Source organism: Calliphora vicina, chromosome 5 (assembly GCF_958450345.1).
Source record: "Calliphora vicina chromosome 5, idCalVici1.1, whole genome shotgun sequence".
NCBI classification, from domain to species: domain Eukaryota; kingdom Metazoa; phylum Arthropoda; class Insecta; order Diptera; family Calliphoridae; genus Calliphora; species Calliphora vicina.
Window position 1 is genome coordinate 8947048 of NC_088784.1, and position 72089 is coordinate 9019136.

The 72089-nt window shown below is 30.0% G+C and overlaps 5 protein-coding genes across 5 annotated transcripts; all 5 read right to left on the reverse strand.

Moving 5' to 3' along the window:
* Window positions 1-6546: 6546 nt before the first annotated feature.
* Window positions 6547-7171, reverse strand: LOC135960981 (general odorant-binding protein 56a-like). Its single transcript, XM_065512412.1, has 2 exons — window positions 7040-7171; window positions 6547-6979 (listed from the first exon to the last, which is right to left on the reverse strand). The coding sequence occupies exons 1-2, from the start codon at window positions 7091-7093 to the stop codon at window positions 6626-6628; spliced, it is 408 nt and encodes a 135-aa protein (XP_065368484.1). The 5' UTR covers window positions 7094-7171; the 3' UTR covers window positions 6547-6625.
* A 4663-nt stretch (window positions 7172-11834) lies between these two features.
* LOC135961602 (general odorant-binding protein 56d-like) lies at window positions 11835-12462 on the reverse strand. The gene is made up of 2 exons (XM_065513128.1): window positions 12362-12462; window positions 11835-12283 (listed from the first exon to the last, which is right to left on the reverse strand). Exons 1-2 carry the CDS (start codon window positions 12413-12415, stop codon window positions 11930-11932), a joined length of 408 nt encoding a protein of 135 aa, XP_065369200.1. The 5' UTR covers window positions 12416-12462; the 3' UTR covers window positions 11835-11929.
* A 5175-nt stretch (window positions 12463-17637) lies between these two features.
* Window positions 17638-18248, reverse strand: LOC135960664 (general odorant-binding protein 56d-like). Its single transcript, XM_065512005.1, has 2 exons — window positions 18133-18248; window positions 17638-18049 (listed from the first exon to the last, which is right to left on the reverse strand). The coding sequence occupies exons 1-2, from the start codon at window positions 18184-18186 to the stop codon at window positions 17696-17698; spliced, it is 408 nt and encodes a 135-aa protein (XP_065368077.1). The 5' UTR covers window positions 18187-18248; the 3' UTR covers window positions 17638-17695.
* Window positions 18249-20809: 2561 nt separating this feature from the next.
* On the reverse strand, window positions 20810-21353 carry LOC135960663 (general odorant-binding protein 56a-like). The gene has a single exon (XM_065512004.1). It carries the CDS (start codon window positions 21318-21320, stop codon window positions 20904-20906), a length of 417 nt encoding a protein of 138 aa, XP_065368076.1. The 5' UTR covers window positions 21321-21353; the 3' UTR covers window positions 20810-20903.
* A 6528-nt stretch (window positions 21354-27881) lies between these two features.
* Window positions 27882-28522, reverse strand: LOC135960108 (general odorant-binding protein 56d-like). The gene is made up of 2 exons (XM_065511320.1): window positions 28382-28522; window positions 27882-28316 (listed from the first exon to the last, which is right to left on the reverse strand). The coding sequence occupies exons 1-2, from the start codon at window positions 28433-28435 to the stop codon at window positions 27963-27965; spliced, it is 408 nt and encodes a 135-aa protein (XP_065367392.1). The 5' UTR covers window positions 28436-28522; the 3' UTR covers window positions 27882-27962.
* Between the last annotated feature and the right edge of the window lie 43567 nt (window positions 28523-72089).

The following is a 72089-nucleotide window of genomic DNA, read 5'->3' on the forward strand; positions in this document are numbered from 1 at the left end:
CATTTTTGTATTTAAAATTCAACCAATAACGAAAACTGTATATTCAATTGTCAAAATAATCAAATTCAAAACTCAAAATTCAATAGAAAATATCAAGAAATTTTGTTTTTGAGCAAATGAATACTTGATTTATTTATGAAATAATTGAATCCAGTTCAATATGGGATAAATGTTTGAATTGAAATATAATTTCTTCTGTGTACTTTACCCTACAAGCTTTCAAATTATGCTTGAGCCCAAAAAAAAAATTTTTAGTGTACAATTTTCTATTGTGCAGCCGTACTGAAGAATGGGCAAATCATTGTCAGTATGATCCGGGCCCATCACGTTACCCAATTCTGATCAAAAAAAGTTAAAATTTTTGAAAGGGGGAAAAGTTTGTTGAGCTTCTGAAGAGTAAATATAAGCTTCTTATATAAGTTTTTGGTATTGGTTAAAACCTTATGGCTTGAAGATTAATATTTTAGTAAATTTCGAATATTAAGTTCTATATATATACAACATACAATACATCAAATGAAATGCATTTCAAAGGCTTTTCCAGCGACTTATATCGAAAATATCCTTTTTAATCTGCATATTTGAACTAAATATAATATTTATATTGTATAGCCAAAATATTATGGTTCAATTTAAGCGAATGTTAAGCGAATCTTAACACTTTGACTTTATTAAATAGAAACAGATTTTATTTAATGACCAATTTTAATTAATTGATATAATTTACATAATCAGTTTGATAAGATTTTATTTGAAATAATAATGAATCATTGTTCATTAAGATTGCTGACTTAAATCTGTTTCACAGCACATTTAAAATTTAGATTAATCTGTAGTAAGAAAATCTGGATTGTCTATGTACAATTGATTTTTTTGTAAGTCTGGCTGATGACGAATTTAATTGTATGACAAAGCAAATTTGAATTGTTATAAATGTTAAGTTGTGTAGAAAATAATGTAAACATGACCCCAAGCGGTAATTACTTTCACCCGAATTATGGCAGTTCACAGCCAGTGTTGTATTGTTGTGTTATCTCAGAGATTATAAGAGAAAATAAGAGACAAATTATAATAATGGACAGAATTGGCCACTAAGGACCAATTAAGTTGGGGGACTCAATTGTAAACTTGTTCCGACTATCGGTAAAACATATTTAGTTAGTTCGTTTCTAGTTTACAACGCCAAAAATATGAACTTGAATAAACCAATTGTGTTTTTAGATAGGTAGTTTAAACTACATAAGTACTGTATAGCTCCAAACAAAATAGCAAAAACATTTTGAACAAGCAAAACCAATTTTCTCAATCTCTGGTTATCGTATCGATATACTTATATTTTAGCTTCAATCGTAGGTCTGTATATAGTCATATTTTAGCTTCAATCGTATTTCTGTATACAGTCATACTTCAGCTTCAATAGCAGCCCTGTATATAGTCATATTTCAGCTTCAATTGTTGGTCTGTATATAGTCATATTTTAGCTTCAATCGTAATTCTGTATATAGTTAAAGTTTATCTTCAATCATAAGTATCTATATAGTCATATTTTAGCTTCAATCGTATGTCTCTATGTAGTAATATATTAGCTTCAATCATAGGTCTATATATAGCCATATTTTAGCTTCAATCGTAGGTCGGTATATAGTCATATTTTAGCTCCAATCGTAGGTCTCAATATAGTAATATTTTAGCTTGAATCGTAGGTCTGTATATAGTCATATTTTAGCTTCAATTGTAGGTCGGTATATAGTCATATTTTAGCTCCTATCGTAGGTCTCAATATAGTAATATTTTAGCTTGAATCGTAGGTCTGTATATAGTCATATTTTAGCTTCAATCGTAAGTCTGTATATAGTCATTTATCAATCGTAGGTGTCTATATAGTCATAGTTTATCTTCAATAGTGGGTCTGTATATAGTCATATTTTAGCTTCAATCGTAGGTCTGTATATAGTCATATTTTAGCTTCAATAATAAGTCTGCATATAGTCATATTTTAGCTTCAATAATAGGTCTGTATATAGTCATATTTTAGCTTCAATCGTAGGTCTGTATATAGCCATATTTTAGCTTCAATTGTAAGTCTGTCACCTTCTCATCCAGCTCCTTTCGTTTAGGCCCTATCGTGTTTTCAACAGACAGACAGACGAACGGACGCAGCTAGATCACTTTAGACCCGAATATGTAGATACAGTTTTTTGTTCTACGACCAATATTTCGATATGTTATAAACGAAATGACAAAATCTTTTTTGATGGTGGGTATAAAAATATCAATGAATTTTTGAAGGTTGTCTTACATTTTGGTTCATAACTCTTATTGTACTGGACCGTTTTTGCTGATTTTCAATAACGAACAACTTAGGAAAATGATAAAAATTTGTGTGTAAATCTTCTTAATTCAGGTTGTATATTTTGGACATGAACGTGTTTTACACTAACAGCAAGATATGGTCTATATACTTTGTTGGGTTTTGAGATAAATATTTTTCATAGTTACATAACTTGGATAATGTTTTTGATCCAATATTGTGGTTTCTGGAAAAGTAATTTACATTGCTCTTATGATGCACAATATTTGGAAGAGAGTGGTCCGTTTGGAAGGGAGTGGTTCCGTTTTTAGTAATAGAGAATTCTCTAAGTGCTTATGATAAAATAGTCTGTATATCTAAGTATTTTTAGGGGCATAAAATTAATGACATCGAAGTAATAAATCATTAAGTCTCTGATTGTAAGCGTTTAGAGAAAGTACAAAATCAAGATCATGTGTAACCATAAGAATTGGTCTGCGCCCTGTTGTTGACAGTATTGACCCACTTGTACAGCTTCTATATAACAAATCAATTTAGTAATTTATAGTCAACAGTCAAAGACCTCTTTAGCTCAACACAGTGTCTAATTGAATATGTATAATAAATAATTTTATGATGCTGTTTAGAAGAAAAACAATAGGCAAACTTTAAAATTATGTACATACTTATATCTGTAAAATAGAAAATCACAATTAAGTATTTACATACATTTGTATATTTACTAATATATTTTTTTATTATTTGTTTATTTTAGTGTTTATTTTATTGTTATAACCCGTGTGAAATTTTTGTCAAGATTTATTATTAATTTCGTTTTTGTTTTTTTTATATTAGCATTACAAATTGTCTAATTTTTAATTTTTTTGTTTATAAAAAAACAAACATTATAGTTTATTTTGTATTCAATTTTTGACTTCATTTCGCTGTTTTTATTTATTCTCTGTTTTCTAAATTGATTAATTGTTAGATGATTTTTGTTGTTGTTTAATTTTATTTGTTTATTTAGTTTGTTATGGTCTTTGCGGTGATTTAGCATTAATTTTGTTGATTTATTTTGTTGTTTGAGTGCACTGTGAGGAAAGCTGTGTAGTTAGTTAATTAAAATTCAGTTCAGGTAAATTGTATTAAAACTAAATAGCATTAAGTAGGTAGATTGTATATTTTCAAATTATTTGTCATGTGTTCTGTTATAATATATAGAGTTGTTAAGGTGATGAATTTAAAATAGAGTCATATAAGAATTATTAGATAATAGAGAACAGGTGATGGTAAATTAATGGTCAAATTAGATAATACTGAAGGGGTTACATATAAATAAGAGCTATTTTGAGAATTATGTTAAATATTTTATATTGAAAGCTTTTAAATTTTCATATACAAATGTTTGAAAATATTTCTGCAGATAAGCGATTAAGATACCAAATTATATTTTAAAATAAAAATTTTAAATATTTTTAGATTTAAATTTCTTTTTTTCAATATTGTTAAATAAATTTAAAATTATTAAAAAAAATTTTCAAATTGTTTTTTTTATTTTTTTTAAAGTTATTAGTTAAAAAAAATTACGACAAAACATTTTTTTTGGGTAAAAAAAAAATTCTGGGTAAAAAATATTTTTCTCGATTTTGACTTGTTGTAGGTCCAACTTGACCTTTTGTAGGTCCAACTTAGGCCAAAAATCGAGGTTGTCCCGGTTTTTAGCAACAAATGAAAATAAATCGAAGTAGAACTTTTTCATATTGAATAAAAATTTACCGGTTTTTTGAAGACAAAAACCGAATCCGGTTATCCGGTTTTTTAAAACACAAAAATCAAAACCGTTTTTTTCAAAAACACACTTTTCCGTTAAACCGGAAACCTGTTTTTTGGACACTCTAATCTCAGCCATTTGTGAGCAACCGAGCCTGGAGAATTCCCGACATATATATATATGAATCAATCATGTTTGTAAGTTATTTGGGGGCTACGGAAAGTTGATTTCAATATACAGACTGACAGATGGATAGACGGAGAGAGGGACATAATTGTATCGAATTCGCTGTCTATAACGATTCATAATATGTATATATACTTTATGGAGAAATGTTCCTCAAAAAATTAATAATAAACTGTTTCAGCAACAAAGCTCTTAGTACTGAAAGGTTTTTAACGATAAAACCTTTTTTTTAAGTAAAACAATCAAAAATTTATCACATTTTGTGATTTCAGAAGCTTGTCATTTCTTATTTTGATATGAAAACTTATAAAAATGTATACCAATGTATAAGACAATTTAGTTTATAACAAAACATGGATTTAATTTTTCAAATCGGATGAAAATTGTAAAAGTTATTAAACATTTCACCAATTAGGTCGCTTTTCTGATAAAAAGTGTTTTTTTTTGCAGCAGTGCACATAGGGGCAGCTATATGGTGACTTGTGGCGATAAATGAAAAATGCGTTTTACAAAACAAATGATATGTCATTGAATAGAGGACACTTTTCTACATATAGTTTGTTCAGAACATTTTTTTAAAAAGCTTTGGTTTAAGAGTAGCAGCAGGCCAAACATAATAAAAAATGCTACATTTAATATCTATTAAAAATGGAATATTAAGGTGTATATTTCATTATTAAAATATCTTATCTTATATATTGAATAAAATAGTTTTTTTGCATTAATAATATTGATATATGTAGTTGGGAACTGATTTGTGATCTTTTTTTTAAAGAAATTATGAATGCACGTACTTAAATTTTGGTAAATTCCGAACAAACTATTATTATAATTTTTTTTACATGAAAAAGTTCTTTGGAAGTTAAAAAGTAGCATAAATGCGCAAAAATGTCCATCGGAATTTTTCGTGCCAACCTGCGATACATCAGTTTCAGATGAGAGCGTTATAGACGATAGTGATGAAAATGATGCTTTTATATTAGATTAATTGTAGTATTTTATGTATGTATTTTTAATTTTTTATATTACTTTTTATTCTTAAAATCACATATAATTATATTGTAAAGTTGTGTATACTTTATTAGACATTTTATGGTTTTTTCGAAGTCGGTTAACCGAAAAACCGGGTTTGTAAAAAAGGACAATTTTCGGTTAACCGATAAACCGGATTTTTAAAAAGTCGTTTTTTTATAAACACTACATATAATGTAATTTAATGTATTTTAAATGACTGATAAAATAATTAGAAAAATTAAAAAAAACAAGTAAGAGTGCTATATTCGGCTGTGCCGAATCTTATATACCCTTCACCAAATTATACTTCACAATTTTAAATATTTTTAGGTAAACAAAATTTAATTTTTTTTCCAGTTGTTTTTTGAATTTTTTGGAAAAAAAAATTTTTCGATTGTTATTTTAATTTTTTTTTTTTAAATTTTAAAATTTTTTTTTTTTTAAATTTTAAAATTTTTTTTTTTTAAATTTTAAAAATTTTTTTTTAAATTTTAAAAATTTTTTTTTTAAATTTAAAAATTTTTTTTTTGTTTTTTCAATTTTTTTTTTTTTTTAAAAAAAATTCGGGTTCAAAATTTTTTTCCCGATTTTGACCCATTGTAGGTCCAACTTACTATGGTCTTATATACGTCGTTGCAAATGTCTTTGAAATATCTATCATTAGATATCCATATTGTCTATATTAATGTCTTAGTAATCCAGATATAGGTAAAAAATAGGTCAAAAATCGAGGTTGTCTTGGTTTTTTCCTCATATCTCAGCCATTTGTGGACCGATTTTGCTGATTTTAAATAGCAAAATTCTCGAAAGCATGTCTGACAGAATTATTGAAGATTTGGATCCCGAAGATATCTGGGGTCTTCAGAAAACTGATTTCAACAGACAGACAGACAGACAGACAGACGGACAGACAGACAGACAGACAGACGGACATGGCTTAATCGACTCCGCTATCTATAAGGATCCAGAATATATATACTTTATAGGGTCGGAAATGAAAAATGTAGAAATTACAAACGGAATGACAAACTTATATATACCCTTCTCACGAAGGTGAAGGGTATAAAAATCCATTGGTTTTATTTTATTATTTCAGTATTTTTCACTTTATTTTGTTCGATGGGTTATAATATTTTTCCATATTTGAAATTTAGAGAAAATTACATTTTCAATAATACCAATAACTTACATCAAAACCCAGTGGTTGATTTATCGCCCCTTTTAATATATCTTTGCCCCTATGTGCAGTGTGTTGTACATTATACAAAATACAAAAAGATTTTTTCACCACAATAAAAACATTTTTATTTCAATAAACTTTATTTACAAATATCTTCTTCATTTAGCAATTTTTTTCACAACATTTAATGATCCCATTCAGCTGTGGCTTTTTCGGCACATTCATAGATTTTGAAACCTGTATCACAACGATCGGCACCCTTTTCGTTCTTGCATTTCTCCAAAACTTTCTTGACATTTTCCTCACCATAGTAAGGTGCATATTTTTTCAAAACCACATCTTCTTGTACAACGCTGTCCTTCAAAATCCCGACCTTTTCAAAGAAGCAAGCTCCGAAACATTTCATGCCGGGTGTGGCATTAGACAAATCCTTTTTCTGCAATTTAGTGACATCTTCTTCGGAGACGTTTTCCTGTTTAACACATTCCTGGAATTGAACCAACATCTTGGCTTTCTCCTCCTCAGGCAATTTGTCGTGCTGTAAGGAAATAATAAATAATTTGTGTTATTATGAAGGATTTAGGGATTTAATACTTACTGCAACAGCACTGGCAATTAAGCAAACAACAGCTAATGTAATATAGAGCTTCATATTGTTTCTTTAGCTTTTTGTTTGTTCCGATAAGTGTCCGTTTAATGACTGTGCTGTTCTTTATCCAGTCTGTGGTTTTTATAACATTTTAAAATCTTAATGTTAATTTTTTTAATCAATAACTTTTCTAGGCAATAATTTAATTTGTGATTCAACCATATACAATTGCAATTACCCTAAATTTTCCATAAATTAAAAAAAAATAACCTGACAAGATCAGCAGGTGTTATCTATAGGGCACATATTAGTTGTGTTCGCGTACTTGATAGTTTGTAATAATTTGCACAAATTATCACTGGATTCTGTTCTTTTCTTTTTTTTATATATGGGGCATTTCATGTCAAGTGAACCAACTTTTGAAATCGATGTCTTCCGATCGGGATGAAATTTGCACCAAGGTTAGCTCTATTGGATAGTAACTCAGACACAATTTTTCAACAACATTGGTCGAGAACTCTCTGAGTTATAGGGGGTAAAATTTTGACAATTTGGTCAAACAGGGGTTTTTTCTTATCCATGTAACTTATTACCTATTGTTCTTAGCAAAATGTGTCCCAAATAGTATAGATAGCTATTTCTTCGATCTTTCGAAAAAAAATATTTAAAAAAAAAAATAAAAAATTTTTAATATTTTTTTTCCGAAATCAAAAACTTTTTTGACTTTTTTTTTAAAATGGGTCCTTTTTTTTTTTTTTTTTTTTTTTTTTCTTAAAATAAAGTTTAGATATTTTCCTTGAACACCTACTTGGTCGCTTAGTGGGATGCGAGTGGGATATCTATCAAAATAAATATTTTGTAACTCAAAACATAAAATTTTTGACTTTTTTTGCAAAATCAAAAACTTTGTTGACTTTTTTTTTCAAAATGGACCCTTTTTTAATTTTTTTTTAGGTCAAACAAAAGCTTAGATATTATCCTTGAAGACCCTTTTGGTCGCTTAGTGGGATGCGAGTGGGATATCTATCAAAATCAATATTTTTTAACTCAAGACTTACAATTTTTGACTTTTTTTTTTGCAAATACGATTTTTTTTCCAAATGGGCCCTTTTTTTAAAATTTTTTTTGTAGTCAAAAGAAAGCTTAGGTCCATTCCTTTAAGATATTTTTAGTCCGTTAGTGGGATGCGAGTGGGATATCTATCAAAATAAATATTTTGTAACGCAAGACATACAATTTTTTAATTTTTTTTTGCAAAATCAAAATTTTTTTCCAATATGGGCCCTTTTTTAATTTTTTTTTTTGCTCAAAAGAAAGCCTAGGTCCATTCCTTTAAGATATTTTTAGTCCCTTAGTGGGATGCGAGTGGGATATCTATCAAAATAAATATTTTGTAACAATTTTTTAATTTTTTTTTGCAAAATCGAAATTTTTTTCCAATATGGGACTTTTTTTTAAAAATTTTTTTTTGCTCAAAAGAAAGCTTAGGTCTTTTCCTTTAAGACCTATTTTATCACTTAGGAAGATGTGAGTAGGATATCTATTAAAATAAAAATGTTGTAACTCAAGACATTCAATTATTGACTTTTTTTTTGCAAATTCGAATTTTTTTTCAAAATGGGCCCTTTTTTAAAAATTTTTTTTTAGTCAAAAGAAAGCTTAGGTCCATTCCTTTAAGATATTTTAGGTCCCTTAGTGGGATACGAATGGGATATCTATCAAAATAAATATTTTGTAACTCAAGATATACAATTTTTGATTTTTTGGCAAAATCAAAAACTTTTTTGACTTTTTTTTAAAATGGGCCCTTTTTGTAATTTTTTTTTTGCTATAAAGAAAGCTTAGGCCTATTCCTTTAAGATGGTTTTGATCGCTTAGTGGGATGCGAGTGGGATATATATCAAAATAAATGTTTTGTAACTCAAGACATACAATTTTTGTGTTAAAACATTTATTTTGATAGATATCCCACTCGCATCCCACTAAGGGACTAAAAATATCTTAAAGGAATGGACCTAGGCTTTCTTTTGAGCAAAAAAAAAAAATTAAAAAAGGGCCCATATTGGAAAAAAATTTTGATTTTGCAAAAAAAAATTAAAAAATTGTATGTCTTGCGTTACAAAATATTTATTTTGATAGATATCCCACTCGCAACCCACTAACGGACTAAAAATATCTTAAAGGAATAGACCTAAGCTTTCTTTTGACTACAAAAAAAATTTTAAAAAAAGGGCCCATTTGGAAAAAAATCGTATTTGCAAAAAAAAAGTCAAAAATTGTAAGTCTTGAGTTAAAAAATATTTATTTTGATAGATATCCCACTCGCATCCCACTAAGCGACCAAAAGGGTCTTCAAGGATAATATCTAAGCTTTAGTTTGACCTAAAAAAAAAGATTAAAAAAGGGTCCATTTTGAAAAAAAAAAGTCAACAAAGTTTTTGATTTTGCAAAAAAAGTCAAAAATTTTATGTTTTGAGTTACAAAATATTTATTTTGATAGATATCCCACTCGCATCCCACTAAGCGACCAAGTAGGTGTTCAAGGAAAATATCTAAACTTTATTTTAAGAAAAAAAAAAAAATAAAAAAAAATAGCGTATTTTAAAAAAAAGTCAAAAAAGTTTTTGATTTCGGAAAAAAAATATTAAAAAATTTTTATTTTTTTTTTTAAATATTTTTTTTCGAAAGATCGAAGAAATAGCTATCTATACTATTTGGGACACATTTTGCTAAGAATAATAGGTAATAAGTTACATGGATAAGAAAAAACCCCTGTTTGACCAAATTGTCAAAATTTTACCCCCTATAACTCAGAGAGTTCTCGACCGATGTTGTTGAAAAATTGTGTCTGAGTTACTATCCAATAGAGCTAACCTTGGTGCAAATTTCATCCCGATCGGAAGACATCGATTTCAAAAGTTGGTTCACTTGACATGAAATGCCCCATATATGAAAGTTATTTATGTTGAATTTTGTGTATATACAACATTTTTAAGCGATTTATGTACGCTAAAGTGATTTTCGGAAGCGGGTCTATATGGGAGCTATGACTAATTATGGACCGATCGTAACAAAATTTGGGAGCATGAGCGGAAAAAGTAATATGTACCAATTTTGATCGAAATATATTTAAAATTACGACCTGTACTCTGCCCACAAAATTTACATGGACAGCCAGCCAGCCAACCAGACGGACGGACGGACATCGTTTAGTCGACTCAGAAAGTGATTCTAAGTCGATCGGTATACTTTAAGGTGGGTGTTAGACTAAAATTTTTGGGCGTTACAAACATCTGCACAAACGCATTATACCCTCCCCACTATGGTGGTGTAGGGTATAATGAAATGGTCCATATATGTAATGGCATCACGTTAGAACGGTTGTAGTGATTTGGCTGATTTTTTTTTATTCGAAATTTTCAGGAGAATGGAAAATTCCGGGTAAAAACCGGATTTTTTTTTGAGTCCAGTCAACTGTAATAAAAAAGCTCCCTAAAGTATGCAGTACAAATTTAGATATTTTATTTGCAAATAAATAAGAATAAGCAGGTGTATGTGGGATGGTGAAACTTGAAGAACTAACATTAAATGCTACCGGACGAAGCTGGGGCGGGGCGGTCAACTAGTCTATAATAAAATAAACTTATTTTTTGTTGTTCGCATTTTGTTTTTGTTATTTTTAATCTCTAACCTAAAGTTACTGGTTATTTTTTACTGAAAAGTACGCGAACACACCTATTCTCTTGAATAATTGAGAAATATCCAACTAGTTTTAGAAGCCTAGTTTTTAATAACTAGCAGAAATATATTCAATATTTATGCATTGTATAAAAAAAACTATAATTTTACATCTTTAATTGTTTTGCTTTTAATATATTCACTTTAGAAAACAAGTACTAAGCATCTAGAATATAATTCATATTTATAACTTTTAATTGCTTAATATCAAATCAGCTGTCAGTTTCCCAAACAAGTTTGTATTGCATATCTTTTTGTTATAATAATATTTAAATTGATTTACAGTGTATTGTAGGGAAAATAACAATTAAACAGACAAAACAAATATCGCTCAACAAAATTAAGTTAAAGTAATTGTTTAATAAGTAAAATTATTAAACAATTACTTTAACTAAATATTTAATTGTAAACCAGAAATGACATCAAAAATACGAGTAGAACAGTAAAGATGACATTAAGATTAAAAAATCAAAACAATTCACAGATAAAAGTGATTTACCATTTAACAGCAAACAAAAAACTTCAGAAACTATTTTCTGGTTATCAACAATTTTATCTTAATCCTCCAACCCGCAAGAGTGCCACAAGACATGCATTACAAATCACCAATTATCTCAAAAAGTAATTATGATTTCTTATTTAATTTAACTGTGACTCTAGTTACAGATTTGCTAAAATTTCCCTCGAAGTTCGAAATGCATTCTCACTTTTAGTTTTTGTTCTACCAGCTATTTTGTGAGTGATATGCAATTTTTTTTTAAAACAAAGTTTAATTATAAGCCCGGTCTACTCGAAATATTTTTAGTTAGTTCTTTTTCATTGGTTTTTCAATAAAATCGTATCATAATTATTGTTTTTGTACACCTAAACCGGCAACAGTGCCCTGAGGCACACTTCCCCTTTTTTGCACCTGGTTCCTAAACTTAATTTGCAAATTAATTTCTGATTGCCGTTCTGAGTTTATTGGTTCATAATTACCCTAAAAACAATTATTCCACAACTTTTTTTAGCTTTTTCAAGTTTGCGCCTTAGAGGGTTAAAGATTTATGACTTTCGACAAAAAACATTTTCATTTTAATAGACTTTGTTTAAAATTTTTCTTTATTTGAAAATAGTATCTGCTTCATCTAATATTGTTTTCCTCAACTTCCAAGTCCAAATTTAATGACCCCATTCAGCTCTTTCATTTTCGATGCATTCATAGACTTTGAAACCGGTTTCGCAACGATCTGCACCCTTTTTGTTCTCGCACTTTTCCAAAGCTTTCGTCACATTTTCATTGCCGTAGTGAGGTACCAATAACTCCAAAACCACATCTTTTTGTACAACGCTGTCCTTCAAAATTCCCACCTTCTCAAAGAAGCAAGCTCCGAAACATTTCATGGCGGGTGTAGCATTAGCGAATTCCTTGTTGCGTACTTTGGTGGCTTCTTGTTCGGAGACGTTTTCCTGTTTAGCACATTCCTGATATTGACCCTCGATTTCGGCTTTGTCCTCCTCAGTCAATTCGTGGAACTGAAAGTATAAGTAATTTGTGTAAATATTAAGACATACGTTTCCTTCGCTTAATGGATTTAGGGATTTAATACTTACAGCAATAGCACTGGCAATTAAGCAAACAACAGCTAAAGTAATGTAGACCTTCATATTGTTTCTTTAGATTTTTGATTGTTCAGATAAGTGTCCGTTTAACGACTGTGCTATTCTTTATTCAGATGGCGGTTTTTATAACAATTCAAAATGTTAATTTTGTTGATCAATAACTTTTCTAGGCAATAACTAATTTCATGATCCGCCCATATACAATACAACCAGTTTCCCTAAATTTCCCAGAAATAAAAAAAATTTCGCTGACATGATCGATAGTGCACATATTGTCTTGAATAATTCAGAAATCCCCAACAAGTTTTAGTACCTTAGTTTTAGATAAATAGCTGAAATATATTCAATATTTATGCATTGTATAAAAAAAAAACTACAATTTTACATTTTCAATTATTTTGTTTTAATATATTCACTCTAAACAAGTAAGAAAGCTATATTCGGTTGTGCCGAATCTTATATACCCTTCACCAAATTAAACTTAAAAATATTTTTTTTTTAAATTTTTTTAAGCAAGATTACAATTTTTTTAATTGTTTTTAAATTTTTTTTTTTTAAAAAAGTTTTTCGATTTTTTTTGCTCTAATTTTTATATAGATAAAAAGATAAGATATAGATAAAAAATAGGGAAAAAATGGAGGTTGTCCCGATTTTTCCTATATCTCAGCCATTTGTGGGCCGATTTTGTCGATGTGGGCCTATTTTGTCGAGCAACCGAGCCGGAAGAATTCCCGATATATTGATGTATGAATCATGTATGTAAATTATTTGGGGGCTTCGGAAAGTTGATTTCGTTTGGGCATATCGAATTCGTTATCTATAACGATCCAGAATATATATACTTTGTGGGAATGACAAACTTCGCTACTTATGGCGAAGGGTATAAAAATAAGTAAGAGTTCATTATTTATATTTTTTAATTGCTTAACATCGACACAGCCAAGTACAAATCTACTGTGAATCTCCCAAACAACTACTTATTACATAATTTTGTTTGTTTTAATAAAATTCAAATTGATTTACAGTGTATTCCATGAAATTAACAATTAAACACACAAAACACATATCGATAGTTAAATTAAGTAAAATTATTAAACAATTATTTGATCAACATGTTTAATCGTAAACCAGAAATGACATCACAAATACGAGTAGAACATTAAAGATGACATTAAGATTAAAAAAGCAAAACAATGCACAGATGAGGAGACTTAGAACAAAATGGTACTTTTTTGAAAATTTAAACATTTATTTTTTCTAAAAGATTTCAACTCGAATATTATAAAAATACCAAAAAATCGATTTTTAAAAAAATTCGAAAAAGTACCTTTTATTCTGCGGCTCCTCAGATAAAAGTTTTTTTTTTACAATTTAACACCAAACAAAAAACTTCAGCAACTATTTGCTGTTTATTAACTATTTTATCGGTGTACAAGTATCTTAAAGATTTATGACTTTCGACGGTATTGTTTTTGTGTGTTAGTTTTAAACACAATAACAAACTGTAGAGAGAACGAAATTTTGCCGGTAACCGGTTTTCAAACAGTTTATTTAAACCTCACTCAGACAACGCGTGTGTGTCTGGTCAGACCAAATACATTTTAATACTGCTGCCGTTTGGCAGATCAAAGTTCAGTAGGAATTGTTTCAAAGAAACGTATGCACACAATTTGGTTACAAAATGATCTGATTATTCATTTACAGACATAAAATCAAAAATAGATCAAAGTTCATTTACTAATTTAATATTTGATTCAAATATTTACTTTAACTAAATTTTAATTATAGTTTTGTGATAGATATTATTATATTCTGTGTTTGATATTTAAATATGAACAACTTTTTTATTTATTTTTTGGCTTAATATAAAATTTTGTAGTTGATAAACTAAATGGAGCTTCCTTTTGTAGATTCTATTTACTTTTAGCTATTTTAGAGTAGGGCAGAATTAAAATTTTTGGAAATAAATCTGTCATTTCTAAACGGCTGATCCGATCAGAATAGAATTTGATGTGGGCATAGCCAAGGCATACTCGAGTTTAAGTTATTGAAATGCTCCAGGAGCGGCGCTATTTTTAAGCACCTGCCATTTTTTTGTTTGCCATTGCACTATGGGTTAAATGACTACTTTTTCTGTGCTAAATTATTAACGACTACAAAATCATGGTATTCAAACCAAAACCTTAAAGAATTTCGAAAATAAGAGTAATTCTATTAAAAAAATGGAATTTAACCCACTAGCGACCAAAAATTAACCCATTTACAATCATTAATGCAAACTTAATACATTCATTTATTTAAATTATATTAAAACTTTTAGTAATTGCTTAAATCTAATTCATTTTGTAAATTTAAATCAATAAGGTCCTCTTCGCTTTCATTAATTACATTGTCTTGGTGACTAAAGTAAAATTCTTCCATGGGTTCACTGTAACATAACAGTTGAATTACTTCTGGCAGAAGTGTGGAACGTTTCCGGTTTTGTAAGCGCCTATCTAAAAATGATGTGTAAATTAATGGATCTGAGGTACAGCTTAATATTAATATTAATTCGGAGCTTAAAAAATATGTCTTCTCCGCTTCCATTACAGAGTCTTTTTGAATCTCAAAAATGTTTCAGCAATATGAAGTAAAATAGATTGCAAAGAAACTTTGGTAAGAGTCTCATTTGCTTTTAAAATTTCAATAATTTATATTCGTGAGTGATTTTCGGAAGTGGGTTATATGGGAGCTATGACCAATTATGGACCGATCGTCATGAAATTAGGTCGTGTGATTATTTTCTTTATGAGGGTTGAATTTTCTGTTGAATTTTATGTGTATACCAAAATTTTTAAGAGATTTGTGCACGTTAAAGTTATTTTCGGAAGCGGGTATTATATGGGAGCTATGACTGATTAAGGACCTATCATCATAAAATTAGCTGACATGAATTCCGTATATATAAAATTTATTTGGAGCAAAATTTGTGTCGATAAAGTCCAATTACGGGAGGAAATTTGTATGGGGGCTAGGTGGTATAATGGACCGATTTCACCCAATTTAAATAGGCTTCGTTCTTTGGCCGAAAAATTTATATGTACCATATTAAGGTGGGTGTTAGACTAATATTCTTGGACATTACAAACATCTGCACAAACGCATTATACCCTCCCCACTATGGTGGTGTAGGGTTTAACAAATTTATTGTTTTCGTTATATGCTTCTCCACTTCATCTGAAAATATGTTTACTTCAATTTTGTCCACTACATGTTTGAAAACGGCATCAAATTTTTCTTTTTTTGAATTTTCGTTAAGCCAAATTTCAAACAATAACCTAAAAAAGATAGTATTATTCGAAAACGGCTAAAAATGGCTGTTATAAGTAAATGAAAATTGGTTTATAACATTTCAATATATTCATTTCTGATTTCATTTAATCTGTAGAACTTTGCCGAAATTTTAACAGCTTCCACGAAGTTACATTTTGAAAACAATCGGCGCACTTTCTTGTTTATAACACGCGAAATTATTTAAACATGAAATTGAAAATTTGGAAGCAATACAGGCTTTTCAACAAAATTTATTAAGTAATTACGATGCAATGTTTTTGACTGTGTGTTGTCAAATGGAATTTAATACTTACCAAAAACAAAAAGCTGACATAGTTAATTTGGAGTATTGGTTACAAAATGGCATTAAAAAAAGTGCAATATTTGCATTTGAAAAATTGGACTTTAGCACAGTTTTTGTAGCCGTTTAACCTATAGTGCACTGAAACGATTTTTATATTTTTGGAAAACAATCGGCTAGGTCTTGGAAAAACATTCTTGCGTGTGCGTTTGTAAATTTAAATTTTAAAATTTTGCCATACCTTGGTCCGCTTTTTTTAAAATATAGGGCGTACTACTGGTCCGAATGTACAGGATTAGTTAGTTATACAACTAAATTACCTCTAATATACAGGAGATTTCAGAGCAATATCAACTATGGATCCAAAAATAAACGATTTTTAATTTAAAAATTCAAAAAGTAGTAGATTTTTGCTGTTTTTTGGGCAAAAAGGTGACTTAAGTAAACGGAGAACATTTCTCTATAAAAAAACATGTCCTATTTTTCGACCATGTCGCTCATACGCCCTTCGAAATTTGACTTATTTTTTTATCAAAATTTCAACTTTGGGCCACATGTTCTAAAATCCCAAAACAGGGACCTGAAAACGGAAGGCAGCTTTTGAAACATTGATGTCTTTCCTATTTACCACCAAACGAATATTTCCCAGCCCCAAAGGAAATGTGGACCCTGTGAGCAAAATCGAAAAATACCATTTTTGGGATTTTCGCTCCAATTTTTAGGAATTGTTGACAAGTTTTTTTTATACAATGTTATTTAGAATGAAAAATTTAAAAAAAAAACGTTGAAAATTTCATTGAGTTTTGTTAATAAATAAAGATTTAATTACATATTACATATTTATTGAGTTTCTAAAACTAAAATTTGTATCAAAATATGAATAGGATTGCAAATAGTAGAACAATTTATTTCACATTTATTCCGAGCTATTTTTTTAGTATAGATAACTAAATTCTTGGTCTTACAAAAAAATTTCAAGTCAATATCTCAATTAGATTAAAAAATATGCCACTTTTAAACTCCGTTCCTCAAAAATATTGCACTTATATGTTATTTTGAAGGATACATATCTCTCATTTATTATCACTTATTTGTTGAACATAATATCGTAAAAAACAAAGTATTTTAAAAAATTTTCGAGCAGCAGAATTCATCAAAAAACGGGAAAATTGGTTACCATAAGAATTGAAGCCGAGAGATCTTGAACGATGACTTTGCATGTCCGAAATGATGCTTGAACAATAGATCCTATTGTGAACCAGCCGAATCGACACCATAGCCAAACATGCATAAGGTAATTCTCTATATTTGATGGGAGCACAAGGGTGCTATCTATTATAAGCAGCTGAAATCTGACCAGACCATCACAGGTAACCTGTACCGAACGCAACTGATTCATTTGAAGCTAGCATTGGCCATAAAACACCCAAAATATAAGGCCACACATGAAACCGTAATACTCCATCATAACAAAGCTCGGTCACATGTTAAACATTTTTTAGAATAAAGAAGTTGGGAAGTTTTGCCTCACCCGCTATATAGTCCAGACCTTGCCCCGTACGAATACTATTGCTTTCGATCGATGCAGAACGTTTTTTTATACGAAATAAAAACATTTTAATTTTAATAAACATTGTTTAAAATTTTTCTTTATTTTCAGATATATATCTTCTTCATTTAATACTGTTTTCCTTCAAGTTCTTAGTCCATATTTAATGACCCCATTCAGCTCTGGCATTTTCGATGCATTCATAGACTTTGAAACCGGTATCACAACGATCTGCACCCTTTTTATTCCCGCATTTTTCCAAAGCCTTCGTGACATTTTCCTTGCCGTAGTGAGGTACCAATAAGTCCAAAACCACATCTTCTTGTACAATGCTGTCCTTCAAAATGCCCACCTTTTCAAAGAAGCAAGCCCCGTAACATTTCATGCCGGGTGTGGCATTAGCGAATTCCTTGTTGCGCAATTTGGTGGCATCTTCTTGGGAGACCTTTTCCTGTTTAGCACATTCCTGGTATTGACCCTCGATCTCGGCTTTCTCTTCCTCAGTCAATTCGTGGTGCTGTAAGGAAAGGATAAGTAATTTGTATAAATATTAAAACATACATTTCCTTCGCTTAAGAGATTTAGGGATTTAATACTTACTGCAACAGCACTGGCAATTAAGCAAGCAACAGCTAAAGTAATGTAGAACTTCATATTGTTTTTTTAGAGTTTTGTTTGTTCAGATAATTGTCTGTTTAATGACTGTGATGTTCTTTATTCAGATGGGGGTTTTTATAACAATTTTATTTTCCGTCAATAATATATGTAAATGTATTTATTTGATTTATTTTCTTTACATATACCCTTCACCATGAGTGGCAAGTGGCAAGCTTATCATTCCGTTTGTAATTTTAACATTTTTCAATTGCGACCCCTGGATCGTTATAGATAGCCAAGTCAGTTTGTACTTATGTTGAAACTAACTTTCCATAGCCCCCAAATAACTTACATATATTGCTAATTAAATTGCTAATTAAAGTCGTGAAAATCGGCCCACAAATGGTTGAGATATAAGGAAAAAATCGGGACAACCTCCATTTTTTACCTATTTTTGGACTACAAATATCTGGATTACTAAGTCATTAATACAGACAATATGAATATATGTATAATGATAGATATTTGAAAGACCTTTGAACTACAATGGGTCAAAATCGTGAAAAATATTTTTTAAACCGAATTTTTTTTAACAAAAATTTTTTTTTTCATTAAAAAATTTAAAAAAGAAAATTTGAAAAAAAAAATTTTTTGAATTTTGTTTAAAAAAACAATTAAAAAATTAATTTTGAAAACAATTGTTTTTGCCTACAAATATTTTTTCTATTTTAATGTATAATTTTGTGAAGGGTATATAAGATTCGTCACAGCCCAATATAGCTCTCTGACTTGTTTTTTAATTTATGGTTAAAATATATTTTTATAGGTAATAAGTACTTAGCTTCGTGGAATTATGGAAAACCTCAATAATACCTGATTGTACCCCAAGTCTCAAATTGTTTTATAATATTTCTCAGAATGTTTTCACAAAAAAAAGACGAGTAGAAGTGCTATCCCACATCTTTATTTTACTAAAAAATAAAAGCTTTAAGTTTTTTTTATCAGAAAATAATTTTGCTCATCACCAAAAATTGTTTATACAACAAATTTGTTAACCCAGTAAAACAAAGTATTACAAATGTTAATATTCATTTTGTTAATCAAAAACTTATTGAATTAGTAATCTGCCAATTTCTCTAAATTTCCCATAAATAAGAATTAATAAAAATAATAAATAATTCAGAAATCTTCAACAAGTTTTACTACCCTAGCTTTATATAAATAGCTAAAATATATTCAATATGTTTTGAATTGTACAGAAAAACTGCAATTTTACATATTTAATTGTATTGTTTTTAATATATTCACTTTAAAAAATGGCTCTAGAATAGAATAATTGCTTAACATCAAACCTGTCACGTACAAATCAGCTGTGAGTCCCCCAAACAACTGCTTATTACAAAATTTTGTTTTAATAAAATCTAAAGTGATTTACAGTGTATTCCAGAAAATTAACAATTAAACAGACAAAACACATATCGATCAACAAATTAAGTAAAATTATTAAACAATTATTTGATCAACATGTTTAATCGTAAACCAGAAATGACATCACAACTACGAGTAGAACATTAAAGATGACATTAAGATTAAATAAAAAAGCAAAATAATGCCTTAGAACAAAATGTACTTTTTTGAAAATTTAAAAATTTTGAAAAATTTATTTTTTCTAAAAGATTTTAATCCAAATATTATAAAAATACCAAAAAATCAATTTGTAAAAAAATTCGAAAAAGTACCTTTTATTCTGCGCCTCCTCAGATAAAAGTTTTTTTTTACAATTTAACAGCAAACAAAAAACTTCAGCAACTATTTTCTGTTTATTAACTATTTTATCGGTGTACGAGTATCTTAAAGATTTATTACTTTCAACGTTATTGTTTTTGTGTGTTATTTTTAAACACAACAACAAACTGTAGACACCACGAAATTTTGCCGGTAACCGGTTTTCAAACAGTTTATTATAACCCGTGTGTCTAGCCAGACCAGATACATTTTAATACTGCAATTCAGTAGGAATTGTTTCAAAAAAGCATCTGCACACAATTTGGTATTAAAATGATCTGTGATTATTCATTTAATGTAATAAAGTCAAAAATAGATCAAAGTTCATTTACTAGTTTAACATTTGATTAAATTATTTACATTAATTACATTTTAATTATGAGCTACTGAAATCTGACCAGAACATCACAGTTAATCTGTACTGAAACCAACTGATGCGTTTGAAAAACATCCAGAATAAGCCGCCGGATATAAAACCGTAATATTCCATCATGACAAAGCTCGGCCACATGTTGCAATACATGCTAAAAATTATTTAGAATGAAGTGGCTGGGAAGTTTTGCCTCACCCGCTTCATAGTCCAGACCTTGCCGCTTCCGAATACTATTACTGTTTATACCAAAATAAAAACATTTTCATTTTAATAATATTTGTTTAAAATTTATCTTTATTTACAGAAATATATCTTCTTCATTTAGTACTTTTTTCCATCAACTTCTTATGATGTTTTCTTTTCTGACACAAAATGTTGCCATTTATTAAAGGTTAGCCATACCCTCATAATGTGTTACGTTTTTAGCGATCAGAATATTTATAACAAAAACCATTACATATTATTTATGCAGCTTCTAAATATTCTAAAACTATAGTTTTTGCTTCAATTTTAACACTTTTAATCAAAAAAATACAAAAACTGTTCCATTTTTCAGAAAAGAACACAAAGAAGGGTAAAAGAAAAGGGCCAGAAAAGAAAACACCATAAGTTAAAATTAATGACCCCATTCAGCTCTGGCATATTCGGCACATTCATAGATTTTGAAACCGGTTTCACAGCGATCGACGCCCTTTTCATTCTTGCATTTTTCCAAAGCATTCTTGACATTTTCCTCGCCGTATTGAGGTACCAATTTAGCCAAAACCACATCGTCTTGTACAATGCTGTCCTTCAAAATGCCCACCTTCTCAAAGAAGCAAGTACCGAGACATTTCATGCCGGGTGTGGCATTAGCGAAATCCTTGTTGCGCAATTTGGTAGCATCTTCTTCGGAGACGTTTTCCTGTTTAGCACATTCCTGGTATTGAGCCTCGATTTCGGTTTTCTCCCTTAAGGAATTTAATGATTCAATACTCAGTGCAGCAGCACTGGCAATTAAGCAAATAGCAGCTAAAGTAATGTAAATCTTCATGTTGTTTCTTTAGAGTTTTGTTTGTTCAGATAAGTGTCGGTTTAATGACTGTGATGTTCTTTATTCAGATGGAGGTTTTTATAACAATTTTATTTGCCGTCGATAATATATATAACAATTATTTTACTTATTATACCCTTCAACATGAGTGGCAGGCAAGCTTTTCCTTCCTTTTGTAGTTTCAACGTTTTTCATTTGCGACCCCATAAAGTTTCGTTCTGGATCGCTATAGATAGCGGAGCTGATATGGCCATGTCCGTTTGTATGTTAAAATCAAATTTCCGTAGCCCCCAAATAACGTCCATTTATGATTAATACGTCAAAATATCTGCTATAGACCTGGTTCGATTTGCTATTTAAAATCGAGAAAACCGGGCAAGAAATGGTTGAGATATAAGGAAAAACCGGGACTACATCGATTTTTTTCCTATTTTTGATCTATATCTGGATTATTAAGTCATTAATGATAGATATTTTAAAGACCTTTGACCAAAATCTTGAGAAATGTTTTTTACCCCGAATTTTTTTTCTCAGCAAACAAATTTTTTTTGACTAATAAATTTAAGAAAAAAATTCGAAAAGAAAAAAATAAAAAAACTTTAAAAATTTAAAAAAATAAATTTTTGAGTTTTGTTTACCTAGGAATAAAATTTTTAAAAAAAACTTTTAAAAAAATAATTTCGAAAAAATTTAAAGTTCGAAAACTATTTTTATAAAATTTTGTTTACATAAAAATATATAATTTTTTTGTTTTAAAGTATAATTTTGTGAAGGGTATATAAGATTCGTCACAGCGCAATATATCTCTCTTACTTGTTTTTTAATTTAGGGTTATTATATTTTTTTATAGCTAATAAGTAATTAGCTTCATGAAATTATGGAAAACCTTAATAATACCTAATTATATCCCAAGTCTCAAATTAATTATAGTATTTGTCAGAATGTTTTCACAAAAAAAGACGAGTAGGAGTGCTATCCCAAATCTTTTATTTTACTAATAAATAAAAACTTTAAATAACTTTTTTTATTAGAAAAACTCAGTAAAACATTATATCAAAAATGTTCATTTTGTTAATCAAAAACTTTGCTAGTCAATAATTTAATTAATAATCTGCCAATTTCCTTAATTTCCCATAAATAACAAATAATAAAAATGATAAATAATTCAGAAATCTCCAACAAGTTTTACTACCCTAGTTTTATATAAATAGCTAAAATATATTCAATAGGGCGGGTCGATTTTTTTTCACGAAAATCGTATAGCAGAATCGTATTTTACGGGAAATTCTAGGAAATTTTCCCCAAAAAAACCATAGGTCTAAAGTCAAATCCTATCTTGCGCATTTCGTCTTTTGTCCAATGATATTTCAATACATATTTTTTTAATAGTTTTTTTTTATTGGATAAAAGACGAAATTCGCAAGATATGATTTGGTTTCTTGAGGAAACTTTCTTAGAATTTTCCGTATATCTGCTATACGATTTGATCGTCCATACAAATCGACCCAACCTAATATTCAATATTTATGCATTCTTCAGAAAAACTTACATATTTAATTGTATTGTTTTTAATATATTCACTTTAAACAAGTAAGAAAGTATGGTCGGTCAAACCCGACCATATAATACCCTACACTAAGCAAAAGAGCAAAAAAAATGTTTCTTTTAAAATTTCAATAATTTATATTTTTGAGTGATATTCGGAAGTGGGGTTATATTGGGGCTATGACCAATTATGGACCGATCACCATGAAATTAGGTCGTGTGATTTATTAAAGTTAACTATGTTGAATTTTGTGTGTTTACCAACATTTTTAAGCGATTTATGCACAACAAAGTGATTTTCGGAAGCGGGTCTATATGGGAGCTATGACTAATTATGGACCGATCATAACAAAATTTGGTGACAAGAATTTTGAGATTATAAAACTTATTTGCTTAGCGGAATTTGTGGAGATACATATATAAATTAAACATTTATGACCGATAAAGTCCAATTTCGGAAGGACATTTGTATGGGGGCTAGGTGAAAAAGTGGACCGATTTCAGCCAGTTTTAATAGGCTTGGTCCTTGAGCCCAAAAAATAATATGTACCAAATTTGATCGAAATATCTTCAAAATTGCGACCTGTACTCAGCGCACAAGGTTTACATGGACAGCCAGCCAGCCAGCCGACCAGACGGACGGACATCGCTCAGAAAGTGATTCTAAGTCGATCGGTATACTTTAAGGTGGGTGTTAGACTAATATTTTTGGGCGTTACAAACATCTGCACAAACGCATAATACCCTCCCCACTATGGTGGTGTAGGGTATAAAAACAAGTAGTCGTTCATATAAAATGACTCTAGAATAGAATAATTGCTTAACATCAAACCAGTCACGTATAAATCAGCTGTGAGTCCCCCAAACAACTTCTTATTACAAAATTTTGTTTGTTTTAATAAAATCTAAAGTGATTTACAGTGTATTCCAGAAAATTAACAATTAAACAGACAAAGCACATATCGATCAACAAATTAAGTAAAATTATTAAACAATTATTTTATCAACATAGTTAATCGTAAACCAGAAATGACATCACAACATTAGAGATGTCATTAAGATTAAAAAAGCAAAACAATGCATTGAGAAAAGTGTCTTAAAATTTAACAACAAACTAAAAACTTCATAAACAATTTTCTGGTTATTAACTATTCTATCGGTGTACAAGTATCTTAAAGATTTATGACTTTCGACGGTATTGTTTTTGTGTGTTAGTTTTAAACACAATAACAAACTATAGAAACCACAAAATTTTACCGGTAACCGGTTTTTAAACCTCAATCAGACAACCCGTGTGTGTCTGGCCAGACCAGATACACTTTAATACTGCTGCCGTTTGGCAGATCAAAGTTCAGTAGGAATTGTTTCAAAGAAACGTATGCACACAATTTGGTTATAAAATGATCTGTGATTATTCATTTAAAGACATTAAATCAAAAATATATCAAAGTTCATTTACTAATTTAAAATTTGATTATATTATTTACTTTAATTAAGTTTTAATTATAGTTTTGTGATAGAAATTGTTATATTTTGTGTCTGATATTCAAATATGGACAACTTTTTTATTTGTTTTTTGGTTTGATAAACTAAATATAATTTCTTTTTGCAGATTCTATTTATTTTTAGCTTTTTTTTAATCATTTTTTGTTATAAGCGACATCATTTCATCATCAACATATTTGACAGCAGTTTTTCTTGGTTTTTCTTTTGTTATTTGGATATTTTATATATAAGAAGTCATACTAAAGTTAACACTTTTCACTAGACGTAGAAAAACGTTTGCGTGAAAAAATATATGATATTGTGTTTTTAAGTTTTTGTTAAGAATAAGTACCCTACTTTGGTTAGTTATATAGAAAATGTTGATAGTTTTCTATACAAAACTTTAGAAAACAAGTAAGAGAGCTTTATTTGGCTGTGCTGAATCTTATATACCCTTCACCATATTACACTTTAAAATACAAATTTTAAATTAATTTAAATTTTGAAAAAAAAATCTTTTTTTGTTGCAATTGTTTTTTTTAATTTTTTTAAAAATTTTTTGTTTTTTCTTTACTCACTACAGTTTGTGTCGGCAAGAAACCTACCAATTGTAGTAAGGAAATGTAAGAAAAGATAAATCACGGTTTATTGTTGGTGTTTTGTTTAAGTTTTGATATTTTTACAAATAAAGCTTGAGTTTTTCTAAAGCCATTTGGGAAAAGGTTTCCTGATGATCTGCCCTAAGCAACCAGTGAAATGCGCATAGGAACTAGCTTATCCCCCAACAATAAATTTCAGTGAATTTATCAAACTAAAAATTGGCAATTTAGCATAAAAACAATTTTACTAAAATACTAATTTTGTATTCCCGAATAACCTTTTAACTAAAAATATTTTTGTTTTTTAAATTTTTTAGTGAAAATAAAAATTACGACAAAAATTTTTTTTTGGTAAAAAAAATAGGAATAAAAAAATTATTTTCCCGTTTTTGCTCTATTGTAGGTCCAATTTACTAAAGCCTTTATACATCGTTGCAATGATATCCATATTGTCTATATTAATCACATATTAATTCAGATATACATAAAAATAGGCAAACAATCGTAGTTGCCCCGGTTGTCCTTCTATCTCAGCCATTTGTGGGCCGATTTTAAATATCAACCGAACCGGGAGAATTCCCGATATATTGATGATTCAATCATGTTTGCAAGTTTTTTAGGGGCTACGGAAAGTTGATTTCAACATATAGACGGACAGAAAATTTGAAGAACAAAGAACAGAAAAATTGTGAAGAACAATTTTTCTATATAGAAAAGTTGTAAAGAACAATTTTTCTATATAGAAAAGTTGTAAAGAACAATTTTTCTATATAGAAAAGTTGTAAAGAACAATTTTTCTATATAGAAAAGTTGTAAAGAACAATTTTTCTATATAGAAAAGTTGTAAAGAACAATTTTTCTATATAGAAAAGTTGTAAAGAACAATTTTTCTATATAGAAAAGTTGTAAAGAACAATTTTTCTATATAGAAAAGTTGTAAAGAACAATTTTTCTATATAGAAAAGTTGTAAAGAACAATTTTTCTATATAGAAAAGTTGTAAAGAACAATTTTTCTATATAGAAAAGTTGTAAAGAACAATTTTTCTATATAGAAAAGTTGTAAAGAACAATTTTTCTATATAGAAAAGTTGTAAAGAACAATTTTTCTATATAGAAAAGTTGTAAAGAACAATTTTTCTATATAGAAAAGTTGTAAAGAACAATTTTTCTATATAGAAAAGTTGTAAAGAACAATTTTTCTATATAGAAAAGTTGTAAAGAACAATTTTTCTATATAGAAAAGTTGTAAAGAACAATTTTTCTATATAGAAAAGTTGTAAAGAACAATTTTTCTATATAGAAAAGTTGTAAAGAACAATTTTTCTATATAGAAAAGTTGTAAAGAACAATTTTTCTATATAGAAAAGTTGTAAAGAACAATTTTTCTATATAGAAAAGTTGTAAAGAACAATTTTTCTATATAGAAAAGTTGTAAAGAACAATTTTTCTATATAGAAAAGTTGTGAGGAACAATTTTTCTATATAGAATAGTTGTGAAGAAAGCAGCTGATTTACAATTCGTTGTAACCTATTTATTACAAAACCAAATAAACTCCTACTACTTTAACTTTGTTGAAAACCAAGATGAAAAAAAAATCATCATCATTTTCGTTAAGTTTATATAGAAATTGTTAAGTTAAAAGAAAATAATAATGGTATAAAAATAACAGCTGAAAAGCTACAAATGTTGCTGCAAAAACAGCAACTGAAAAAATAAATAAAAAAAACAAAAACTTTACGAATCCTATTATTTCTACATAGTTGTAATCTTATTATCCACGAGTTGACAGCAAAATGACATTTAGAAAAATGCACACCCAAATGTTAAACGAAACGAGATATAAAAGCCAACTTTCGAACCAAGACAAAACGAAATGAAATGAAAACAACATTAAAAACAAATAATAAAAAATGGAAAAAAAAAATATATGGTTAAGGCATGGCAAGGATCAAGAAAAGACAAGGGTGTTGGAATGTGAAGGGGAGCAATGGTTGTGTTGCTTATACGATTTTGATGAAGTTTATTAAAAAATCAACAACTGTAGATAGAAGAATTGTAAAGTGAAAATGAAAGGAATTAATATCTATCAAATGTTAAACCATGAAAAACATAAGAAATAATTAAAAAGTTTGATTTTAATTCCTTTTTTTGGGGGGTTTTGTGGATTAGGAATAACAAAAATAGCAAAACAGATTTAAAATAACATGACATTTGTGGGGGCTGAAAAGAAATAAAACACTTATGTTAGTTAAAAATAACTTATGTGTAAAAATAATTTATGTTTCTTGTTATACCGATAAGATGTTTTTAAAAAATATGAACTAAATTTTCTTTGTTACTCATGTTTTTTAAATGCATATTCTTTACAGTACTCATATAAATAGCATATTTTATTTTGCCCTGGCTGCCAATCACTGCTTTGAAATTAGTTTATTGTAGCTCAGGAGTTTGCAGGTATAAATATTACAGTTTTATTTCAAGCATTGAAATAAGAAAAAGGGGGAGGTTCAAAATGAAACTCTTTCTATTGCTTTGGTAAAGAATAGCTATTGATTGAGTTGCTGTTCGTCTTGCTATATTAGTTTCAATGATCGAAACAAAGAGAGCATGCCACATTTGTGATTCGTAAAACTCTTATATTGCAAGAAGATACAATTAACAATTCCTTGTGTTCCTATTTATACTGAGAGTACGAATTTTTCAAATTCATGCGACCTAAACCAGAATGGTTGAAATCTAAGAAGCTTCAAATTTAAGTATTTGCTTCGCCTATTCTCAGTTTAATAAGCTTCATGCTTTCCGAATGTCAAAAATCTATAGTATTCGGTCTCTGAGGGCTATGAAAGCCGACCACTTTTGTAGATATAAACATCCCAGTTTAGATATCCAGAGTTTGTTTAAACATATTAATGAAACATAACAGCTTTAAATTAACTTTGTTTAATTTTTTTCTTTATTTACAAATATCTTCTTCATTTAATACTTTTCTCCTCAAAGTCTTCAGTCAAAATTTAATGACCCAATTCAGCCTTGGCTTTTTCGACGCATTCGTAGATTTTGAAACCGGTTTCACAACGATCGGCACCCTTTTCGTTCTTGCATTTCTCCAAAACTTTCTTCACATTTTCCTCGCCATAGTGGGGCACCAATTTGGCCAAAACCACATCTTCTTGTACAACGCTATCCTTCAAAATGCCCACCTTTTCAAAGAAGCAAGCACCGAAACATTTCATGCCGGGTGTGGCATTAGCGAAATCCTTGTTGCGCAATTTGGTGGCATCTTCTTCAGAGACATTTTCCTGTTTAACACATTCCTGGAAGTGAACCTTGATCTTAGCTTTCTCCTCCTCAGTCAATTCGTGGTGCTAGAAGGAAAGAATACAAATTTTGTAAAAAATTTCGCTCAGAAATTTAAAGATTTAATACTTACTGCAACAGCACTGGCAATTAAGCAAACAACAGCTAAAGTAATGTAGACCTTCATATTGTTTCTTTAGATTTTTGTTTTTTCAGATTAGTGGCCGTTTAATGACTGTGCTGTTGTTTATTCAGTCTTGAGTTTTTATAACAATTTTGTTTGCCGTTGATATTCGAAATCTTGTTTTGTTTTCTATTTATAAATGTATTTATTTTTTTTGATTTATTTTACTTATTTTTTTATTTAATTGTTTTTAATTTGTTTTGTTTTTTATTATGGTTATTATGTTTTTTTTTGTATAGGTAATAGTTTCGTGAAATTATAGAAAACCTCAATAAGACCTGACTTGTACCCCCAGTCTTAAAATTATAATGATAAGAAAATGTTTTATAGTATTTTTGTGTGTTTTTTTTTAATATTCTAACAAACAAGTAGACAATATTTATATTTATATTTTTAGTGATTTTAATAATAAAAAAGCTGCTGATAAAAAAATATATTTAATAATAATAATTTTAGTTGTTTTTTTGCTTTTAATTCAAACTGCTAGTGTATGAATATTAATTATTTAAATGTTTGGCCTGCATTTGTGAGACAACTAAAAACTAATTTTTATACCCTACACCACCATAGTGGGGAGGTTATTATGCGTTTGTGCAGATGTGTCTAACGCCCAAAAATATTAGTCTAACACCCACCTAAAAGTATACCGACCGACTTAGAATCACTTTCTGAGTCGATTAAACGATTTCCGTCTGTCCGTCTGGCTGGCTGTCTGTCCATGTAAACTTTGTGCGCAGAGTACAGGTCGCAATTTTGAAGATATTTCTATAAAATTTGGTACATACAACTTTTGCTGCCCAAGGACGAAGCCTATTGAAACTGGCTGAAATCGGTTCATTATTTCACCTAGCGCCCATACAAAAGTCCTCCCGAAATTGGACTTTATCAGTCATAAATGTTTAATTTATACATGTATCTAAACAAAATTCGCTCCAAATAAGTTTTATATATACAGAATTCATGTGACCAAATTTTGTTACGATCGGTCCATAATTTGTCATAGCTCCCATATAGACCCGCTTCCGAAAATCACTTTAACGTGTATAAATCGCTTAAAAATGTTGGTATACTCACAAAATTCAACATAGTAAACTATCATATAGACACAAATCACACGACCTAATTTCATGGTGATCGGTCCATAATTGGTCATAGCCCCCATATAAGGCCCACTTCCGAAAATCACTCAAAAATATATATTATTGAAATTTTAAAAGAAAAATGTTTTTGCTCTTTTACTTAGTGTAGGGTTTTATATGGTCGGGCTTGACCGACCATACATTCCTACTGGTTTATGTTTAAAAATACCCAGTAGTTAAGCAAGAAGTCAAGGTATCCCTTCCCTATCTGATCACTTGTCGGATTCCAATTTATATCATTTGACACTTACGTGCTCTTTGTAGTGCAGAGAGAAGTCAATTGGTTACTTTATACATCCCAGGTAACCTATCATGGAGTCAATTATGACTTTAGTGTCTTTAAGTAACCTGGGCTGTAGTCACTTTAAACGTTTATTTTGTACTCACTTATCTGTTAGTAATTTGTACTAATTGGTTTTATACAAATTTTGTTGATATAATTCTCATACATTTTATTTTTGCTTAAGTATACTGACATCACACATGTATGTGTTCTTTCTGGTGAACAGAGGAGTCAATTGGTTACTTTATACATCCCAGGTAACCTATCGTGAAGTCAATTGTCACTTTAGTGTTTCTAAGTAACCTGGAGTTTAGTTACTTTAAACTTTTATTATGTACTGAACATTAGAAAATAGTTATTTTACCCACCAGAAGTAATCCATTGGAGAGTTTTCGGAGGAATGTTTATTTACAAGGAATCGTTTATCGTGACTATTAGACATCAATTAGTATCCAAACATGTTAACTATTTACAAACTTATAGCTACTTTTATGTTTTTCTTAATTTACATATAAAAGAAATCGATTTTCGATTGAAAATATAAGTGATCACAGATGATCGTCCTTTTTCCATTTTGGCCACTATTTACTGACTTATAGAAAATTTTAAGTTTTTCTTAATTTTCATATAAAAAATCGATTTTGGTTGAAAATATAAGTGACACTATTTACTGACTATAGCCAATTTTATGTTTTTCTTAGTTTTCGTATAAAAAATCGATTTTGGTTGAAAGTGATAAGTGATCACAGATATTCGTCCTTTTTCCATTTGGGCCACTATTTACTGACTTATAGCCACTTTTATGTTTTACTAAATTTTTATATAAAAAATTGATTTTGGGTGAAAATATAAGTGATCACAGATGATCGTCCTTTTTCCATTTGGGCCACTATTTACTGACTTGTAGCCAATTTTATGTTATAAAAATCGATTTTGGTTGAAAATATAAGTTAGGTAGCTATTAAAGTAACTGACTCTATGTAACCGGTATATGAATCCAATGCATTCTCTAATTGGGATCTACACAGAGAAAACAGATTCATGATAGCAACCGAATTTGTTGCTAATCGAATGATTCTAGCTTAGTGACCGAATTTCACAGTTGTGGCTATAATATTTTGGAATGGGTAACCAAAGTTTGGTAGCCTCAACTGAAATTCTTCTTTATCAACTGACTTTCTGTTGTTATAACTGAAAAATTCTATGTGTACAACCGAATCATTCGATTGGCAACAAATTCGGTTGCTATCACGAATCTGTTTTCTCTGTGTACTATCAGACAGTCTAATTATAATTCGAAAGAGTCAGTTAAGCCCCTGTTAAAATAACTAAACACGATATGTCACCTAGATCTGCTGGGTATTTATTCATACATATACAAGTGTGTCAATCTGCATGATCTTTAAATTTTGCGATGATATTCTTGTTATAATTGCAAGCAGGAAATTAAACAGATACTTTTTATTATTAACGTCATTTATATTTTGTATTTTTGTACATACTTGTCTGAAACTATAGGTAGATGTGCCAGGTGAATAATTGGTATTGTATTGTATTGGTATTGTAATTGATTAAGTTAAGTTTTATAATTTATTTTTATATATTTGCATTTCAGTTAAAAAATAAAATTAGAAACTGGTTTTAATCTATAGACATTTATCAATGGGTTGTTAAAGCTTTACCAATATCTTTATTTAAATACCGAAATTACTTAAAATATTTTCCAAAAATTTTATATTTTTCAGAAAAGATGTTATTTTGCCGTTTTTTTACCTTATGCTATATTACTAGCTATTAATGTATTTGAATAACATATTTAGCCATCCAAAAATAATATATATTTAATATTTTTGAAATTTTTAGAAAAAAAATCTGAAAATGTGTCGATACCAATCCAAATGAGATCCAAGAACTTGCAATGCATCCAGAAAAATTCAGTGTTTGGTGTGGATATTGGGATGTCATCATCATCGGTTCACATTTCTTTGAGCGAAAATCAAAAATTCATGTGCCCCTAAAAAAATTGAATAAACCTAGTTTATAGAAAATTGTCCAAGGATTTAAAATATGCTACTGCTATTACATTCAGATTTTTGGTTCAGAAGATATAGCCCTTCAAATTTGACTGATTTTCAGTGTACAAAACAACAGACCATTTTTAGGTAATTTGGTCCGCTTTCAGATACAATATGTCGAAAATTATGTAGCGAATCATCATTATTTTTGATTCCATTGATAGATATATTTATTTATTAAAAATAAACAAACATTGTAATGTTTGCTTTGTATTTGTCCAGGTAAATCAATATTTACCAACTATACATTTTTTTCAATATTTCTCAAATTTTATGGAAAATAAAAAAAACTATCAATTTCTATATTTGCCATATTTTTTTGATTATTCCTTTACCTAAGCAAAAAATTCCAGCTGCCCGTTCTTGTCCTATTTTTAGCTCGAAGTAAAATTTTGAAAAAAGACTTTGTTCCATAAGTGACATAAATCGTGAAAAACCAACCAAAAAAAATTTTTTCAAAAAAAATTTTTTTAATCTCTTCTGAAATAAATTTAAACCATAAATGGCTTTAAAATTACAAGGTCCGACCAATAAATTTTGATAGAGGAGACAAAAAAAAACACGTGTATCAGCGTTTTGAAAGTTTACATCTGAATTTCATTTGAGGGGGGGTTAAAGTTTCCCAACTCTGGCACATTCTTATTGTTAATCGTCATAAGAAACCATGTGATCCTTACACTTTAGGAATAAAATGTGTTCCGCAAAGTTATGTCAAATGTTACGGAGAACATTTTTGTAAAATATGTTAACCCTCTAAATCCTCAAGGCATGGGTCTTTTTTGTCCTTCTTTTAAAAAATTGCAAAAACCACCATTAAAACAGGGATTTAAGGGGTTAAACTGTTCTGCAAAAAAATTATACGTGAAATTGTACTATAAGTCGCTGAATACATCAAAACGGAAAATTGAACCAGAAAGTCAGAAACAAGACATAACAAAAGAACATAGGGTAATTGAGATTTTTATTAAGTCGCAGGTCTATGCAAATAGGTCACAAACCACAGCGATTCCCAAAATCAACATAACCTATAGGTCGAAATCAGCCTGATTTATGATCCAGAGAATAGAATTCATACACAGATGAAAAAAACGGATTCGTTATGACAACCGAATTTCCTTCCAATCAAATGATTCTGCATTAGTGATCGAATTTTACAGTTGTGGCTACAAAATTTCAGCATAGCAGAGCATGAAATGCTTGAGTATAGCATATTTGTACAGCATGTTTTATTGTGCAGGTATTTTTTGTCTGGATGGATAACAATAGTGAGACGAATGAAATGTTTTATTATTGGAATCATTTCATTTTGGTATATTTTAAAAAACTATTTTTCACCCTAACTTCTGACATATTTTCAAACATCTAATTCAGTTCTTTTCTAGTCATATATTTAAAAATGTTTAATAACCATTTGCTTACCTAACTATTTCCGTGATTGACACAAGCCATAATAGAGCAGTAAGTTATTTGTGATTTTGTAAAAAGGAAAATCTACAATTAACTTCATTATAACAAAGATTTTATTATATTTATATTTAATTGAAAGATATATAATGAAAGATTTGTAAAAAAATGCGCAATTTTATTTAAAAGTTTTCATTTGCTACTTCCAAGTACTTTATTTATTTTAAATTCAAGGCAAATAAATTACAAGGACTTAGTCGTATAGACTTTCATTAAAATTACCCTAAAAAAATAAATCTATATGTACAAAAAAGCTAAGAATTTAACTATTTATTTACCACTACAATCAGAGTTAAACACACAAACATAAATACAATAATAATAGCAAGAACTACATACAACCACATGAACATGTGGATATTTTATTCTTCTTTTTTTTGGGAAAATGATAAAAATATATTACACGATGCAAGAGAATAGAATGAAGTACATTGGATATACATTTATTGTATTTGTAATAAAACCTAATGGGTTTTTAAATTACATTAAATGAAAATAAAGATATAAGAACTACACAAACTCATACAAATTTATATTGTGATTTTGATACAGGACCTTATTTTTACACAACTTGCAAGTAAACGACAACTTTCTCTAACTCCATTTCTTTTTTTGCATATCGACACTGAAGTAATAAGAGAGAAGAAGAGCAGCAAATGATACACATGAATTTTATAATGCATTAAATTTGGTTACTGTATTATAGAATAAGTAATACAAAATGTAAATGTGTGTATCCCCGGTTAAAGGCAGTGGTGTACTTAAGCTAAAGACAATATTAAAAAAAGAAAATGAAAACAAATTGAAAAACAGAAAGGATAACTCGTTTGTTGGAAAATTTGCTGTGGATCTTAACGAGTATTTGATGATGCCGCGAGGAATTAAACATTAAAATGTATGCAAAATACACATATACAGTTAAAAAACTATAGTTTGCACACATTCTATATACAGTGAGCCGCAAAAGTGAGTATACACCAAAAATTATTGGATATTTTTTAAGATAATGAAAATTCTAAAATTTATCCATGATTAAAATTTTAAAGTTTCGGTTTGATAGAGATTGGCTTGAATAATATCTTTGGTTGTGAAAAATATAGATTTAAGTCGGACTATAATGATTTTCATGATCTTAAAAAATCAAAAAATTCGCTGCTGTTTACTCACTTTTGAGGCTCACTGTACATACATACGTTGCTATATTTTTATTTTCATACACACACATGTTGCCAAGACTGCAAAGTGTGTCTGAATACATGGGATTTAGTTGAAAATTAAAAAATAAAAATAATAAATACAATACAATTTTCCATAACATTTAGGTCTTAGACCCTACTTAAACTGAGACAAAGTTGAAGGGTAATAAAGGGACCAACTATGTTTTCATAACAACTCATCTAAGAATTTCAAGCTTTGTTTCAATCAATTAGTTTCTAGTTGCCTGCTGGATATGACTTTGTATTCATATCTCATTTTGTTGATACAGCCCCAAATTTTAAAAATCACTTTTTTTAACGTATGATTTTGTTAAGATTATGACAGTTTTCGGTTGTATTTTTAAAGACAAATGCTTAAAAATGCGAGAGAAGAATTTGACTAGGTCGGTCGTATATCCCACAGGGTAAGTTATGTTACCCCCAAACAAATTTATTTCTTATAGGATGGGGATAGATTAGGGTTCTATAGCTGAAACAAAAAGTCGACTTTTCCGTTTTTTAAAAAGTCGACTTTTCGAACTTTCGACTTTTGGTAGTTTGTGAAAAGTCGACTTTTTTCGACTTTTTTCGACTATTTTCGACTTTTTCAACTTTTTACCATTTCTTGTAAAAAATACATGGTTTCTACATTTATTGATGCGCCTTTTGTAATGTTTAGCAATAAAATGAAATTTATCAAGGCGATAATAGTTAGAATAATGTTGTAAGAATTTTGTGTAGAAAAAAGCTTTATTTTATAAACATTTATTTATTTATTATTTACATATATTAGCATACACTACAAATAATGCAAGTGCAATATTATTTTTTAAACAAGTCGACTTTTATCGACTATTCGACTTTTGAGATAACATAATCGATTGTTCGACTTTTTTCCGGCCAAAAAGTCGATTTCGACTTTTCGACTTTTTTTTCAGTCGATTGTTCGAACAATCGAACAATCGACTTATAGAACCCTAGGATAGATGAGGTAGAAATATACGAGTGGTTGTGAGAATATTGGCATAGATCTTTAACATCAAATAATCGTATAAAAAGAAATCAAATGTTAAATTATACGAACTATGGTGCAAATTCTGATCACCGACACGAGAGGGAACACGACCGGAAAATGCAGAAATTGAGTTGTTTCACGCTGTGTCGGATGTTGCACCATCTTGTTTAAACATTATGTCATCCACATCAATATCATTTGATTTAGGCAGAAAGAGCTCTGTTAAAAATATTGAAATGGGCACTAGCAGCAGTCACTGCTAGATCTAATTTTCGATGAAGTATTGCTCATGGATTTAGCTCGTAAAACTTTCATTGTTTTTGAAATGTTGTTTAACAATAAAATCGCATTATTCTCCCATATAATGTTCCATTTGAAATGATTAAACTTTGAGCTGTCAAAACGCAAACTGAATTTTTTGTGCAAGCTCTTGTTGAGTTTGACATCAATCTTCATGTAAGTAGTATTGCCTCCAATTCTTGGTCTTCCAAATTTTCTAGGCTGGCCTGGGCGATATTTGTATTCCGTGTCAAAATCACCCCTCCAAAAAATCCATCTCTATCATTTTGAACCCAATGGAACACACTCACCATAATTTTCGGCGAACAATCGGTGGAGAAATATTCACAGCTTTTAAAAACACTTCCTTAATGAAAGAAAGACTTCTGGAATGCCGAAACAGGTTTTCCCGAAACTCAGACAGGAGGTTTACGGTTTCCTATACATATCGGATATCGTTTGAATTATACAGCGGAAAACATAAAACGTTTTAGTACAACTTAGATCTGGAAGATGGTGTATCATATATTATCCCAACTTGTTGCAAACTTTTTATAATTGTCTCCATAAATTATTCATACATTCAACTGATTAACTACTTCCATTGGTCTACATGCTGAAGCACCAGACTAAAAATGTTCATGAATTAAGTTGTTGGTTGTTTTTCTACTTGGAGACGTATGAATTCATGGTGAATTCATTATCCAGGGCTCACAGTCATATACAGCTTGGATTTTACCCTTTGGTTCTCCAAGGCCGGTTGACAATCACCTTATTACCGCAGAATAATCGCGAGATAAAATGTACTGAAGGGGGTACATATTTACTTTTCTACAGAGGTAGTTTTGCAAAAATTACTTATTATTATTTTATTTTTGTTAAAATTAAATTTTACAGTCCGTAACGGCTACATGCAACATTCATTATATTTATAAACATTTTCAATGCTCCAAACTTGTTGACACGTTGTTATTAAAAATGTCTGTTAAAATTGCCAACATTAAAGCTGCTAAAAGATCTAGAAATTGGACATAGTTTTGTCAGTTATATAGATAATTCATGAAACTGCTGGAAGACGGCACTGTGTATATAAATAACTAGTAAGAAAAAGTTTCAGCCTGACAGTTTATCATAGCCGCTGTTAGAATTAGCATCAACTGTATTACCAGTGTATTCTTGTACATTATAAAGCCGCGATCGGCAAATATGTATATACTACTACATTTTGCACTTGTATAAGTGTAAGAGAGAAAAAACAAGAAATGAGAAATAGCCCAGCAGTTCGAGGAGACAGTACCGAACTAGTGATTTTACCCATCATTTAGGATGGGAGCTAGTCACTTCAATAGCCACGTGACTAGCCATTTTAACACGGGAATGTCCTAGGCAGGGGGTCAATAGTCTCCTTTTGATTACATTGAGACTGTCTTATAGTTGGTCCAAAGTAGTCAACGTATTGGATTCACATACCGGTTACATAGAGTCAGTTACCTTACTAGCTACCAAACTGGTTACTTGATAAGCTACTTAACTAGCTTTTTGTGTCGTATGCGGAAGATTATTGACCCCAAATAGTCAGTCTAAAAGACATATCCTTCTGGTGAGTTAAATAACTAATTTCTTAAGTTCAATTTAAGAGTTGTAATAAGTTATAAAACCTAAATGATATATTTAAAATACAATATGTACATAGTCAGATTGACCGACTCCAGGTTACTTAGCGTAAGTTAAATTACTAGTCTCAAAGTATTATTTTCAAAGTAACATAAGGTAGTAAGTAAAGTTGCTAGTCCTTAAATATAATTATAGTTATACTTTTGTAGTGAGTAAAATGGCTTATCCCTAAAGTTAAATAAAATTGAAACAGACTATACTTCAGACTAAAATGAGACATTAGGAGACAATTGACTACTCAATAGATTACTTCTGGTGGGTAAAATAACTACTTTCTAAATTACAGCACAAAATAATATTTTAAAGTGACTTCAACGTAGATTACTTAGAGACACTAAAGTGACGATTGTCTTCCTGCCAGATTACTTGTGGTGTATAAAGAAACCAATTGTCTTCTCTCTGCACTACAAAGAGCACATACGTGTCAAATGGCCAAAATATATAAATTGGAGTCAGCCAAGTGATAAGACATTTGAGTACGAATTACTCACAAAACGATTAAGGTGACTACATTTCAGATTACTTAGAGACACTTAAGTGACGATCGTCTTCACGCTAGATTACTTGGGATGTATAAAGTAACCAATTGCCTTCTCTCTGCACTACAAAGTGCACACACGAGTCAAATGACCAAAATATATAAATTGGAGGCAGCCAAGTGATAAGACATTTGTGACAATTACTGTCTTTAAGGGATACATTGACTACTTGCTTAACTGCTGGGAGTTGTATTCTCATCTTCACTACAAGACATTCATGGAAAACTGAAATTTAGATACAATACTAATCTGGAACAAAAATAATACTGTTTTTGTTCAAATGTAGTAAATATTTTTGTCGGTTTCTTTGCTCATATTTGTAAATATTCGGAAGTATTTATTGGCAAAATAAATGTTAAAATTGATTTGTAATGTTTTTTAAGAATATACATATTAACTAACCTACTTGTCTAGCAATTATTGTGTATTAAAAAATAATAATTTACAAGAAACTTCTAAAAACCCCTTTAATCATCTAAAGGTGAGAGAAACAACATTTAAAATAGCTCATAATTCTAAAAACAACTTAATATGTAGTGTAGATGCTAAAAAAGGTACAACAATAATATGAATTATCCACCTATGAATTAATATTTATTTATAAACGTTCATGTGCTAAAGCAAGAAACAAGCGACAACACACCTACTTTGGAGACCCCTGGCCCAGCTCCTGGTGGGGTCATGAGGTCCAGATTCAAAACTTTATCTCGACAACACTTCCCCTTTGCGCATGTGAATTTCATTCAAATCAGTGCAAGGGTTTAGAAGTTACAGATTTATTTCCCTCTTTTTTTTCTCATACCACTGTGCGGTGTTATTTAAATTGCTATGTAAATTTTAATAAATAAATAGTTGTTACAATTTTTAAACTACTAACTACTTTTAGTTGCAATCAAAAGAATTAGTTTTATTAAAAGGAAAGAAACCATCTTTTTTAAAAGGTAAAAACGTAACTATATATTGAAGCTTTTAAATATCAAATTTATTTATTTAAAGTTTCCCTAATAGCTGGTCCCATTTCTATGATCTAATGTAGCCAAGTGTAAGTCCGCTGTTAGTTGTTGTTGTGTTTCTCCAAACCATGATAGTGTTTTGTATGCGTTTGTTAAAGAATATATTAAACAAAATAATAATAATACAATGGAAATGATTAAGTTTTCCGCATGCGAGCACAAATTACACATGCACAGACACACAAATCTACACTTACAACGAGAAAAATCCATACTTAGACTCTATCAACCTTAAAATGAAGTTGAAAATAAACAAAGAATACAAAAAATAAGCAAACGAAACAGATATTAAAACAGGACACTACTTTAAACACCCTTACCCAAGTGAAAAAATTTCTATAGGAGCATAATTCCTAGACTGTGTAGGTTACTTGCAAACAATGTTTGTTATTATATGCTAGAAGATAGAAAAAAAACTAAAAAAAAAAATAAATACCAAAAGAAACGTGCAACAAAAAGAAAAAAAAATCCATTTATGTTTAATACCACTACACAGCCACTCAAGCGTTACTTAGCAGCTCTGCTGAAAAACGCAGCGTATTCTGGTTTTTTGCTATTTTGGGAAACACTTCAATGATGCTGCTGTATACAGTTTGGTATTAAAAACTTGGCTAAAGCTATATACTCTAGCCGAGATTTTTACGTAAAGAAACGTGGCATAAAAAAAACCCTGAACGAAATAGTACAAAGTAGCAAACAAGAAAACTGTTGCATATTTAAAACTAACAACAATAGTAGCAGCAGCAGCAACAAAAAGGACACTCGTTCAATGTCACATAGAGTAAAAGCATGTGTAACCACCAGCCATCTTCTTTTTGCTCTTTGCCAACATTATAACAACACTTTCCAAGTTTTTTTTTTCATCAACTTTAGCTGCAATATTATAAGAATTTTTTTTGTGTCCTTTACTATTGTTGCATAGTAGATGTATAAGTATAATGCAACAATATGCTAAATTTGTTTAACAATCCAATTTTTTTTTTATATTGTTGTTCTTGTTGTTGCTGGTGATGGTGCTGTTGCATGGCTGGTGTTTTTCCTTTTCCTGCTAGCTTTCTCTTGGTTGGATAATACGAGGCAAGAACAACAGCAGCATACAGCACGTTTTAGCAACAACTTCCTAAAGCTACTTTAGTCATTTTAACATATGGTGCCGTAGTAAAAGACATAATTGCGTGAAATTCTTGGCAAAAAAATATGAAGGCAGAAAAAATAAGTAAGAAAGTTTAGATGGTGCAGTCCGATCTTGTTATACCCCTCACTGAGTATATCTGCAATGTCAACAATGTATATCACTTTTAATATGCTAAATTTCCTATATAATTATTGATAAATTTGCTGAAATTTATTGTTGGGAGATAAAGATCATGAATCCTTTACCTAAAGGCTGAAGCGAAAAATATTATCCAAATAAAAATATAGAGCGAATGAGAATTTCAGACACTCAAGCTTTAATTGTAAAACTAGCAAAGCTAAAACAAAATACCAACAACAATAAGTGATTTTATCTTTTCTTACATTCCCTATACAATTGGCAAGCTTTTTTTTTATTTAAGAAATTTTTCTTAAAGTAGACCTTTTTCAATATTATTTAGTCAGTATAAAAGGAATTCAGTCAATTTTATTTACATTTAGCCATTTCATCATCGCCAAGCTATACTTTAAAATAAACATTTTTAATATTTTTAGATAAACTAAATTTTAAAAAAAATTTAAATTTAAATTTTTTTTCATTTCAAAATTTAAAAAAAAAATAATTTTTATTGAAAAAAAATGTATGCCACAAAATGATAAAACATATTTTTTTCCCGATTTTGACTTACTGTAGGTCCGACTTACTATGGCGGTCTTTGAAATATATGTAATTCTTGATTTATATAGCAACCGAACCGTGTCTGTATATTGATGTATGAATCATGTATGTAAGTTATTTGGGGGGCTACGGACAGTTGATTTCAACACACAGACGGACAGTGGTATAGCAAAAAAAGAGGAACATAAATCTGTAACTTCTAAACGGTTAGCTATAGCAAAGAGGAAGTGTTGACGAGTTTATGTTTTGAATTTTGACCTCATTGGCCTACCAGGGGCGTGGCCAGGTGTCCCCAAAGTAGGAGACCTCAGGTATGTTCAATTTTAAAAACGATCCTATTTCTTTCTTTGTGTTCTGATAGCTATCAATTATTTCTTATAGCTTACGAGATATTCGCAATTGAATATTAAATTTTTAACATTTTTACCCACCCTATTCCAGTTTTTTGATGACCGCGATTCCAAATATTTCCCGATTTTCTCCATTTTTCTTTTATAGGACCAGAGCTGTAAATTAATCATTAATTTTTGAATTAATTCGCGAATCATTCACACAAAAAATGCATTGAATGAAATATGAATCAATTCAAATGAATTTGGTAAAAATGAATTGCAATTCGTTTTCAATTCATTTGAATTGATTTTTAATTAATTTAAATGAATTAGAAAAAAGAATTAGCAATTCATTTGAGTTGAATTCATTTCCAACACATTTGAATTGATTGAAATTTTAATTGATTTTGTAAGTAAATCTATAGTAAGCATCACTGCCGTTTTGTAATTCAACTAATTTTTTAAGACAGCAATCATTACATACATTTGTCCTGATTTTTGATTATTTGTGGAAGATAGTTTTATTTTTTTGAAATAAATATAACATAAATATTAGCAAAAAGTTTGTCGTTGGGTGGTCGTGGGTCACAAAATTTCAAAACTTATTAATTGATTCTTGAATATTAAATGTGTTTTGTCGTTCAGCGTATTTCTAAATATTTTCGTTTTGGTAGGAGAATTTTTTCATTCCCCCTAAAAGATTTGCTCTTGAAATTGATTGATTGCAACTCATTTTTGATTCATTAATTTGAATTGCTAATTCCTTTTCCTAATTCATTTGAGTTAATTCAAAATCAATTCAAATGAATTGAAAATGAATTGCAACTAGGGTTTTTAATTTCCCGACCTTTTTTGATTCCCGGGAATCGGGAAATTTTTTTCTACATTCCCGTGTACCCGGCTATTCCCGAAATATATAATGATACTGTAAATTGGGAATATTATAGCTAAATTTCATATAAAAACTTAGTGTTATAATTATTAAATATCAGAGCATCGAATTAATTAATAAAATTTGAGCTTAATTCACTAAAATCTTGATCCGTAATTAAAGAATGTCAGCCATTCATTCCATAATTCCATTACTAATTTTTTAGATTCAATCCCAATCCTTTGTTTAAACTGAATTTATTTTAAAGTTAATTAATAACAGAATTTAGTCAAACTTTGAATGATTAAATTTTTGTTAAATCAAATCATTTACAAAATTTATTGATAAAATTGTCTTAAGCCTTTTTGTACTAGATTTGAATTGAAAAAAAATTTAATCTATTAATAAATTTTTTAAGCTATTTTGTTATGGATTTGAAGAAGAAATTAGAATGATTCAATAAGAAATAAATTCTATAAATAATGAATTAACTTTTTAAATTTTCATACGAAAAACCCCAAATAAATAATATTATTATTATTAGCGGTCTATTATTGACGAGAAGTGAAAAACTTTTCACTAGTTTTAGTTGAAAAAAATATGTATTTTCGTCAGTTTTTAATTCCCGGTATTCCCGACTAAAAATCCCGGGAATAGGGTAGTGAAAAATTGGCAAAATTTTTAATTCATTATGAATTAGCTAAATTTTGAATTAATTCATTGAATTGAAAAAAATAATTGAATGAAATTTGAATCAATTCAGACGAATTAGGCAGAAATAAGTTGCAATTAGGGTTTTTATCCCGGGAATTCCCGGTAAAAATTTCCCGGGATAAAAACCCTAACTAATTTTTTCAATTCAATGAATTAATTCAAAATTTAGCTAATTCATAATGAATTAAAATCAAAAAAGAATGATTCATTTACAGGTCTGTATAGGACTAACAACAAATTTATATATCAAATAAATAAAGAATTGCGATTTTTTTTGGGAAAAAAGTACTTTTATTCCTTTTAAGTTATCTAAAAAAATTCTAAGAGAATGTATAAAGAATTTGTAGATTTTGAAAAGCCAACTTTAATCAAATATTTTAAATTGAAAAAAATTTTAAAATTTTTAATACCGAGAGGACCAGGTTCATTCAAAGAAACGCCTATTTTTTATGTAAAATTCAACTTTAGGGCAAAAATTCTGAAATAGCATACTCGATATCAAAATATAGTAACCCATTTTAGATGGCCCAATATGTTCTTAATTATACCCTACACCACCATAATGGGGAGGGTATATTGCGTTTGTGCAGATGTTTGTAACGCCTAAAAATATTAATCTAACACCCACCTTAAAGTATACCGATTGCCTTGTAATCACTTTCTGAGTCGATTAAACGATGTCCGTCCGTCCGTCCCTCAGTCCGCCTGTCCATATAGACCTTTTACGCAAAGTACAGGTCGCAATTTTGAAGATATTTCCATAAAACTTGGTACATATACATTTTTCTTCCCAATGACCAAGCCTATTGAAAATGGCTGAAATCGGTCCATTATTTCACCTAGCCCCCATACAAATGACCTTCCGAAATTGGACTTTATCGGTCATAAATATTTAATTTGTATAGGTATCTACACAAATATCGCTCCAAATAAGTTTTATATATACGAAATTCATGTTACCAAATTTTGTTACGATCGGTTCATAATTAGTCATAGCTCCCATATAGACCCGCTTCCGAAAATCACTTTAACGAGCATAAATATCTTAAAAATGTTGGTATATACACAAAATTCAACATTTCATGGCGATCGGTCCACAATTAGTCATAGCTCCCATATAAGGCCCTCTTCCGAAAATCATTCACGTAAATAAATTATTGATATTTTAAAAGAAAAATGTTTTTCTTACTGGTTTTTTTTTGTAAATTTATAGCCAAAAATCTAAAAAATTCCATTTTTGGGATTTTTCAACACTTTTTTGGGAATTCGGGATTCCCAGAATATCGAAAAACACCCAGAATATGCGGCCAGACATGAAACCGTAATACTCCATCACTACGACGCACGGCCACATGTTGCAATACCTTATTTAGAATAAAGTGGATGGGAAGTTTTGAATATCCCACTTTATAGTCCAAACCGTACCCCGCACCGCCACGCCCAGCCCAGCCCAGCCCGACTGCTAATAATTTTGAAAAAAATCCGTAATTTGCATATATTATTTTCAACAAGGACTCATCCAAATTCCATGTTGTCTGCTATCTTGTGACCTACTGGAGACATATTTGCTATATATTCAATGATCAAAAAAATTTCTGTGGCGTCTTTTAAAGTTGAGTATCAACACACAGGAACATTTATCTATTTTCTTCCATCAGAACGTATGTTATATTCAAACATTCAAACAAACGTGTGCTTTGAAACTTATTTCTGTTGAATTTTATGTGGGTACCAACATTTTTGAGAGATTTAAATTGATTTTCCGAAATGTATTTCTTTATGAAACTTATTTGTGATTCATTTGAATTGGATACCGAAATTTTTAACATGCTCATTAAAATTATTTCCGGAAATGGTCATTATATAGGAGATATGGTCAATTATGGATCGATTCGCATAAAATTTGGATATATGATTTTCTTTTATATAAAACATACCTGTGTAGATCAGACATTTGTGTCAAAAAAGTCCAATTTCAACAGGAGATTTGTGAAACAATGGACCGATTTTAACCAGCATTAGTAGGATCAATCCTTGCATGTGCGAAATCTTATCGAAATATCTTTAAAGTTACGACCTGAACTTTGCGCACAAGACGGAATGAGAGATATCGTAAAATCAACTCAGAATGTGAATATGATTCGATCGGTATACTATAAGATGTGTGTTATCTCAAACCAACTAGAGTGCTCCCCTTTATGGTAGTGTAAGGCAAAATTGTAGCTACACTTCTCCTGGAGCCGTGTTTAAGCTTTCCATATTTTAAAACTTTAACTCTTTCCTCACAATATTTCAAGCTTTTTTTGAAACTTACCAAATCTGACCTTCAATAGTTTCTTTAACTAAAATATGCATTCAGTGTAAGTAGGGTGCATAGAATTCTAGGTTTCTTCCCTAACACTCGTTGTCATTTTTTCTCGCTATAAAAACCGTATTATTTTGATGTGCATTTATTTTTGTTTTTACTTTGTATCCTTATTGTAAACCCATCTTCAAATGGGGCGTGCATATTAACATCCTTTGGGTTCTTTTTCTATACTTATGTATAATACAAACATATATACATGTAATATAATACATACCCAGTAGATTTGTAACCAGCAGCGTGTTAATGAATGCTTTAACCTGAAAAAGCTGATATTAATTACTTACCAACCTACTTACACAACTAACATTGACAGTCTGTGCTTTAGATAGGTCAGCGTGGGAGGACCAATTTGAAATTGTAGAATTTCGTGGAAATTTACTTTTGGATCTCAATCGAATAATAATCAAAAGTGGCTACCTTTAGTACTGCCGGGTACATATCCTCATACCAACATGCATACATTACACTGCAGTTCGTCTAGATTTACATAAGGGATCCTATGTCAACAATGTCAAGCTAATCTCAAATGGTTATTTTCATATGTATGACTGTTTTGTTACTGTTTTTTTGTACTTTATTTCTTTTTATTACAATCGTTCCACTGTCTGCCATTTAAATTTGTTTTTTCTTGTTGTATTTCTTTTTTGTTTCCCATAGATGTACTAGATACATATGTAGCTATACATATGTACTTATTGTATCGGAAATGTTTTAACTAAAAATCTTGCAGCATGTGTATGTAGCAAAACAAAAAAAAGGGAAAAGGAAGCTTTAGCATAATGTAAATTTAGTATTTGCACAAGAGAGATTTAAAAATTTGTTTCACTATGATTTAATTGAAATTAGGTATTTTATTTATTTTATGTTGAACAGCTACAAAAACAATAAATACATTAATATAAAAGTTTAGATTTGTGTGCGAAATCTGTTTAAATGAGTTTGATGGATTAAAGGAACGCAATAAAAGTTGTTGTTGAACAAATGTGTCAGTTTTTTGTATGCAAATTAAAGTGATGGAAGTGTTTTAGGAAAATGTATGTTAAATTTTTAATGAAATTTCCAAAAAAAGTTACATACTGAAATTTAAAGAGACAAATGTTTAAAACATGTATAAATTTCGTTTTCAAATCTTTTTAAAAATTTGAAATCGATTAAATATTAATTGCGTGAGGTTTTGTTATTTTTTTATGTCTATAACATAAAATTATAGGGCTATTTAAAAAATTTCCAAAATATGGCAAAGAAATCCTCAACCAGATATATTTACGGCCTTTAATAAGTCACTTGGAGAGTAATTTTTCATGGGACTTAAGTTTTTGCAAAACAAATTGCAAAAATAAAATTTTTTTGAGCCGAATTAAACTTAGCAACAAATTAAATTTTTATTTTTCTTGAATTTTATCACAAAATTATTCTGAAGTCTTAAAAGTAATTAAATTTATTCATTACCTATTCAGTGATGTATAATATGCGACATATCAAAAGTTATTATACTTCAAAATAATACTGGCAAATCACACCTTTTCCTCACTAGTTTTATTTATGATACGCAAAGTCTACTATGCGATTCTCATTACTGCATGTACCCTCTATTGTCAACATTTAACAGTTTTGTTGTTGATCGTAACTTTTCGCTATTTTATGAACACACGAATGTAGTTAGTAACTTTAAATGGGTTTTTCTAAACGAAAAATTCATATATGAAAAGCGACTGAAACATAAAAATAGGATTTCACAAAAAAAATAAAATTTTTCACTGAAATATTTCACTAAAAAAATCTAGTTTTCAACAAAACTAAATTTAAAAAAAACTCACTTCTTCACCAAAAAATTACTTTTAACAAAAAAATTACATTTTCATAAAAAAGAGATAAAGTGAAAAATATTTTTTTTTTTTTAAATTTCGATAAATCATTTTCGTGTGTGATTATTGGGAAGTTGGCCTTATATGGTAACTATGAGCAATTATGGACCGATCGCATAAATAAGTTTCATATAAAAAGAAATCATGAGATATAATTCATGAGGATTGGTCCATAATTGGTCATGGCTCCCATACAAACCCACTTGCGAAAATCACCTTAAGGGACATAAATCTCTTAAAAATGTTGGTATAGATCGGTGCATATTTGGTTGTAGCTCCCATTTAATAATGCCCACTTCCGAAATTTACTCATGAGAAAAAACTTTTGAAATTTTAAAAGACAAATTATTTGCTTTATACTTAGTGTAGGATATTATAGGATCGGGATTGAACGACTATACTCTCTTACTTGTTTAAATTTCCACGAAAAATTTAAATTTTTCACAAAAAATCAAGTTTTCAACATTAAAAAAATGTAAATTAACAAAAAATGAATGTTTCACAAAAAATCACTTTTTCAAAAAATAAGTAAGAGTGTTATATTCGACTGCGTTATATTCTCATTATTATATACTCATCAGTTGAAGGGTGTTGATGATATATGGGTTATTATGGGTGGTAGGGTCAATTGAATCGTTTATTTCAAAACCAGTCAACCAACATATTAAAGATTTTCAATAAATCAAAGAAAACTTCCATTTGCGTAACTGTTTGATAAGCATAACACTTTTGTACCTATATTAACATATATTTAAACAAGTAAGAGAGATATATTCGGCTTATATACCCTTCACCAAGTTATCAAAATGCAAATTTTAAATATTTTTAGGTAAACAATTTTTTTTTTTCGAATTGTAATTTTAATTTAATTTTTTTTTAAATTTAAAAAAAAATTTTGTTTTTAAATTTTTTTTGGTGAAAAATAAATCGGGTTAAAAGAAATTTTTCCCGATTTTGACCCATTGTAAGTCCAACTTACTATGGTCTTATATACGTCGTTGCATATATTTAAACAAGTAAGAGAGCTATATTCGGCTGATATACCCTTCTCCAAATTATACTTCAAAATACAAATTTTAAATATTTTTAGGTAAACAAAATTTTTTTTCCAAAGTTGTTTTTTTTTTATTTTTTGGAAAAAAAAAATTTTCGAATTGTGTTTTTAAATTTAATTATTTTTTGGAAATTTAAAAAAAAAAATTTGATTTTAATTTTTTTTTGCTGAAAAAAATGTGTTTTCAGATTTTGACCCATTGTAGGTTCAACTTAGTCTGCTTTTACACAGGGCAAGTTTACTTGAAGCAAGTCTCGTCGATTTCCTTTTAAACTTGCTCGTCTGTTTACACACAGCAAGTCTGTGAGCAATTTTGTATGGCAAAACCTAATAGACGCCATATTGAAAATGAGAAAACAAAAGAAATTTGAAGAGACTTGCCAGTACAAGCAAGTGTGTACCCCTCTTCTTTCTTCTTGCCTCTCTCTCCTATAAACTCTAGACTTGCGCAAGAAAAATTGCCCTGTGTAAAAGCAGACTTACTATGGTCTTATATACGCCGTTGCAAAGGTCTTTGAAATATCTATAATTAGATATCCATATTGTCTATAATCTTATATAATCTTATAATGTCTTAGTAATCCAGATATAGGTCAAAAATCGAGGTTGTCCTGATTTTTTCCTCATATCTCAGCCATTTGTGGACCGATTTTGCTGATTTTAAATAGCAAACTTCTCGAAAGCATGTCTGACAGAATTATTGAGGATTTTGATACCGAAGATATCTGGGGTCTTCAGAAAATTGATTTCAACAAACAGACAGACAGACAGACGGACATGGCTTAAGCGACTTCGCTGTCTATAAGGATCCAGAATATATATACTTTATAGGGTCGGAAAATTATATTGTAGAAATTACTAACGGAATGAAAAACTTATATATACCATTCTCACGAGGGTGAAGGGTATAAAAATAATATAGAGTTTGAACTTGATTGGTTTCTTAAACAAACAACCATCACTATTGTAAATTTCATACGAAATGTTCTAATATTATTAGGAACTTAAAAAGTAAAATGACAACTGAACTTTTTAATGAGTTTAACATCATATTCAAATATGTATACATACTTGTTCTGAAATAACTATTCGTCATCATGCATTAGTTCTACAGTGCTTCCGTTCTAGGTCATTGAAATGAAATCCAAATAAACCAAGTAGGGCTTGTTGGATATGAAGCTATTTTTTTACATTTATTTATAAAAACAATTACATTGTAAAAAATTATTACATTGTGTAAAACCAGTCCAGCGCTATCACTTGACTTCTTTCTGTACCAAACACATATTTTTCGGCTTTGCTTAATTATAGCAAATATATATCTGTGGACATTTGACAAAACGACTTCTCTCGAGATAAGACAATTTTACAGGATTTTTGTAGTAAATATAAAATTTGCATGCCTTTCTTTTGGTCTTATCGCCGTATTTCTATGACTTTTAAAACATAAGATACGCAATCGAAAAAACGACCTCTTTCAGGTTTTTCCCCAATTTCAATTTGACAAGACAACTTCTCTGATAGAATTCAAATCATTTTAAAAAAACTAGTAACTGCCTTTTGATAAAACAGCCTATCTCTATTTAGTTTTAGCACATTTTAAACAATTATTTTTTTTTGATAAACAGCTTCTTTCGAAAGAAGTCGTTTTGTCGAATGCAAAGATTGAAAAACCTACCACTTGTCTGAGACAAGTAGATTTTTAAATCAGTTGATAGCGAATTTTCGTTTTGACAAAACGTCTTGTATCGACAGAGGTTCTTTTACAAAAACGAAAATTTAAAAAAGTTAAGTCTTATCTTAACATAAGTGCTTTTAAAAATGGAAAACAGGAGAAAAGAAGCTGTTTTGCTACTTAATACTAGAATAAATAAAAATAAATTAAAATTCCTATAAATGAATGAAGTAAAAAACTTGAGGCTATGGCCAATAATGTGAAAAAAAGAACACGTAAATATGTTTTTGTTTTCGACCAAAGACCATAAACTAGAAAAATCTTTGGCTAAATATATGGTTCAAGTGATGAAAATACTTTGATTGCTATAAATTCGATGATGTGGGTGGATTGACCATACATTTCTAGTTGTGTTGCATCTTGAGTTTGCTACAGTGCATGAGCAAATTGAAAAAAATTAAGAAAAATTCATCCTTTTCAATATACCATACACACGACTGGGTAAATTTAATAACGGCTACAAATCGTTCACGAATTAAACCAAAACTATTTTTTAGATTTTATTGGTCTGATGAAAGATAGATACACATGGAGGAAATGCAACATTTCAGGTATTTATAAAAATAATTTTATTTATAGGCTACATTATATATTAACTTTTTACTACTTACATACATATATCTTTTTCAGGTAAAAATTTTAATGAAAATAGGTTCGATGGATGCAGTACGAGTAAAGTAGATCTGGAGTTTTGCAGTACAAATCATCACTAGACCCAGGAGAGGCTTTTAAGCTGCTAGACATCAACTCTCGTCGTCTTGATGGATATGCTGCCACTGATAAATACCCATCTACACATTTTTTAAACCATAAAGATTGTTTAAAATCTATCTGGATCTTGACGAAGAAGAAACTCAATAAAGTTTCACAAAGTAAATCGCAAAATATGTTTTTTTACTGTTTTCTTCTTATAATAAGATAATAGTATTATTTTATTTAAAAGTTAATTTTTATATTAAAATTCAACCTAATCAAATATTTACTGTTTTTAAAGAAACATGTATATATTTGATTAATTATGTGGCTTTGTATCGAAAAAGTTGAATAATTTTTTTTAATAATACCGAAATATGTTTGTCAAATCAACTTCTTTCGACTTTTTTTTATATTTCCATTTCACAAATCAACTTGTTTTTACATAAGCCGACTCTAATTTAATTAAAACAATTTTGACAAAACGACTTATATGATACAAGCTAATTTGTTTGCTTAAAATACATTTGACAAAAAAGCTTAAAATTTGTTGTTGCTGTTTTAAAGAAAACTATTGCTCTTTCAAACAAAAGAAAAAGCACTACTTGTTATTGGACATTTGTCTATAATGTTTATATATAAAATTTCTTTAATTTTCTACACAAGAACTTTTGTTAGTAGTTTTTACAGTTTTTTCGATCTCCTGAAAAGTTGACGTTTTAGAAAGAAGCCGTTTTGTCAAATGTCCACAGATATATAAACGATGCAACGACCTTTACATACAAAAAATGGATTTTTTTGTTACTTAACTGGTTTTTGAAATAAACCATTCACGATTATGGACCGATCTTCACAAAAGTTGGTAGAAAGATTTATATTCATATAAAACCTATTTATGTCTAATTTCATTACGATATTAATTTTTATTAGACAACTAGTTGACCGCCCCGGCTTCGCCCGGTAGCTATTGTAGTAACGTTAGTTCTTCAAGTTTCTCAAACCCACATACACCTACCTGCTTGTTCTAATTTATTTGCAAATAAAATATGTAAATTTGTACTGCATACCTTCGTTGGCATTTTTTATTACAGTTGACTGGACTCGAAAAAATTTCCGAGTTTTACCCGGAATTTTTGATTTGACCATCTCCTGAAAATGTCGAATCGAATAAAAAAAAATCATCCAAATCGCTCCAGCCGTTCTCACGTGATGACATGACATACATACATGGACCATTTCATTTTTATTTATTTTCTGAGGGGAACCTTGTATGGGGACTAGGGACAAATATTGCCAGATTTTAGCCATATTTAAGGTATTTATAGACGGCAATACTGAGTATTAATATTTGTCAAAAACTCAAGTATCATAATACAATTTCATCGTCTAAACAAAATTTGTATTAGATTTTCAAAAAATACGAATGATTTTTTGATTTACGGTCGGTATTTAAAATTTATTTAAAACAATTCAAAAACTTTTTATTTTGGGTATGTATTGGGTATGTATGTATTTTTAAATATAAATAAGGCAAACAAAAATGTCAAGAAAATATAAAATTAAAATAAAATTTTTCAGAAAAAATACTATAGTGTAAACAAGAAAAGTTTTTTCGAGACGATTTTTTGAAATACCGAATGATTTCAATAATATTATAAATTTGAAAAGTGTTAATACTCAGTATTACCGTAAATACCTTTAACAGCATAATTTCAAAACACTTAGTACTAATTAGTGCAAAATCAGGATTGCCGTAAAATCAACATATTTATGACTGCATAAACAGTATTTAGGTTGGAAATTTATATGGGGCTTCGATAAACCCTGAACCAATATTGCCCATTTTAAATGGATATAGCATTGAATGTTTCGATGTGTTACAAACAGAATGACAAATTCAATATATATCTTTTTTTATGGTGGGTATAAAAACAAAGTTTCACCCAAAAATACATTTCTTACTTTGAAATTGAAGATCATCTTAGACTATATATAGAGGCCTACAATTGAAGATAAACTTCGACTACATTAACTTCGACTACACAAAGATTGAAGCTGAACATAGACCTCATAGAGACCTGCAATAGAAGCCCAAGTTCGACTTCATAAACACATACGATTGAAGCTAAACTTAGACCGCATAAAGACCCCTAAAAGAAACTCAACTTCAACTACCTAAACACCTACGATTGAAGCTCAACTTAGACTATGTAAAGAAATTCACAACCTACTACCTACGAGTGAAAATCAACATAAATTAATGCTTTTCACTTTTCGACAAAGCTTAAGAAATATTTACAGTAGTCAGTATATGTAGCAAGAGTGATATATTCCGCACCTGAAATTTCCAGCAGAAATTTCTATTAAATTTCAAACTTTATTCAAACTAAATTTTAAAATCTAACTAAAATATTCAATTCATTAATTTTACATTTGAAGTTTGCCAGGACATATCATGAATCTAAAATACGCTTATGCATAAAAACCAGCAACCCCAAATCTAAGATCCAACATATATCTACTACACATTGTATAAATATTGTATTTAATCAAGCCAAAGCGGGCAGTTTTTATCATTAATCTTATATTGAAAATAGAAAAACAAAAACCAAGGAAGCTTTATTGGACATTTCTTTAACTTTGTCACAAGGAATTCTTTCATTTCTTGGCAATGTTTTATCTTTGCTAACACATCAAACTGCTGACCATGTAGTGGTAAAGTTTCAACGATTTTTCCTTTGAACTTCAACTTTTGTTGGAAGTTCTATTCAGCTGTTTTATTTTGTGTTTCCTTTACAATAAATTGTTAATGAAATATTTTTAGGAAAAAAGTATTTACACAAAACAAAAGACAGACTACTAGAGTGGTTTTTTGGGAGCGTTGCAAGTTGTTTTTTTTGGTGTTGTTTGGTTTGTACATTTGTTTTTTATTGTAAAGTGACAACATCTTTAAGCCATAAATAACCACAAATATCCGGTACATGACACATGGTATCAACAGCAGCAACAACAGTAACAAAAGAATTTTAACATGCTAATGAAACATGTACAATATATTTCAATTTGGACACCAACATATACTTATGCACAGAAAACAGGAGCAAAAAAACTTTATTTTGTAACAGTATAAGTATAAAACAATCTGATAACAATATTAACATATACAAATGAAAAAACCGCACGCAGACAGACAGACTGACACTCATACACAGACAGGCGGACGGACGGACAGACAGACAGACACCACTGGTCAGTACTTGCTGCCATAGAATTTCCTGTTTTTTTGCTCAAACCTCTGTTTTGTTATTTATTTGGAATTTAAATGCAATTTAAATTTATTTTAACTCATTTCCAATTGTAGTCCTTGTTTTTGAGTCTTTGTTTGTTTGTTGTTATTTTTGTTTTCCCCAAGGATTTCTGTTACTTTGTGTCCTTTGTTTTTGTGAGTATTTGAAAAACATTAATGCATCATTATGAATGAATAAATGAAAAATGGGGAGAATCAGTTTTTTTTTTCTTTCGATTTTCTTTTTCCAAGAAACAAAGCAAGCCAAATAAAAACCGAGCAAAATTAAAAGTCCATGAAAATCAAAACACATTTTGTACAATTATCAAAATACCCCAGAGACTTAAGCGAGTACGTTTGGTTTGTACCTTGACTTTGGTGTGTGGCATAATGTGACAATGTGACTAACTGTCTGAATGCAAAAATAAATGAATGGAGAAGGAAATGTGTTGTATGAATGAATTATGGTAACGAGGGTGGTAGATAAACTATAGGAAAAAATTGGTTTTAAAGCATACAAAATCATGTTGAAACTGTCCAAATATATATATACTGCTTTAAACTAAGGAATTCGAAAACAAAGACTTCGAACTCCAAAATAAAACCTTTGAAATTCGATATTCATGTGTTTTTATTATAATATAAGTATTTGGTCTTCAAAGAGCTCATAGTTGTATTTGTATGTTAAACTATTCCACATCTATATAGTAAAATGTTGATACTTTTCAAGACTGAAGACAGGCTAAACACTTGCATTATTACATTGAATACTTCCCTTGATATTATAGACGTCAAAAGGAAGTTGAACTATTTGAATTTCCAATAAACACTTTTCACCCAGTTGCTCCATCCTCGTATTTAAATAACCCACCAGAGGAAAATGCTTGTTACCTGCACAAAATACCCTGTTATTAAGCTTGATTTTCTCCATATTGTCAAGGCATAGGATGAAGAACTAAACGAATAATAAGAACAAGATCAAGTCCTTTAGAAATTGTTTGGTTAAAACTTCGTATTTTTTTAAGTTGACTCATGTTAAAAATATACATAAACTCATATGAATGTAAGTCTTATGTTCCACCAATAGAATTCTATGCCACATTTTTGGGTGATTAATGATGTTAATAGTTCTGTTTCTCTGGCTTTTCTTATGAAGCTTTGACATCCTCTTTACAAACACTATATTTGGTGTTTTCAGGGAGGAGTTGGAATTTTTTGCGTATTTTTTTCATTATAATCAAATTGTAATATTAGCAGACTCCATGTGTGGTTTGCACAGGCTTGAAGGTTCGAATATATGCCTTTTCTAAGATAGAAGTTTAAGCAATTGAATGTTCTTAGGGCATAATGATTTATGTTTTTTTCTCGTCAAAAATTTCCTTAGAGTTTTATTGTTTTAGTTAAATCAAGCAACAAGATTATAACTTTAAACTAAGTACCTTTTAGGATTTGGTACACTCTTGGTATTTACATAATTGGATTATATTTCTTCAACAAAATAACAATAAATAGTTACTAATCACAAGGTTCAACATGGTAAACAATACCACATGTTTATTAGCATATTGCAAATCATTCGTGTTATCAATTGTAGGCCTAAGTTTAGCCTCAATCGTAGTCTGTTATATATTCAAAGTAGATCAGAGTTCGTACCTAATTTTAAGTCTATATTTACCTTCAATCGAAGGTCTTTATATTGTCTACTTTGAGTTTCAATCGTAAGTGTTTTCACAGACTAAGTAGAGTTTCAATCGTGTGTTCATTATAGTTCATTATAGTCTAAAACAAGCTAAAATAGTAGTTCTTTAAGAAGCCTAAATTAAACTGCAATCGCGAGATATTTGAGAAGCCTTAATTGAGCTGCAAGCACAGGCCTTTAAGAAGCTTAAATTGAGCTGCAATCACAGGTATTTAAGAAGTCTAAATGAATCTGCAACCATAGATCTTGAAGAAGTCTAAATTAAGCAGAAATCACAGAGCTTAAGATGATTAAATTGAGCTGCAATGGTAGGTCTTTAACAAGTCCAAATTGAGCTGGCATTCTTAGGTCTTTAAGAATACTAAATTGAGTTACAATCGCAAGTCTTTAAGATGTTAAGATGAAGAGATTAAGCTAAAATCGTGGGTCTTAAAGATGTCTAAATTAAACTGCAGAAGCCTGAGTTGCAATCAGTATTCGTGGGTGTTTAAGATGTTGGATCTGAACAGCATTCGTAGGTCTTTAATAATTCGAAAACGATCAACAATCGTGGGTGTTTCAGATGTTAAATTTTAGCTGCATGCATATGTCGTTAAGAAGTCCAAATTGGGCACCATTCCTGGGTCCTTAGGAAGTTGAGTTTGAGCTGCATTTATAGGTCTTTAAGAAGTCGAAATTGAGCATCATTCGTCGGTCTTTAATACTTCGAAATTGAGCAGCATTCGTGGGTCTTTAACAAGTCGAAATTGAGCAGCACCCGTGAGTCTTTATCAAGTCGAAATTGAGCAGCATTCGTGGGTCTTTAACAAGTCGAAATTGAGCAGCACCCGTGAGTCTTTATCAAGTCGAAATTGAGCAGTATTCGTGGGTCTTTATCAAGTCGAAATTGAGCAGCATCCGTGAGTCTTTAACAAGTCGAAATTGAGCAGTATTCGTGGGTCTTTAAGAAGTTGAAATTGAGCAGCATTGGCGGGTCTTTAACAAGACGAAATTAAGCAGCATTCGTGGGTCTTTAACAAGTCGAAATTGAGCAGCATTGGCGGGTCTTTAACAAGACGAAATTAAGCAGCATTCGTGGGTCTTTAACAAGTCGAAATTGAGCAGCATTCGTGGGTCTTTAAGATGTCGAAATTGAGTAACATTCGTGGGTCTATAAGAATTCGAAAATGAGCATCATTCGTGGATCTTTCAGACTTCGAAATTGAGCAGCATTCGTAGATCTTTAAGATGTCGAAATTGAGCAACATTCGTGGGTCTATAAGGATTCGAAAATGAGCATCATTCGTGGATCTTTCAGACTTCGAAATTGAGCAGCATTCGTGGATCTTTCAGAAGTTGAATTCAGGCTGTATTCACAGGTCTATAATAAGTCCAAATTGAGCATCACCCGTGAGTATTTAGGAAGTCCAAATTGAGCACCATTCGTGGGTCTTTAGAAGTTGAATTTGAGCTGTATTCACAGGTCTGTAATAGGTCCAAATTGAGAATCATTCCTGGCTCTTTAAAAAGTCAAAATTGATGGGTATTTAAGAAGTTCAAATTAAGAATCATTCGCGATACTTTAAGAAGTTGAATTTGAGCTGCATTCATAGGTATTTAAGAAGTTCAAATTGGAACTTTAGGAAGTTGAGTTTGAGCTTATTAATGTATTAAGAGTTCCAAATAATTTATAGTTACTGAACATTCCTAATATGTTTTCAATCAAAACTCCTTATGAAAATGAAATTATTTAAGTATGTATTTATATACATATTTCTTTGTTAAATCATCCTCCTCTTCTTTCTTATTTTCCTAACAATCCAACTGCCATTTCAAACAAAAGAAAATTAAATATTCCATTTAAATTTGGCAGCCACCAAATTTCATTAATTTCCTTAGGAAAAAAATAACTCAAGCGGTGACCATAATAGCACTTTAACAGAATGAGAAAAATTGAAATTGCATTTCAAAATTTATAACAGCAAAATATAAAATACAAATACTAGTCCTGCTGCTTGGTCTGACAAGATATTTTGAAAATTTATAATACTTGAACTAAACGATAAAAATGCAATGACATGTCATACACAAAAAAAACGAACATGCAAAACAACACATACTAAAATATTGCTTCAAAAATAAGAAGAAAAAAACAGTTAGCAGGAAGTGGCAACTAACAAAAAAATTTAAATCAAACAATAAATTCTGGGTATCTTTTACAAGCAAAAATAAAAAAACAGCAACAGCGACCTCGTTATTGAAAAAGAATCCAATATCAACATATCAGGATAAATGTTTTGTACTTATAAATGAACAAGGATAAAACGCCGCAGGACGCGTTATTTTACTACAATTCTTTTGCATACTTATTTAGTTACACACAAACACACACACATGAACTTGTACAGACGTCTAACATTGCAAGTATTTGACAGCTATCCACGACTTAAGTAGTAGTTACTCAAACACTAATGTAATGCTATATTACCAAGAATCTAGGGAAATTTGATGGAAATAGAGGCAGACCATGAAAAGAATTAAGTCACTACAAAATTATTACAATGTTGAAAATAGTTTTCGTAAAGATTTACAAAATTTTTAGAGGATGTCTTACATTTTCGTTCATAACTTTTTTATAACCTTCAGCATGTATGGCAAAAGTTTGTCATTCCATTTGCAATTTCAAAATTTTTAATTTGCGACCCCATAAAGAATATACATTTTATATGTTGAAATCAAGGGCAGATATAGAAAAATCGCGACAACGCCGATTTCTCACCGAAATTTTTTTCCCAAATTTTTTTTCACCAAATTTTTTTGTTTCATAATTTTTTTTCCATCAACATTTTTTTCACCCGAATTTTTATACAATTCACCTTCTTGCGAAAGGTATTCCGTTTGTAATTTCCACAATATAATTTTCCGTAATTTCCACAATAATATATTCTGGATCCTTATAGATAGCGGAGTCGATTAAGCCATGCCGTCTGTCTGTTGAAATCAACTTTCCGAAGCCCCAAATAACTTACACACACGATTCATACATCAATGTCACCGGAATTCTTCCGGCTCTGTTGCTATTTAAAATCGAGAAAATCGGTCCACAAATGGCTGTGATATAAGGACCAGGCCAACCTCTATTTTTGACTTACTTTTGACCTATATCTGGATTAATAACACAGAGAAAACAGATTCGTATTAGCAACCGAATTTGTTGTCTATCGAATGATTCTGCCTTAGTGACCGAATTTTACAGTTGTGGGAACAAAATTTTAGAAGTGGTAACAAAATTTTGATTGCTTCAACCGAATTTCTTCTTTATTCACTGATATTCTGTTGCTAGAACCGAAAAAATCTATGTTTGCAACCGAATCATTCGATTGACAACAAATTCGGTTGTTATTACGAATCAGTTTTCTCTGTGAAGTCATTAATATAGACAATATGGATATCTAATGATAGATATTTCAAAGACCTTTGCAACTATAGTAAGTTGGACATAAAATGGGTCCAAATCGAAAAAAATATTTTTTAACTCAAATTTTTTTTTTTCACCAAAAGTTTTTTTGCGCTAAATATTAAAAAAAAATTTAAATAACAAAAAAAAAAATTAAATTTTTAAATCTAAAAAAAAAAAATTAAAAAACAATTCGAAATATTATTTTTTTAAAAAAATTAAAAAAAACAACTTTGGAAAAAAAATTAATTTTGATTACCTAAAAATATTCAAAATTTTTATTTTGAAGTATAATTTGGTGAAGGGTATATAAGATTCGGCACAGCCGAATATAGTTCTCTTACTTGTTTTTTAGTCAAAAAGACAAAGGTTTGCATTTTTATAGCCGAATTTTGTGATAACAAAGCGTCATATGCGGGAAGTTCAGCTTTACTTCTTTATTATGAAAAAAGGTGCCGCTGAAGCACACCGATTGCTCACCGAAGCATACGGTGAATGTGTTTCATCGGTTTCAACGAGCTAGTGTTGGTTGGTTTGGTTCAGAATTGGTGATTTTGACACCGAAGGCAAAGTTCGCCCAGGAGGCATTACTCCATGAAGATTGTTGTCAAAACCAACAGGAGCTTGCTAATTCATTGAGAGCTACTCAATCAGCAATTTCGAAACGTTTGCAAGCAGCAGGGTAATTGGATACTATACTAATTGAAGCCGAGAGACCTTGAAAGACCTGAAGCGACAAGATCTGAAACTGTAAAATTCCATCATGATAACACTCGGCCACATGTTGGAATACCTGTTTAAAACTATTTAAAATTAACTGGTTCGGAAGTTTTGTCTCAACCGCCTTATAGTCCAGAACTTTCCCCTTCCGAATACTATTTGTTTTGATAGATGAAGAACGCTCTCACTGGAATATGCTTCACTTTGGAAGAGAGTCATGATACAATCATTGTAGAAGGTAGAATCACTAGGTTGAGTTTTCAATATTTAGCCCTATAACGTCAAACTTTGATTTTAATTTTTTTCATATTTTTTTATATTTTCTTTTGTTTGACGTTACAAGAATTGTATAATTGAGAATTTATTTTCTACTGGGTGTACCTTATGTTGTTGTATCATGGAAGAGAGTATCCGATATTGGCTTGATTCGTTCTTGGCCTTAAAAGATGAGCAGTTCTTTTGGCTAGGAATCCATATGTTGCCATAAAGATGGAAAAAAAATCATAGCTAACAATGCCCAATGGTTTGAATAAATTTTCAAAATAAAAGCTAAAAATTTAAAAAATCCAGCATTTTTAAGTCATCAAAAAAATAAAAAATTCTCTCACAACTCTGACATATGTGAGTATATATTATGGAAAAGAAATTTTCTTATAAAAAAACCACCACGTCTTTTCTTTTTCTTGTGTAAAGCTCAAGGAACTTTACGCCGTTTTCTCTACAAAATATTTTCCCCTGGCCGTTCTTTGCAAGAATTCAATTTATTTGCATTTAAAAAAATATACGCCCGCCTCACCAGACTCTGAGGCCCCACGGGCATATTTGTAATCTATACAAGTAAATTTTAAAATACAACACAGCTTAGTTACAAACATTTTGAGGGGGTCAATGTTGTAAAACAAACCTTAAAAAATTACTATAAATGTGTAATATGTGAGAGAGCACAAAAAAACAAAAGACATTGGTAAAAACCAATGACAAATGCACGACCGGAAAATAGCTTTAGACCGTATAAATACATTAAATAAAAATATCTACAGCAAAATAAAAAAAAAGAAAAGGAGCTAAGAACGACACACGTCACATGCCTGCAAGAAAACAAATAGAAATTGAACAAGTAAGAGAGCTATGTTCGGCTGTAATGAATCTTATATACCCTTCATCAAAGTCTACATTCAGAAAATGATTATAAATTTTTGGGTAAAAATATTTTTTGCTGAAAATTGTTAAAAAAAAATATATGGAAATTTTTTTTTTTTAAATTTGGTTAAAAAATATTTTCCCGATTTTGACCCGTTGTAAGTCCTAATTACTATAGGTGTTATATACGTCGTTCGAAAGGCTTTTGGATATCAATATTGTCTATATTAATGTCTTAGTAATCCATATATAGATCAAGAATGGTTCAAGAATCGAGATAGTCATGGTTTTGCTAATAACTCAGTCATTTGTGGGCCGATTTTCTCGATTTTAAATAGCAATCTAATCTGCACTATAGCGGATATATTGATGTATCTGTCATATATATAAGTTATTTAGGGGCTACGAAATACTGATTTCAACAGACAGACCGACATACGGGCATAGCTATATCAACTGCGTTATCTATAACGATCCAGAATATATGTACCTTATGGATTGCAAATAAAAAACATTGAAATTTCAAACTAAATGACAAACTTAAATATATATACCCTTGCCACTCATGGTGAAGGGTATAGAAATAGTAAAAAAAACAACAAGCAAAAGAAGTGAAAAACCAATACTCCAAAGGCATAAAAATTTCTAAGACAACAGGAGCAACAAACTCCAAAGGAATGGTAATATTTTAGTTACACATTCTCATTCTAATACTCGTACATACATATTTCCACTTGTAAATCCTTACATATATACTCATTTATATATTCTTAATTTAGACAGTTTTGCAGACATTTTACTATTGTTCATTGGCGTCGCCACATAAAACAAATGCCGGCTTTTAGAATTTTCTTTTTTTGTGTGTTATAGCGGGGCAAAGGTGTTTCAAACGCGTGTATGTCTGGTGCTGTATTGTTTGTTGTTGGCCAACTTATCAATATTAATGGTGTGCTGAAAAGCGGAAAAATAATGCAATTTTTAACGGTTTGTAAAATTAAGTAGAAGAAAACATAGTTCAAAAGAAATCAAGTGATTTTACGCTATTAGGTTTTGTTGAAAAGAAAAGAAAAAAGGAAATATTTAAATAAATTTGTATATATTGGTATATAGTAAAAAACAGTGAAGTTTTATTTCTTACCATACTTAATTGTAAGGTCTCCTTGATGAAGATTGGGTAAAATGTTTGTTTTTTCAAACAGGTGTCCTGTGACCCTTAAAAATTAGGGTTAATTTGTAATATTTGAATACAAGGATTACGAAGGACTTTTCAAACCGATTCATTCTATTCGAAAATATCTTAGAAAAATATAAAAGTATTAACTTAAAGTGTGCATTTACCAGTCCTAGGGATTTGGTACTGCTTGAGAACTTTCACGAAGGATCTTGGATGTATCTCAATAAAATTATATCGTTTTCCTCTTATAGCAGTTTATTTCAATATTTTTTAAACTCCATCACTTTAGTTGCCACAACTTTTCCGCAGTGTTTTATATCTAAGGAGTACGGCAAAAAAAACACATACACACTATTTCAACCAAAACTTACCCTTGGCCCAACAAATTATTATTTTTATTGTTTTTTTGGACAAAATGGTCACCGAAAAAACGTACGTGAAAAAAAATAATGAAAACTTTTCAGAAACATCCAACATGAACTTTCAAAATAATAGCTAAAGATTTGAAAGTTCATAATCACATTGTTTCAAAAGCCATTAAACACTTTAAGGAAGACTTGAACATTGAAAGAAACCCCAGATCAGGATGTAAAAGAAGGTCTAGCAAATATTGTCAAGGCAAAATGGAGTCGAACAACTCTTTCGCGCAGAGCCAAAGCTTATGTTGGGTTATATAGTATATATATATTCCCCTCGATCCAATAAAGAGCATAGGGCCTCAACAAACTTCTTGCAGTCAGATCTGTTCATCGCAATAGTTTTTACTTCATTCCAGCTTTTATGCATTTTTCATGCTTCCATTTCAATTTACCTTCGCAATGTATGTGCCTGTCGGCCTTTTCTGCGACTCCCCTGAGGGTTCCATTCTATGGTATTCCTGGCAATATCGGATACTGGCTTAGGAGTATATGTCCTCTGTATTTCTACACACAACGGTATTTGACGTGTTTCAGCTAACAGATTGTTGTTATAGATGGTTCGTGGCCAGAAGATTCGTAGAATTCTTCGGAGACATTTATTCACGAAAACTTGCAAACTGTTAATGTCTCGGGAGGCAGAGTTCCAAGTTTCACAGCCATATAACAGAGTTGATTTTACGTTGGTGTTGAAGATGTTGATTTTAACACGGCGTGATATTGAAGACGATTTCCATACTTTGTTGAGCTATCCAAAAGATTGTGTGGCTTTTTTTATTCGACTTGCAATGTCTTCACTAGATCCCCCAGTTTGGTTTATAACAGCTCCGAGGTAACTGAATGTTTCAGCTTCTTCTAATATTTCATTATTTATTAGAAAGGGATTCCAGAGTTTATTCTTTGGTATTTTTTATATTGATTTTCAGCCCGGCTTTCTCTGATATGTAGGTGAGACGCCTTAGTTATGCGGCCATATCAGCATAGCTATGAGAGAGAAGGCATACATCGTCTGCATATTCGAGGTCCTCCCACTTTTCGTTCAGCCCCCATACGATCCCGCGGTTTCCCATCATATTCTGGTGCATCACACTATCCAGCACTATATTGAATAGCAGTGAGGACATCACACACCCATGACGAAAGCCAGTGCCAACCTCAATCTTATGACTAAGCATGCCATCATGTAGAATTCGATAGCTTGCCCCGGAGTACATACTTTTTATCAATTGGATGAGTGGTACCCCTTTACATTCGAGAGCATTTCATATGACGTTATGGGTCAGGGTGTCAAATGCCTTCTCGAAATCAATAAAGATAAGGTACAGAGAAAACCTCCATTCAACTGACTGTTCTACGATTACTCTTAAGTCGAACAACTCTTTCGCGCAGAGCCAAAGCTTATGCTGGGTAGAAGTCGTATAAAGTTCTAAAAGTTCGAGATCGCAATGCGGTAAATATCTTATAAGAAAAAGAACAAGCGAAAATATGTAGGTCAAATTTTATATAATATACACTTGATGTTTGATGATGATATAAATTATGGACTGCCAGACTCTTTACAACTTCTTATACCGGACAAAAAACAAAAATTCACCATGGAATTTCTTGTGTTGTGGCAAAAGAAGACAATCATTTGTGACATCAGGCACCATAAACACCAAAAAATATATTGCGGAAAGTCTACAAAAACGGTTTTTACTTTTCTTAAAACAGTACAACGCGTTGTAATCAGGAATCCCGCAATTCTCAAAAAAACATTGAAAAATTTCTTAAAATGGGATATTTTCGTTTTTTGGCTATAATATCCATACCAGGGGAAGGGTTGTCGGAACCCTTTACAAAATAATTAAGAAGGCCATCCAAAATGGGTTACTATATTTTGATATTGACTATGCGATTTGAGAATTTTTGCCCTAAAGTTGAATTTTACAGAAAAAATAGGCGTTTTTTGAATGGACCTGGTTCCCTCGGTATCAAAATTTATAATTTTTTTTCATTTAAAATATTTGATGTAAATTTAGCCTTTTAAAAAGTATAAATTCATTATACATCCTTTTAGAAATTTTTTAGATAACATAAAAAGAATAAAAGTACTTTTTTCCCAAAAAATAGCTAAAAATCGCCTTTTTTAAATTCAAATGCATGTAACTTTGGACTCAGTCACGATTTTTAAACAATTCTTTCTTTATTTGATATATAAATCAGATGTTGTTAATCCTATAAAAGAAAAGTAGAGAAAATTGGGAAATATTTGGAACCGTGGTCATCGAAAGACTGGGGTAGGGTGGGTAAAAATGTTGAAAATTTAATATTCAAATGAGGATATCTCCTAAGTTATAAGAGATAATTGATAGCTACGACGAGGTTTTATGTAGTGCTCGATAAAAAGATTTTAGGATAATTTTTAAAATTGACCATACCCGAGGTGTCTTACTTTAGGAACCCCTGACCGAGCTCCAGGTGGGCTCATGAGGTCTAGATTCAAACCTTAAACTCGACAACACTTCCCCTTTGCTCATGTGGAATTTCATTCAAATCTGAATAAGGGTTCAGAAGTTACAGATTTATTTTTCATTTTTTCTCATACCACTGTGCAACGTGCCTTTATATTTCAGGCCCGATTTGACATCATGTCACTATGGAAAAAGGGCCCATGAGTGCTATTCAAACAATAACGTAAATTTTGTACCACTGGAGGCAAATTTACCTTACTATCCAGAACTTTGGCCTGTGTAAAGGTATTGGGCCATTGCAAAAAAAGAATTAAAGAACACGCGAAAGGTATCCCAGGACATGTCCGATTTTTAGCTTAAATAGACCACCTCGTCCAAAAAGTTAACGGAATAAATACCAACTAATATTCCAATATTCAAATGTTTAATGAATTTGTACAATATATGAATAAATAATTTAGTATTTTTGAGAATTTTAGTTTTGAACGGTTTAAGTTTTATTTAAACAAATACAAGTAGTTATACGTTTTTTCTGACTCACTATTTTGTATAATACAGTCCCCGATAACTTCCAACTTGAAATAATGTCGAAAAAATGCCTGCACTCTGCGCTTTGGAAGAAGTCATAAATTTTTGCCTGAAAGATTGAAATATAATGCCCTTTCATGCCGCCAAGTGTATTTTGGAATACTGGTCTATATTTGGTGTTAGGAAATAAAAGATCGTTTCATACATTTTGAGATGTCGCATTTGCAAGTCTCATTTTTTATATGCAACAGTAGAACAGCTCAAAAAAATTTAACATGACCTATGATTTGTGCAGCTTAGGGATTTGTCCAGAATAATATTTAATGCCCTCAGAGATCTTCGTCATGTTAATGCTACTCATTGTCAGATTAATTGTCAGCCTTCTTTCCAAGCACCATTTGAATGTTAGATTCAGAGAATGCTACACAGAGAAAACAGATTCGTGATAGCAACCGAATTTGTTGCCAATCGAATGATTCGGTTGTACACATAGAATTTTTCGGGCCTATCAACAGAAATTCAGTTGATAAAGAAGAATTTCGGTTGAATAAACCAAACTTGTGTTACCCCTTCTAAAATATTGTAGCCACAACTGTAAAATTCGGTCACTAAGGTAGAATCATTCGATTGGCAACAAATTCGGTTGCTATCACGAATCTGTTTTCTCTGTGTACGTCTTAACATGAATATACTAAGTATTATACATTTAATACTGAAATATTATGCTGATACTTCTTGAAGAAAAACAAGTAAGAGAACTATATTCCGCTGTGCCGAATCTTACCAAATTATACTTCAAAATAAAAATTTTTAATATTTTAAATATTTAAAATTTTTATTTTGAAGTATAATTTGGTAAGGCGAACAACATTTTTTTTTGCAGTTTTTTTATTTTTTTTTGTAAAAATTTTTTTTCAAATTTTTAAAATTTTTTTTTGGTTTTTTAATTCGATTTTGACCCATTGTAGGTCCAACTTACTATGGTCTTATTTACGTCGTTGCAAAGGTCTTTGAAATATCCATCATTAGATATCCATATTGTCTATATTAATGATTTAGTAATCCAGATATACATAGGTCAAAAATCGAGGTTGTCCTGGTTTTTTCCTCATATCTCAGCTATTTCTGGACCAATTTTGTTGATTTTAAATAGCAAACTTCTCGAAAGCATGTCTGACAGAATTATTGAAGATTTGGATCCGGAAGATATCAGGGTTCCACAGAAAATTGATTTCAACAGACAGACAGACGGACATGGCTTAATCGACTCCGCTATCTATAAGGATCCAGAATATATATACTTTATATGGTCGGAAATGAATAATCTAGAAATTACAAACGGAATGATAAACTTATATATACCCCTCTCATGAAGGTGAAGAGTATAATTGTATTAAATTTTTACCATGAAAATGACTTCATGTAATCATAATTGTCATTTGAATAGCTTTATAATAAAAAACTCCATTAAGTTTTTGAAACAATGATCCATGTTTTATGCACTAAACACATTTCTATCATATTTTTATATTATGTACATAAAGTAAAAAGAAATATAAATATCTCCGCTACTTGCTATGCTAATTTATGGTCATTTTTCAAATCATTTACTAAATATTTCCACTACATTAGTTTGCTATATATATAAATACTATTATTCTTTACAATTGTTGAAATTGTTTTATAAAGTATGCAGATTTGCATTTAATGTTTCTAAAAAGTTTCATTTTAACCCTTTAAGGTATTTAAAACAAGAAAATATAGAGAAATAAAATTGGTTTATAAATAAGTAGAGGAAAACATAATCGTCTTAGGAAAATTTGTCCACTTACACCAAAAGTAAGGCATACATAAATAAGCAGCCTAACGGTATGCACCACTTTTTACATGATTGATTTCCAAGGTGAAAATTAGAGAAATGTATGGGGTAAACATATTTTCTTTTAATTTTAAAATCTCTAGTCTTTGGCGAATTTTATACATACTTAAACATAATTGAAGCCTTGGCCAAGATGTGTACATTTTTCAAATCTCTATATTTTGCCAAAGTACTCTAGAGGTAGCAGACTAACTTAAACTTTGGACTACTTAAGCAGTAAGTGTAGCTTATATTGGCTTAACTTTTCATTACAATTTATGCTTTTGAAATTATATTATTGAATTAGCCTACATGTGTAAATGGTGTTAACTTATGATATGCTATCTTATTCGAAATCACGATTAAAATTCCCTTAAATATTAAATAATTTAAAAGTTAACTCAAAAACAAAAAGTAATTTTCCCTTGTTGAAACTTTTATCTTCTAGGGTTAACATGTTTGTGAAGTTATGTTTGTATTGAAATTTACATTTTATGCAAATCGCAAAATACATTTCTTCTTGTTTTTTTTTTGTCATCCTCTATAAAAATTTACTTAAAACTCAAATCCATAACAAATGATGCAAAAAAAAAATGCGTGCCAACTTACTTGCAGTTCATTTAACTTAAAAAAATGTAAGCATTTTGTATAATAAAAGGAAATGAAAATAACAACCAATACAAGTGTAAAAAACATTTACACGCATGCCAATACCAATACCAATGAATGACACATACTTAAGCTTTTAAATATGTGAACGTATCAGTATAAGTAAAATAATACAAACACATAAATTGAAATGAATGGATATTTGTAAAAATTGTTGAAAAAAATACACATTTGCTGCGGAATAAATGCCATAAATAATGATAATTAAATTTACATAATTGATACTTAAGCAAAACATATGAGTACGATACCAATGCATACAAAATTATAAGGAAATACCACATATACTTACACAAACAATGACAAAACCATTATCAAAATGTATTAAAAAAAAGTATCATTGAAATCACCTTGTTTAAGGAAACCGAGCAACCAACAAAAAGCCAAGGTTATAAAAATATCATTTAATATTGATGAAATTAAATAAACATTTACACTAAATGGGTTTTTGTTTTCGTTTAGAGCTACCAATTCAACTTATCTTCCTGTTTATAGTGTGTAATACAATCACCATTAAAAGGATATTTGGTAAACTAAATTACAAAGAAGTTTCCTGGATTTTTAGTCTTTGTGACTGTTTGGTGGCCATTAAACGTGATAAGTTGGTGTTATGTTTAAAATAACGGCCATAAAATGTTACTAATAGAGTGTTCTTTATACATATTAGAGTTATTTATAACTACTACACGTGTTATTTCTTTAATTTTCTTTATTAGTTTCCAAAGAAATGATACAAGCTTTATCTTTGCTCTTTGTAGTTCCTACTAAGACCAGTAAAAGTAAAATATTTTCAAGAAATCTTATGAAAATATTTTTCTCACTAAAACTTGGAAAAAAGAAAACAATTTTTTTCTTTTCTATTGCATTATGATGGGTGTTCACACTAATATGTAACCGTTAAATATTTCTTGCTATCAAATCTCAGGTAGAAAATATAACCAATATTACTAATATTCATAAAAAAATATAATTTTTATATCCAGTGCCGAATCTTGTAAACTCATTATCAATATGTGAAAATAAAATATTTTCTGACAGAGGGGTTATATGAGGGGTAGGGTCAATTATTCAGCCATCCTCAAAAAATTGGTAGAAAGATTAAGGTTGATATACTTGTCCAATCTCATCACGATATTTATTATCATAAGACAATTATGAATGCTCAAGTAAAATAAGGACTAGAGACAAATCTTGCTAGATTTTCGGCATACCTTACAGTATAATTTCAGAATACTGAGAACAAATTTGTGCAAAATTGTATGAGGATTGCCGTATAATCAACATATTTGATTGCTGCTCAAACAGTATTCCAGGGGGACATATGAATGGGGGATAGGTGAAATCATGGACCAATATTACCCATTTTCAACACAAACAAACCTTATCAACAGAGATCATTTTTGGAGAACTTCAGCCAGCTAAATCTTTTTGTTTGTAATCTATCGTGTTTTCAACAGACAGAGGGAATGACGGACACACATAGCTAGGTCGTTATATGTATATAATTTTTTGGGTCTCCGGTGAATACTCCGGATTAATACAAACGGAATGAAAAAATCGATATAACCGATTCGAAGCAGTTAAAAGGAAACGGTACTAAGATCCTGAAATAGTCTAGTCTCTAGTCTAGTCTCTAGTCTAGTCTCTAGTCTAGTCTCTAGTCTAGTCTCTAGTCTAGTCTCTAGTCTAGTCTCTAGTCTAGTCTCTAGTCTAGTCTCTAGTCTAGTCTCTAGTCTAGTCTCTAGTCTAGTCTCTAGTCTAGTCTCTAGTCTAGTCTCTAGTCTAGTCTCTAGTCTAGTCTCTAGTCTAGTCTCTAGTCTAGTCTCTAGTCTAGTCTCTAGTCTAGTCTCTAGTCTAGTCTCTAGTCTAGTCTCTAGTCTAGTCTCTAGTCTAGTCTCTAGTCTAGTCTAGTCTCTAGTCTAGTCTCTAGTCTAGTCTCTAGTCTAGTCTCTAGTCTAGTCTCTAGTCTAGTCTCTAGTCTAGTCTCTAGTCTAGTCTCTAGTCTAGTCTCTAGTCTAGTCTCTAGTCTAGTCTCTAGTCTAGTCTCTAGTCTAGTCTCTAGTCTAGTCTCTAGTCTAGTCTCTAGTCTAGTCTCTAGTCTAGTCTCTAGTCTAGTCTCTAGTCTAGTCTCTAGTCTAGTCTCTAGTCTAGTCTCTAGTCTAGTCTCTAGTCTAGTCTCTAGTCTAGTCTCTAGTCTAGTCTCTAGTCTAGTCTCTAGTCTAGTCTCTAGTCTAGTCTCTAGTCTAGTCTCTAGTCTAGTCTCTAGTCTAGTCTCTAGTCTAGTCTCTAGTCTAGTCTCTAGTCTAGTCTCTAGTCTAGTCTTAGTCAGTCTCTTAGTTAGTCTCTTATCTAGTCTAATCACTAGTCTAGTCTCTAGTCTAGTTTCTAATATAGTCTATAGTCTCATGTGTAGTCTCGCCAATGAAGTTTTCTATAGAAAAATTCTTCACCAATGAAGTTTTCTATAGAAAAATTCTTCACCAATGAAGTTTTCTATAGAAAAATTCTTCACCAATGAAGTTTTCTATAGAAAAATTCTTCACCAATGAAGTTTTCTATAGAAAAATTCTTCACCAATGAAGTTTTCTAGAGAAAAATTCTTCACCAATGAAGTTTTCTATAGAAAAATTCTTCACCAATGAAGTTTTCTAGAGAAAAATTCTTCACCAATGAAGTTTTCTATAGAAAAATTCTTCACCAATGACGTTTTCTATAGAAAAGGTTGTTGCCAAAGAAGCTTTTTGTAGAAAAAGTATTCGCCAATGAAGTTTGCTACAACTGCAACTAATTTTTGTATAATTTATTTTTCTTTCGAAAAATTTGTTTCATGTTTCCAACTGCAACTAATTTTTGTATATAAATATTCGCCTGCAATTTAGTTTTCTATAAAAAAATTAGTTTCTTGGTTTCTATAAAAAATTTTAATAAAACTGTGCAAGAAATTAAAAATCACTTTGAGTGATTTGGTTTTAAATATCTTAGTTGATGTTCTCTATTTCTAAGTATTGAATAATTTTATTATTTATTTAGTTTGATTTATATTTGTATTTTCTTTATCTTTTTTAATTTTTTTATTTCTATTTAATTTGTCTTGTATGCATTACATATTTTTCCATTTTCGTTTCTTCTTATTCACATTTTGTGTAACAATTTCATTTGTAACATTTTCTATTAATAAAATTCCATTTTGTTGCTGGGCTAAACTGAGCAGGAATTTCATGTTGTCGATTTTATTGAAAGAAACATTTCGTAAAATTGAAGAGAAGTCTAGACAGATGATATTGCTATTATAATTAAAATACTTTTCCAATTTGCTATATGTCAATTTTACTTTTTTTTTAGTTCTATTTTACTTGTACTTTTTCTTCATTGTCATTGCCTTGATTTGTAGAATTTGAGTCAGAAATTTTGCTGGTAATGTTTGTTTGAATGTTAACAACAATGGGGAAAAGTTTACTGGAGAAAAAGTAAAATTTTATGCAAATGAAGTTTAGAGGAAAGAAAACATAAAGCAACAACTTGTAAATCATGGAGAAATATTTTTAAAATGGGAACAAAGACAAAAAATAAATTGAATATTTCATGGTCAATATTCAAATAACATGTAGTATTGAGTAGAATTTCTCTATTGAAATACAGGAAATTGAAAAGGACATAAATAAATTAAAGAAAGTTTATTTACAATTTCTTTTTAAACAAGAGAAAGCTAATATTGTTAAAAAAAAAATTAAATAATATGAACATGAAATAGTAGCTGAAGACGTATGAGTAATATTTAACTACCACTCAAATTTAAAATTAATCATACCAATTTCTTTGATAATACTACAGACCGTATGATTAATGTGTAATAGCTGCTAGACAATATTAAACATATCCCTTTACATGAACTTTCGAAATTTAATTTTTTATTTCAATAACAATTTAACCTTGATTTCCTTTCTACTTTTGCACAAAGTAAAATATTTCTTTTATATATGTTTTCACTTTTAATTCTGTAACATTTTCCACTTTATAATTACTAAGAGGCTCTATCATTTTACTTACCCAAAAACTCAAGTTTTTCTTACAAATCTTTGCTCTATCTCAACAATCATTACTTAAGCAAACTTTTACCACTCCAAAACTTAAGATTTGTATTCACATAACAACACAA

Excerpts from the sequence above, each read along its gene's own strand:
- LOC135960108 (XM_065511320.1), bottom strand. The coding sequence starts at position 28,435 with ATGAAGGTCTACATTACTTTAGCTGTTGTTTGCTTAATTGCCAGTGCT. Across the intron at positions 28,317-28,381 it reads TAATTGCCAGTGCTGTTGCA|CACCACGAATTGACTGAGGA; the intron begins GTAAGTATTAAA and ends CTTTCCTTCTAG.
- LOC135960663 (XM_065512004.1), bottom strand. The coding sequence starts at position 21,320 with ATGAAGATTTACATTACTTTAGCTGCTATTTGCTTAATTGCCAGTGCT.
- LOC135960981 (XM_065512412.1), bottom strand. The coding sequence starts at position 7,093 with ATGAAGCTCTATATTACATTAGCTGTTGTTTGCTTAATTGCCAGTGCT. Across the intron at positions 6,980-7,039 it reads TAATTGCCAGTGCTGTTGCA|CACGACAAATTGCCTGAGGA; the intron begins GTAAGTATTAAA and ends ATTTCCTTACAG.
- LOC135960664 (XM_065512005.1), bottom strand. The coding sequence starts at position 18,186 with ATGAAGTTCTACATTACTTTAGCTGTTGCTTGCTTAATTGCCAGTGCT. Across the intron at positions 18,050-18,132 it reads TAATTGCCAGTGCTGTTGCA|CACCACGAATTGACTGAGGA; the intron begins GTAAGTATTAAA and ends CTTTCCTTACAG.
- LOC135961602 (XM_065513128.1), bottom strand. The coding sequence starts at position 12,415 with ATGAAGGTCTACATTACTTTAGCTGTTGTTTGCTTAATTGCCAGTGCT. Across the intron at positions 12,284-12,361 it reads TAATTGCCAGTGCTATTGCT|TTCCACGAATTGACTGAGGA; the intron begins GTAAGTATTAAA and ends TTATACTTTCAG.